Source organism: Lonchura striata, chromosome 12, assembly GCF_046129695.1.
Source record: "Lonchura striata isolate bLonStr1 chromosome 12, bLonStr1.mat, whole genome shotgun sequence".
Lineage (NCBI taxonomy): Eukaryota > Metazoa > Chordata > Aves > Passeriformes > Estrildidae > Lonchura > Lonchura striata.
The window spans coordinates 4,229,700-4,297,224 of NC_134614.1; the positions used below are offsets into that span (position 1 = coordinate 4,229,700).

Genomic DNA, 67,525 nt, shown 5'->3' on the forward strand with positions numbered 1-67,525 from the left:
CCCTTTTATACACAAGTGGGTATCACAGAACAGAATGACAAAAGCAGTGCTGAAGTTTCATGCTTGTTATCCTCCTAACCTGAAAAGGCCTTGCAAGGATGTCTTTGGATTTTCAGATGCATTTTTTGATGGAGAATAGAGCCTTAGCTCCAGGCTTGAGCATTTGATTTGACTTTATTTTTGCAATTGTTAGTAGGGGCTGTTTTTGTCTAAAGTAGTATCATTCCTGACACTGGTAACAGGGCATACAGTAGTTCCACTGTTGGGTGGGTATGCTGCCAGGGTTGTGCCCAGCATGGCTGGAGGACCTCCATGGAATCAGTTCTTTGTCACCTGTGGTTCAGTCAAATCAACCTGGCGTCTCTGCTGATGGTGCTCACGCCACTCCAAGGAGGTTGAGATGTCACATTCCCTCTTTAGATTCTCCCGCAGTGTTTAGAACTGTGTGCTGCGGGACCTCCCCCGGGATTGGCTCCTTGTCATCTGTGGTTCGATGAAAGAAGCTTGGCGTCCTTGCTGAAGGTGCTCACTCCTCCTTGGGGAGGCATGGATGCCCTGTTCAGTCTGTCTGTCATAGCATTCCATCCTCCTTGGATTCTCCATCAGGGGCAGCGTGCTGCAGAACCTCCGTGGGGTTCGGCTCCTTGTCATCTGTGGTTCTCTGTAAGAAAGCCGGCGCCTCTGCTGTTGGTGCCTGCTCCTCCCTGAAGAGGCACGGATGTACCAGTAATGCCTTAGAGCTCGTCCCTCATCACGTTCCATCTCCCTTAGATACTCCGTCAATTTTTGGCTGGAAGATCTGTGTGACCTCTGCCGGGATCGTCTCCTTATTGCCCTCGGTTCTATGAAAGAAACCTGGTATTCTTGCTGACGGCGCTTACGCCGCCTTGAGGGGGCACGGACTTGCCGTTGGGTCCTTTGGCCCTTGTCACGAGCAGTGTTCTGAGCCCTGCTCTGCCGCTGTCTCCTGCTGCTTGAGTGGCTGTAGCCCTGGGCCTGCTGGACCCTGGTGCGGCCATTGTGATGCCTCCTTGGATACCTGCTTTGGCTCTTCTCTTGGGCCCTACCACGGCAGCTGCCACTGCGGCTGCCACCACGGCTACCACTACAGCTTCTGCTGCAAGACTTGTGGTGCTGTCGTCCTGGAGAATGATGCTGACATCCTTCTGTAGAGCGGGACCCAGCTCGCTCTCCTTGAATATGGCTGGCAGAGCTGACGGACTCCTCCATAGAGTGCACCTCAGAGTTACTGTCTCTCACCTTGTGGAATGTATGTGGGAAAGGTGACTGGCGTATCAGGCCTTCCACTCTTCTGTGGAACCACTCTACCACGCAGTAATAACAGAAAGGGCGCCAATGCCAGCTCACGGAGGCTCAGTCATTAATGCCAGCTCAGCAGATTGAGCACCTTTGGTTCTCAGAAGCACCTGGACGTGCAGCCCGGGACACCTGGATGGTGCTGGCAGCAGGGAAGAGGTGCTGCTTTCTGCCAGGTCTTCCTCTGAGGCTATTTTGCCCTGCAAACCAAAGAGATAAGCTGGTGTGGTTCCTGGTGCTGATGACACAGTCTGCAGCCAGCAGCAAAGCTACTGAAGTTGAGCATTAAAGAACTGCCCACTCTGCCTCAGCACAGCACTTGGGCTGCCACCAATGCCAGGGACCATCCTGGGTCAGATGAGAAACACTTGAGTGTCTTGGCATGTTCTAGCTCTTGAGGCAAGATGGTAACTGACCTCTCTGATATGTGCAGGCAGGAGCTGGGACACTGGGAGAGGAATTCCTGGCCTCTCAGCAGCTGCAGACAGAGCCTGAGTGCATGGCAGATTGGGACCAGCACCCTAGACCCTGTCAGGATCCTTGTCCAGCAAATCTTCTCTGTGCCTTCAGAAAGCAGACAATGGGATGGAGGCCCTTTTTCTTCCCCCACATTCAGATGTCTGTACCCAGTGGAGGAGGCCAGACACTGTGGCCTTTTGGGGCTTCCCCAAGCATCCAGAAGGCTTGTTGTCACAGGTGTCACAATGACTCCCCAGTGACTACGTGGGGCTTTCAGGTTCCACACCCAGAAGACACAAACTCCAGCCCTAAGAAATGAAAACTTCTAAGGCAGCTCATCTCACATGGCTGCTCCACTCAAGCAACATCCTAATGCCATATTTTTAATATAAATTCACAGGTTACACTGATGATACTCAGCCCTATGTTCTGTTTTAGAAATAAACCAACGCAAGGCATTTCTTACTTCTCAGTCTACTTTGCAGGTCAAAAGAGGTGACACTCCACTGGAGCAGTCTGTTCAGTGTGCAGCTCCCCACATAAGTAAAGATGGACATTCTGGAGTGTCCAGTAAGGGTTCAGAAGATGATGAAGGGTCCACGAAGACAGGCTAGGAGTGCTGCCTCCAGGCTGCTCAATCTGGAGAAGACTCTATAGGGGATCTTTTCCAATGTATACCAATAACTGAAGGGAAGGTACAAAGAAGCCAGACTCTTTTCAGGGGTGTCCAGAACACAGAACGTCTCTCAGAATATTGGGGAACTTTTTTTTTACTGTGAGGGTGACCAAGCACTGTCAGGGTGCTTGTGAACTCTCCCTCCTTGGAGATGATACTCAAAAGCTGTCTGGCTATGGTCACGGGCTAGTCAGAAGTGCTTCCTGGCAGAAACCTGATGGCCCCAGTGTCCCTGCTGCCTTCTTCTGTGGTTCTGGGCTCACAGCTGGGCTCTCCTCACGATTCCTTCTCATTTGCTTTTCTCTCTGTGTTTGACCTTAAGTGCTGTGGGACCTCCCCTGAAATGGGCTCTCTGTTGCCTTTCATTCCATGGAGGAAACTCAGTTCTCCATTACTGTTTCTTGTGCCTCCCATAATAAGCTGGGACTGGCTCTTCTGGGTTTAGAGTTCAGCCCTCATCATGGAGTGAAACCAATTAAAGTGCCACAGCTTGTCTCAGTCTTGGTAGATAAACAAACTGTTGTTCACATAAGTCTGATAAGCCCAGCTGAAGTAGTCTTTCATTAGCTTCAGCAAAGACGCTACTTTCATTCCGCAACTTCCGTGTACTCTCAGTCGAAAACAAAGCACGAGACTGGCACTGGTTGCACAGCATGGTAGACGATTCAAAGCATAGCATTGTTGTAGTAGATAGGGACAGGCGAACGGAAGATTTCGGGATGTGACGGAAAGAAAGACCCCCCATCCCCCTCTCACCCTGCAACATGTTATCCATTACCCCAAAGAATGTAACCACACCTAACCCAGTAGTCTTCCACTGCTGACTAACCCTAGAGACCCTGCCAACCCCCCCCTGACATAGCAGAGTCCCCAAGACTATTTAAACCCATGAGATAAGATAATAAAGGCTTTCGACCGTCCACCACATTGGTGTCCTGCGTGTGTTGTTAGCCCGAGTGGCCCAGGGGAGACTGGGCTGCCGTGCTGTTCCTTGCAACCAGGTCGCCGTTGTCTCCCATGAAGGCAACATAACTGGTGCCGAAACCTGGGAAAGATTAGCTCGGGTAGCGGGTGTCGCCTGGACAAGAGCAGCGGCCAGACCGGTGAAACCGTGTTCTCGGCGAGGGACACGTCCCCGGACCCGCGATCGTCATGGACGCCATCGCCAGGGTCGTAAGTGAGGTTCATAAGCAATGGGGGATTGAGTGTAAGCTCAAAGACTTTTATCTTGCTATAGCAAGGCTGCTTGAGCTTGGGGCAATTGAACGCCCTGTGGATGTTTTGCATCCGGAGATATGGGAAAAATGCACAGCCATGCTGGCCGAGGACACGAAATCCTCAGGCAGCGGCAAATGCCTTAAGGTGTGGGGCAAAGTAGAGAAAGCCCTACACAAAGCAATAGAAGAGCAGGAGGCATGGAGCGCAGCGCATACGTGTTTACTGGTTACACCCAAGCTAGGCGTAGGGGAGGCAACGCAAACCGCCCCTGAGGGTGATCCGCCCGGGAGCAGGGATCCGGGGGGGCCCGGCGCGTCGCCCCCCTCCCCGGGCCGGGGCCCGGGACCCCCCACGGAAACCTCCCAAAAATCCGCGGCTTCCCCATCTGCCCCGCCACCGCCGGTCGGTGGCCCGCTGCCGGAGGTGCAGCAGCGTGCAGAGTTCTTTTGGCAGAGGCGGGGGAAGCCAGAGGCGCGGAGGCCACGGCTTGGGAGGAGATCCTACCCACGCCGCCCCCGTATCCCTTTGAAAATGGCACCAGCAGCCAAGGGGAGGGGCGGGGCACGGGCAGTCTCGGCACGAAGAGCCCAGAGGTGCGGAGTTTGACTAATGCGCGTGTGCGGGAGAAAGAGGAGGAGAGCGGCAGAGGGCACGGAGCCAATCGGCAGCCGTGCCTGACGCCGCCACCATGTAAGGGAGAAACCCCCCCCTGCAGGAGGCAGGGCGATCCCGGGGGGCGGCAGTGGCGCCACCCCCAGGGGGAGGAGCGGGGTCGGAGCCACACAAAACGGCACCGAGCCCCGGAAGTGTGCTGGCATTCGACTTCCGACTCGGGAGTCCAGCAGCAGCTCCGGCAGCCCGGAAGAGCTGACGGAAGCCAGTTGGGAGTCTGAAATAGAGGGAACAGAGCCAACGCAATTTAAAACAAAACCAAGTAAAGCTTTAAGCTGCACCGAAAAGCAGCCACAATACGAACCAGCCCAGTTTACCGACTGGGGAGAAATAAAAATAGCCTGTGCTGAATGGTCCCCAGCGGCTGCCTTACAAGCCTTCCCGGTGAGGATCACCGGCCCGGAAGGGAACCAGCAGAGGGTATATACCCCGGTAAACCCAAAAGATGTACAGTCAATTGTCAAAGCCATTGCAGAAAAAGGAATTAATTCGGCCATGGTGTCCACATTAATCGATGGTCTTTTTAGTAATGACGACCTGCTTCCCTTTGATATTGAGCCAATAGGTCGCATGATACTTGATGATGCCGGAATGATTGTGTTTAGACAGGAATGGGAGGATAATTGTACAAAGCTATTAGCCCAAGCATCTGGCGCGAGGCAGCCACTACGCGGATTGACTTTATCCAGGCTTATGGGAAAGCACGATGATATGATCACGCCTCAGCAACAAGCCACACAGATGCGGGCTGAGGAGGTCAGGGCGACCACTCGGGCTGCTAGGGAGGCTATTCGTGCTGCCTCCCGGGTCGTAGCCAAGCCGTCGCCGTGGTCCACCGTGAGGCAAGCAGAGAGCGAAAGCTTCACGCAGTTTGTGGATCGCCTGCAGGCAGCGATAGACTCCTCTACCCTGCCGGCAGAGGCAAAGGGCCCCGTGGTAGCTGACTGCTTGCGCCAGCAGTGCAACTCTGTCACCAAAGATATCTTACGTTCCCTGCCAGCCGGAGCCAGCCTGGCTGACATGATCAGACATGTAGTGAGGGAAGAACACCTGACACCCATTCAGGCAGCCATACACACCCTGACCAGTGCCATGGCGTGTTTCAAGTGTGGTGAGGCAGGTCACATCGCGATGAGCTGTCCCCACCCGGCATGGCAGCCCGCCGCGGCGCCTCCACCCCAAACACGCCCGAGAGGAGCCTGTTGGAGCTACGGGAGGAAGGGGCACCTCGCCAAGGAATGCAGGTCCCGGCCCCAGGGAAACAGGAGAGGGAAGGGGCGTGCGGGCCGCACTCAGCCTCCTCCCGCCGCGAATGCAAGGCGGCCCATCTATGCCAACCCCCAGTGGGACGGGGTGCCCTTATACCCCATACCCCCACAGGAGGCAGCCAGCTTCATACCCTCGCCAGCGAATTTCGCAACACAGCCTGCGGTACCTTCGTACCCACTACCGCCGCAAGTAGCGCCCGTGCCGCAGGGTCAGCAGGGGACGCCCCAGAACGGGACCCCTGGGTGGCCCTGGCCATGAAAATAGGGAAGGAGCCCCCAAAGGTGTGGGGGATGTGCCGCCTTTATGGCAGTCAAGACCCCCATGTCATAGGGCTTCAGTTTTGGGCAGACACAGGAGCAGACTGCTCGATTTTTCCCCAAGCACTGTGGCCCCAACACTGGCAATGCAAAGAAGTCCCCCCAGTGAACAGAGTGAGAGGGCCGTCCCGGACTTAAAAATCACCAGACCCCGTATGGGTCGAGCAGTGGCCCCTGCCAAAGCCTCAGATGGCAGCCTTGCTAGAACTGGTTGACCTCGAGCTGCAAAAGGGTCACATAGAGCCCTCCACCAGCCCGTGGAACACCCCTGTGTTTATATGCTAGAAGCTACCTTTCTAACCCCAAACGAAACCAAACCAAACCGAACCTGACTAACTCCTGTTGACTTTGTTATGATGTTAAACCCCCTTTCTACAAAGGCATTGCTTTAGACACCCCCTTCAGTTACTCCACAGCCAGTGCCCCCGACCAGTGCAGATGGGACACTCCCTGCAGAGGAATCACCCTGAGTCAAATCACAGGACAAGGCAAATGTTTTGGCAATGCAACTTTAGCAAAGCAGAAAGGCAACTTCTGCACTAAAGTTGTCAAGCCCAACAGAAAGACCAATAAGTGGGTGGTCCCATCCACATCTGGGATGTGGGTTTGCCAGCGATCCGGAGTGAGTCCTTGTGTGTTCCTTGCCAAATTTAATGACTCTATTGACTTCTGTGTCCAAGTTCTGATTGTTCCTAGGGTCCTGTACCACTCAGATGAAGAAGTGAACCACCTTTTCGAAGAACCTGACAGACTCCACAAAAGAGAAATAATCACAGGTATAACTATCGCAATGCTGCTCGGCCTGGGAGCAGCTGGTACAGCCACTGGTGTCTCAGCCATCGCAACCCAACAGCACGGACTCTCTCAGCTGCAAATGACCATCGATGAAGACCTGCAGAGGATCGAGAAATCCATCTCCTATCTAGAAAAATCAGTCTCTTCGCTTTCAGAAGTAGTTTTACAGAATAAGCGAGGACTGGACCTCTTGTTCATGCAACAAGGAGGACTGTGTGCAGCTTTGAAAGAGGAATGCTGCTTTTATGCAGATCATACGGGAGTCGTTAAAGACTCCATGGCAGAACTCCGAGATAGACTGGCTTAGAGAAAGAGAGACAGGGAAACCCAGCAGAGCTGGTTCGAATCCTGGTTCAATCAATCACCTTGGCTCACCACTTTAATTTCCGCCCTGGTAGGTCCACTGGCAATACTGCTTTTAACTGTTACCATAAAACCATGCCTGCTGAACAAGCTAGTCTCGTTTGTTCAGGCCCATCTAGAATGGGCGAACATTCTGTTCGTGGGCCAGCAACAAATGCTGTAAACCAAAAACTGCAAATACAGTCAGTTGCAAAAGCCTTCAAAACTCACCTTGCGAGATTTACTCAGGTTTACCAAACCCCTTTTTTCCTCACCAAGTTACAAGTTTGTACCTCACTCCAGTGCCTATATCTACGACTACCTCATTTTATTTATGAAAAGGAGGGGGGAGATGCAGTAGATAGGGACAGGCGAACGGAAGATTTCGGGATGTGACGGAAAGAAAGACCCCCATCCCCCTCTCACCCTGCAACATGTTATCCATTACCCCAAAGAATGTAACCACACCTAACCCAGTAGTCTTCCACTGCTGACTAACCCTAGAGACCCTACCAACCCCTCCTGACGTAGCAGAGTCCCCCAAGACTATTTAAACCCATAAGATAATAAAGGCTTTCGACCATCCACCACATTGGTGTCCTGCGTGTGTCGTTAGCCCGAGTGGCCCAGGGGAGACTGGGCTGCCGTGCTGTTCCTTGCAACCAGGTCGCTGTTGTCTTCCATGAAGGCAACAGTATTTTATGACCTCCTTCACTGATCTATGTAATTACTGTGCTGCTGATTAATGCAGCAACATAAACCTTCTGTCAACATCTCTATTATGAAGTTTATTTTGATTCTAAATGACCTCACTTTTTATTTCTTACACTGGGATCAGAAATATGGTTGTTAAATTGTTCTATTCCCTCCAAGGCTTTTAAAGAGAAAAAGAATATGGACACTTGATTAAGTAATCCATTTCTAAGCCACCTTCAATGTAGTATAGAATACAGAACGAACTCATATTTGGCAAGAACAATTCTTGTCAAATCAATCCAATTTCCTTTTCTGACACGGCAAATGGCTCAATGGGTGAAAAAAGCAATAGATGTGACATTTTCACTGTAGTAATATCTCAATGTAAGGTGTTTTTATAAACAATACTTAGAAATCATGGGATTCTATTAGAATACATGGATGGTGTCACCTTGTGCTGCAGCAGAATTAGTGGGGGGGGGGGGGGGAAGGGAGACTAGGGAATAGTGGTTAATTATTTGCCCTCTGGGAATAATTCCTGGGCATTGCATAAAAATGGGACTTGCCTGACTTCCTAAACTGTCCTGTCATCAGGCACTGGCAATTACACACTTTTTATACAATACCAATGGTAAATATGCAATTTCTTGTGTCGTCTTTTTCCTCTGAAATGAATTGAGCTCAAGCTTTTCAGGAAGGAATTTACTGAAATTTACCTTTAAAGTTGAGCTGACTCACTAACTTGACCAGGAGTTAAAAAATAAAAGCTGAAAGACAGTCCAGACAGAAACCTGACACATGGATCAGAGCAGGAAGATCAGGATGGGCACCTGAAGAAAAGAACGATGAACTATTTGATCAACCAGGCTGGTTTAGGAACCCAATGATGTGACAGGGCCAGTTCAAACCCTGGCACAGGAACCTGTGCACTCAGAAAAAGTTCATGTTTAAGTCATACACATTTGCAGGAATATGAATCTGGAATATGAAATCAAGAATAGCTGATTTTAATTACACACTCCAATTTAGGACAATGTTTAATCACTTGCAGGTATTTAAACACCTTCTTGCCTGAATGCAAACTGTTGTTTCCTGCATTAGGGATTATAACTTAAGGTCATGGTTGGGATTTCAGATCTAAATGATAGCAAACAGGTCTCAGATGAAGGTCTAGAAGAGAGATTTAGATGCTAAAAGAGCTTTGAACATCTAAGCCTAAAGGAAGAAAGCATTTCCTTTATAAATATGAAACTATAAACAGGAGCAGTGTGTAAAGCTCATAGACTGGACTCATTCTTGAATATGAGTCTCTCTGGACGAAACTGGACTTTAGCTGTAGGAAACCTGTGGCTCACCAAGCCAGTAAAGGTGAATTCTCAGGAGAGATACCTGCAATTGTCAATGCTTTCTGCAGGACACCCAAATCCCCCCCGTTCCTCTCCAGCACTACCTTGCAGCATTAGCTCTTGCCAAATCCAGACCCTGCTCACAAACTCTGTGTGGCACCTGGCAAGGGAGAAAACTGCTCACTGGAGTGGTGACTGAAACCCAGCCAGACTTTAACAGTACACATAAGAGCAACTGAAACACAAGCTGACTTAAACCAACAGGATGAGCGACACTCTGGCCAAGGGACAGGCAGAGCCTGTGGGCTCCCAGCTGTCCCTCCCTCTCCACACCTCAGTCAGCCCATCTCTTCCCCTCACCAAGCGCTCCCAGCAGCTCACCCGAGCCACAGCCATGGATGTCAGCTCCTGCACATCAGGAGAAAGGGATTGTCTCTGAGCAGGAGGCCTTTGGGCTGCCTGAGCAGCAGGGTGGGCAAGCAGAGGGAGTGGGACAAGCTGGGACAGCCAGGGCTGTGTGGGGCAGAGCTGCTGCTGAACCCTTTCCCCACCCTAACACACAGCTCTGCACTGCTCATTCACCATTTTCTGCCACTTGGGACACCTCTGTGCCACGCTGGGAACACGTGGAGCGATGGGATTCCATGTGTTATGGAATATGAGCACAGGCATGCAAGACACAATTATCATCATGCATCTCTAAGTTAAATTGTTTACACCAAGAGCTGTTTCACTGGATGGGGAGGTGCAGCTGCTTTGTGCCAACAGAGAATCTCAAAGGCTGGAAGCTGGCCTGGGCCTCTGCTCAATGTGCTACAGGGCTAAAAAAGGGGTGTACTTCCTAAATGGTCAGTCCAGCACCACTCCTAAGCTTGACAATCACTTTAAACGAGCATGCCATTTAAAACTAAGTATTATAAATGAAGGTTATTGTACAAGGAGCATATCATTTACATTTCTAAACTCACACTCTTTGTTTTGATGTAACCCACAAAGTTCCTGCTCTGCAAGGCCAGTGGACATAGTTTATTGCCTTTAAACCTGATCCAAGGTGATCTTTTTTATCCTTCACTGTACTTTGGAAAAGCAATTCCACGGGACAAGAACTCATCTTAAATCTTTGGTGCTCATGCCAAGGAGAACGTGACAGCCCTGACAAGCTGTGTGATCCCTTGTAGCACCAGCAGTTGTGTCATTCGTCCTTGACAGCCATCTTGAACATCACGTGTCCTCGCAATGGCTTTTAAATCCTACAGATGTTTAAAGAAATGCTTCTATTTTCTTTGATCTTCTCCAACCATGCAAGTATTAACATACACAATGCTGACAGAAAGACACTGGATAAAATGGTTATTTTTAGAATTTCCTCACTTCATTAAACAATACAATAGCTATGATGCCACAAATAACACACTATGAATTCTTCTTATAAGCAAACAGAGGAAGTGTGTGTTTAGGAAAAGGCAAGGACTTCAGAAGATGCAATTCATTAAACTACTAGATTTAGTACTGTAAGTAAAAATATATCTATAAATATGGTTTTGCTTTGGGTTAGTGAGAAGATAAACTAGATTTTATTCCATAGGTCAGTCTGAAACTTGGGCAGAAATGTCTTAACACTTAATAACCATCAGTGAGTCCGAGTTTTGTCGGAGATAAAAAGCAACAAAAGCACGTGACTATTAAATTAATGACCAACTTTCTGACTTCTGGAAGGATTTGTTGATGCTATTACAAAAGTGGGGTTTAGTTGGCTCTAGTGTTTTTCCTTTGAGATTCCCACTCTGTTAATTTTATGGGTTTAGGAACCTTTCAGCTCCTCTATTGCCTATTCTGTCAGCAAAGAAGCAATGAAGTCACAGCAAGTTTCAAAACACTGGCCAGAAGTTGTCCTTGTGTGCTTTTCCCCAATTCCTAGGACAAGTGGAAGAGCTTTCTATGAAATGGAGGGTCAGCCATCTGATTACAGCTGGCTTGGGATGGGACTAAGGACCAGGAAATGCAGTGAAAAAAGGAAGTGTGTTGGAAATGGTTTCTGAAGAACTGTCAGCAATTTGCTTTGGGGCTTTCTTGAAGCATTACCATGTTGAGTTCTTGTGCTGTGTGTCTTGAGGAGTAACTTCAGCTCTCTGTAGATCAGTACCCTGACTTTGGCCTGGAAGACTCCCAGGTCTCCTGAAGACTCCTACCAAGAAAATGGATGAGCAGCTTCTAATTTCTCCCAGGCTAGATTTTACAAGGTGATTTGGAGACATCTAATAAGCCCCAACCAGTGATTCTCAAACTCACTTGTGTCCCAGCACAGTGATTTTATAGGCACTTTGTCAGACTCCAACCTACCTGTAGTGCTGCAGTTGTGATTCCAGCTGCTGGATGTATATTTGCAGATGTGGCACCTCGTTAGCTCTCACTTCCAGCTCCTTCACTTTGCCAAGACTGTTCAGGACAGCGTGTCTGGCCTCTTCCACCTTCCTCCTCATCTCTGCCTGCTCCCTCTTCAGGTTACGGTTGCAGTCTTCCAGGCTGACCAGAGCTTCCTGAGAGCTCTTCAGCTCCTTCTCCAGCTCCTGATTGGACCTGATGGCTTCTTCAATCTGCCCATCCCTGGAGCTCCGGATGAGCTCCATCTCCTCCAGGACACTTTGGAGGCACTTGGTCTGGGAGTGCTTCTGTGTTAATGGTCTCTTACCCCCTATGAAGCAGGATCCTTCTTCTGTATGGCTGGCATGGCTCTTCCGCAGCCTCACCTGCAATGACCAGGAGCACAAAGCAGGGAGAAAATGATAGGTTTTAATTAAGACTGAAAGTAGCTAGATTGGGCTTTGTTGGCTTTTTTTTTTTTAATCACATAGAGTTGATCAGCAACTAAAGCTACTTGACCTTTTGCCAAATACAAAAACAAGGAAACAATCTCTGGAAAGTAGTTTTTAATACCTAGCTATACATTCAATTTTCAAATTACTCACTATCATGTTATTGCACAAGTTTCTGTATAGCTTTAATGTCATCACTATGGTCTGTACTCAGGAGTCAAGAAGTCTGCTGAAAAAGATTTCCAATGAAGTTGTGTTCAGAAGAAGAGAGCAGGGAGCAGCTGGGGGTGTTCTGGAGCTCTCCTCTGTTGTTTTCATTTTTCCTGGAACCTCAGACTGGTGACTTCATGGCTGCTGCTGATTTCCTTTCCCTTTTTTAAAAACAAATGGTGGAAGTGTCTTTGACCTGCCTTGCTGGACATTGTGAAGAGAACTGTCATCTACTGCAAGTGGAAGTGTCACAGGTGGGAGCAGGATTCTGTGAGTGCTGTGTGAGTATCAAATCAGAGCTGGTCAGAGCTGCCAGAACAATCGGTCCACGCTGCCCTTCCCTGCTCTGCCTGTTCCACGCTGTTTCATGCCAGAGTAATGGAACTGCTGTTAAGTGTGTCACTCGAGCCAGGACAGCAGAACCAGCAGAAGCCAGCCCCGGAATTAATGGTGCTCTGCAGAGGAGCCCCAGAATATTCATCAGCCTGCCTGCAGAACTGGCTCCAACTCTGAACTCTTGTGACCACACTCTGAAGAAAACATCCTTCTGATATTTCTTGTAGGCACTTCTGACTCAGACACTGCATCTGCTTGTGCACGTAAGAATCCGAAAGTTCTTACTTTAGGAAAAACCCTGCGGTGGTGCACATCCAGCATATGCTATCAGCACATCCTGACGGCACATGCAGTAGAAGAAGCAGCAGCATTGTACACGTGGGTTTGTTTAGCTGAGCTCCCCTACACTTTAAACAGAGTGCTCACCACAACTATAGCTAATGGCACACCGGTGCCATACCTTGCTCCTTAAAGCCTCCCTGTAACTCAACTTTGCAAAGCAAAGTTAATGCCGAGGCTGAACAGGCAACCGCGGTCTCGGTGCGGCAGTGGAGGGGCTATAAGCACCGACTTTCCGAGAGCAGCATCTCTCCCGAAGCACTCGGGCCCGGCCGAGCCGCCCCCGGGAGGCCGGTGCAGAAGCCGGCCCGGACTCACCTGCAGCGCCAGGCACCGCGCCCCGCTGCTCTGCAGGGCGGCGCGCAGGTCCTCCCGCAGCTCCCGCAGGTGCCGCTCTCCTCCCGCAGCCTGGCGATGCGCTCCTCGGCCGCTCCAGCGCCACCATCTCCTCGCAGCGCTCTGGGCAGCGGGGCCCCGGCGGCCGCCGCTCGGCGGGGGCTGCGCAGGCCGATCGGGGTCTCGATGTGCTCGCTCTCCCGGCCCGGCGGCAGCCGCGGCCCCGCGCGGGTGCTGAAGTGGCCGCAGAGCCGCGCGTGGAACTGGCGGAAGGGGAGCTCGGCCGAGAGCCCGTCCCACAGCCCCGCGCACTCCTCGGGCTCCGCCGCCTCCTCCAGCCCCAGCACCCGGCACAGCGTGCGGCAGTCCTCGCCGGGGATGCGGCCCGCCCCGGCGCGGTCCAGGCGGTGGGAGATCTCCTGCGGGTGCTGGTCCAGGCCGGTGGCCAGCACGGCGATCTCGTTCTCCACGCCGCGCTCCAGCCCGTAGTGGTAGGCAGGGCGCTGCCCAGCCACTGCGTGCGCCGGGCCGGCCGCCCGTAGGGGTCCCAGCCCTCCGGCGGCTCCATCGCCCCGCCCGGCCCGCGGCGCTGCCCGAGCATCCCGAGCGCCCGCCCGGCCGAGCGCTCGGCCCCGGCCCGCGGCGGGGCGGGACGGGCGGGGCGGGGCCGCCGCCGCTCCAGCGCCGCTCGCCGAGCGAGCGCCCGGCTCGCCCCGCAGCGGAGCCGCGTCCGCCTTTGTCCGGCACGGAAAGGGATTCCGGCAAAGCGGCCCGGTGCCGCCCCGCTCCGTTTGTCTGCCAGGCCCGCGACCCAAGTGCCTCTCTCATTTCTTAACTCCTTCCTCCCTTCTGCTTTCTCTTTAACGCGAGCAGGACAGCAGCATCACACAATCCACTTGGACAAGTAAAGCTCGTGAACGAGTCAGTGCTTCCACTAAATTAAAAACCCAATGTGCTTGAAAGCCGACCTTCTGTGCGCTCAGACCTCCTCAGCTCTGTCGATGAGGTGACTTTATGGTGCTGCTGTGTGGCTTTACAGAGGTCTGGGATAGAGAAGAGTAAGCGTTAAACTCGCTCAAAGGAGCTGCCCAAAGCAGTGACTTTAGTCTCTCTTTGGCTGGGGAGTACGATCGGCCTTGTGGAACGCAGGCAGCAGCACAAGCAGGGATCCTCCACCAGCACGGACATGCCACAAGCCAGGACAGAGGGGGACAGAGGGGACCATGGCCCCAGAGGGGACCGTGGCCCCAGAGGGGACTGTGGCACCAGCCATGCCCCGCTACCATGAACAGGGTGGCAAAGCCAGGTGCTGCTAACAGGCGGCATTAACAATCCAGGAAAGGCATCATGAGGAGCCAAGTTTGGGGACCATCCAAGGAGTCCTATCAAGAGGAAATAGTCTAATATTTTCTGTAGGCCAAAAAAGGAGCAAACCAAACCAGATGATATGTGACAAAAGTGAATTCAAGTTCATTTAAAGTGCTGCTCAATTCAGGGCTGGGTTTCTTTTGAGAGAACTGATGCTAAGAAATATTTTCTTTCATATGGTGGGGTTTCTCTGCAAACAGTCTTTGATGAGACATTTATGACCCCATTTGGTATTGCTCTTTTAAGATAAATCGAGAACCTGAGTAGCTTTGTTGATGAATGAAGAATTGTTTGTAGCTCAGTTTTTTCTCAGGAAGAGCCTTACATTTTAGCACAGGAGGAAGGTAAGGTGAAGGTTTAAAAGCTTTCCCCTCCTGGAGTGAGACATTCTCAGAGGAGTCTGTGAGGAGAAGTCCCCTCAAGAGAGGCCAGGGCTGTTTGCCTCCTCTGCAGGCTCAGTATTCTGGGAGTTCCACAAGCCTCAGCTGCCACTGTATTTTCCTCTGAATATTTCTTGTTGTCCAGTACACAGGGAGAATATTTTGTGCTAGATTCCCCTCTGGAATGGCTTTGAGGGAAATCTCAGTAATTCTGGTGATTTTTATGTCCAGATGAACATTTTATGACCAGTAAGGTAAAGGGAAGAAGTACTATGGAAAATTATTGCTAAAAATGTTAGTGGCACAAGCACACTAAAAACAAAGTTTAAAATGAAGAATTTTTTTTTTTTTTTCCTGAAAAGTGGGGTAAAACATGCATTGCCAATAAAGTCTTTAAGAGATGTAGCCAGCAGCCAACTGTATGAAAACTGAAGTGGTAAAGGATGAGACAGGACAGGGAAGAAGCTTCAGCCCTTCCTGTTGAAGGTAGAACAGTATGAAAAGTGATTCTGCCTGATGTCTTAGGTAAGGCGTGTTATTTGTAAAGAAGAGCAGGTGCCCCAAGCTGTTGGTAGCCCATGCCCTGCCGTGGCTGGCCCAATTCCGGTCCTAGCTGGACCAGGGTGGTGGGCTCGGTGGGGGGAGGAGGTGGGGGGATCTCGGGAAGCTTCCGCATCACAGCCGGACTGGGGGACCGTGGGGGAGGCAAGGAGTGCTAAGGCTCTGCTTTCTAGGGCAACTGCTGCTGCTCAGGCCATGTCTGAGAGCTGCCAAACCTGATGCTCTCTGGGCTCCCTGGGGGCGAGGGGGAGTCACTCATTCTCGGCCAGGATGCTGGAGCTGCAGCAGCGCTGCTGTGGAGAGAGCAGTGGCTGAGGCCCCAGCTGCCAGTGGCACACAGGGACCCTCCTGCACAGCAGGGCCCAGAGCTGGCAAGGCTCCCCAGCACGGCTGGAGCGGCTGGCACACCTTGGCCCAGCTGCACAGCTGCCCCTCGAGGCCCCGGCGAGCAGGGGACGGCTCTGGGCAGCTCCCTGGCCAGGAGCGGGCCCCGAGCGCCTCTGCCTTTCAGGGGCAATCTCGTCCCCGCTCTTTCTCCTGCCCACCTTGCTGTGCCTCTGCCCTGTGCCCCTGGGGCTGCTCCTGGCCAGGCAGCCTCAGGGGGAGCCAGCACTGGCTGCAGCCCCAGCGGCCCCCCAGGACAAGGCCCAGCAATGGAGAGGCCAAGGAAAGCACTGGGCAGCAGCAGAACCCTCAGCAGAGTTCTTTGGAGAGCCATGGACTGGCCACAGCTCCACTGCAGCCTCTCTGGGAATCTTCCCTGTCTACCAGCATCCTCCACTGCAGCCTCACTGGGAATCTTCCCTGACTACCAGCAACCTTTAAAGGAAGTTTTTTGAGGTGGAGACCAGCAAAACAGTCTCCATTTTCTCTTCCAGCAATACCAGAATCGGGCAGAGCACATCATCAGGCAGAGTGCTGCTCCAGCCACAATGGCTGTAATCTTAATCAAAAAAGGTGTTCCCCAACAAAAATCTCTTTTCATGCTTTTCCAGATATTCTCAGCATATGTTGAGGTGCCAGCCGCATTTGTGGGAGCAATGGGGAGTGTGAGCCATCACTATTTTCCACTGCTGAGCTGGCAGTAGGGTGGATAGGGCCAGGATGTTCTCACTCTCTGTTTCCCCCAGAGCTGGGGCCTGCAGGCACCTTGCTGTCCCTTGGCACAGGACTGCTCAGTACCCAAAGCCCTGAGCCTGCATGCCATAATTGTTCTGTGCTGTGCTGCTCTGCTCCCAGCAATGTGTGACAAAGAGGTGGATAATGTCCTGTCACCTGGTGCCAAATGCCTTCCTGCAGAGGCTGGGGAGAAGCTGCAGCCAGGCCAGGCTGGGAAACAGCCCTGCAGCCGTGAGAGCAGCAGCGGGGCAGCGAGGCTGCCATGGATCCCTTCCCGCTGTGCCGGGCACGGCCTGTCCAGATGTGCAGGGAAAGGCCCCGGCTGCTGAGTCCCAGGGGGAAGGCTGAGGGAAATGCACCCACCACGGCGTCTCTCTAGATCACTCAGCATCTGGTCTAGATGTCTGGCTGCCTCCAGGGATTTCTTGTCTGCTATGTCTTGGTTCATCTCTCTAGGAGGACCTTAACAGAAAGGTTTTGCATGTCTCCTTCAGGCTGCAGTGGCATTGAGTGCCCCTGGGTGATTGGTGCCCTCCAAGGCACTCCCTCAGCTCTGCCTTCCACCCTGGAGCAGGGGCAGGGGGACCACGAGCCTGTGGTGGCCCCACACTGGGATGGAAGGAGCCCCTTGCGGGGCAGTCGGGGCAGAAAGGACTCCCTGGAGCTGCCAGCAGCTCTAAACCCAGCCCCAGCCAGGGCCAGGGCTTGGCAGCAGCAGCAGGAGCAGCTCAGGCTCCCTGGGGCTGGCAAAGGAGCTGTGAAAGGCTCAGCCCCGGGGCACAGCCCTGGGCCCAGTCCCTTCCCACTCTGCTCTTCTCTGGGGCTGCACAGAGCACACGGAATGACACTCCGGAATTGCACATGGATGGAAGATGGACAGCTAAATACTCCTTCCTCCCACTGACAGCAATCCTGTGGGGTCACTCAGGGCTTGAGAAAAGAGTAGGGCAAATTTTCCTGAATCCATCAACCTTCAGAGGAACTTAAGGGAAATGGTAGAAGAGAGCTCTTGCCACATTGACACTGATTATTCTGTCAGGAAAGGTACATTGAGAACTTGCCTTCAGCATCTGGCAAAATCTTCAGGCCATCATTCAGCAGCATTTCCAAACATCCAAGTCAGGATCCCAATCTAGAAGGGAGCAAAAACCAGAACCAGTTATTGGTGTGCTGGTATCCCCTCTTTCTGTGGGAACTGGGTGCTGCAAGGGGGTTGGGTAAGGCCGTGGGATCCAGATGTGGAAGGACAAGGCCAAAGCTGCACAGGGGCCTGGAGAGCAGGGAGTTTTGTGGGGAATGGTATCTGCCCTCTTTGGGAGGGAGCTCACCCTGCCCAGCAGCTCTGTCCAAGGGCTGTGACACAGTCCCAGCCCAGCTGATCTCACAGCTTGGGGCATGAAGGGATGGAGAGCAGCCCGGCTAAGAAGGACTTGGGGCTGCTGCCTGATGAGAGGCTGGACATGAGCCAGCCATGTGCATCCAAAGGACAGTGCCCAGCAGGCTGAGGGAGGTGATTGCACCGCTCTGCTCTGGTGAGACTCCACCTGGAATACTGTGGAAGATGTTTCATATTGCTGGCCGGGGATCTATGTACAAATCAGGAATGGGATAGGACTGCTGAGGAACACAAATCGACCTGTTTCTTTTCTAGCATCAGTCTCATTACATGGTTGTGACAATGGGCAGATGCCAGCTGCTCACATCCCTGGCAGCAGACAAAGAACTTAATGTTACAACGTACTTTGAAAGTTTTTTGACCTGTCATACAAAGCAAAAGTATAGTGACAATAGATTTATCCAACCACTAAAAGCACCACGTACCTTTTCTCTAAAAAAGGCTTGCTTCTTTCCAATACAATACCTACTTGCATTTTAAGCCTTAAAACCCAATGTACAGAGCTCCATTAGTAAGCTTAGAACATCCTACTATCTTGCTAGATATACTTTTCTGTAGCTTAGGGAGTTATTCTAGCCAAGTGTTAATACACAGAGCATTGTTCTATTTGTCCTTACTTTTCTATTTCTTATTTAATTTTTCTGCTGCAAAATCTTAATGCGTAGCTTTAGTCTGTTGTCTGTTGTTTCTGAGGCCTGCTTTTTGCAACTTTCCCAAAACCCTCTAATTTTAATGATTCCCACAATTTACAGTGACTTCGGCGAGACAGAGAGGAGTTTGATAAAAGGATCCGTGTCTACCTCAAAAGAATTTTCTACCAAGGGCGTTGACATACAAACCAAGAAAGAAAGAAGGATGAATAAGAGAAACCTGCAACTGCCTTATTCCAATAAGTACTTTGCTTGTCTCTTGTGACCAGTGAGTCAAGTGTAAACTTATGTGCTTTGTCAGAATGTAGAAAAAGCATGCATGCTAGAATAAAAACAGGCTCTGAAGCCTTCTGGGAATGGAGCGTGTTGCTTTGCATTGTCTCCGTCTCCACCACAGCCGAGTACTGCATCCAGCTCTGGGTCCCCAACTCAGGAAGGACATGGTTCTGTTGGGTCTAGTCCAGAGGAGGGACAAAATGTTGTGAGGCTGGAGCCCTTCTGCTTTGGAGATAGGCTGGGAGAGCTGGGGCTGGTCAGCCTGGAAGAGAGAAGACTCCAGGGACACCTGATTGCTGCCTTTCAGTACCTTAAGGAGGCTTGCAAAACTGATGGGACAGAATTTTTAGTAAGGACTTTTGTGACCTGAGCGAGGGGGATTGGTTTTAATCTAAAAGAGGGTCAATTCAGACTAGACAAAAGAAACCCATTCTTTGCATGTAGGTTTTGAAACCCTGGCACAGGTTGCCCAGAGAGGTGGACATCTGCCCTGCAGACATTCAAGCTCATGCTCTGAGCAGCCTGACCTAGTTAAAGTTGTCCTTGCTCACTGCAGGGCATGGGACGAGATGGCCTTTAAATGTCCCTTCCAACCCCAGCCATTCCATGCTCCTGTGCACCATCAAAGCAGTGCTGGATTAGTGCTGGGCTGATTATGCTGACACCTGTATTTTGGTAGTTGTGCCATTTAGCACATGGCCAAGAGAGGATTGATGGGCTGGGCACTGAAGTCTGCAAATAACACACAGTGTGCTCTAGGCGAAACAAGAGAGGAGCATGGCTTCCAGTTCAGATAAATGCCAACATTTTTCTGCCCATTCCATGTTAAGAAATAAGAGGAATGTCCTGAACATTGCTTTGTTGTGTGGGTGTACTATTGGCTGTATCAGTACTTGTGTTCTGTAAACAGGTAAGTTGATTCTTGTCCCATTTTATCACTGGATAAAACCCAAATACTGCATTGCTCCATGTCTACTTTCTTCCAAGTCAAGGCAAATTTTGCTCGTTATTGAGAGGGACATGTTCAGCTGTTCACAAGCAAATTCTTCTTGCCATTCACACAACATTGATTTGCTCTAATCAGACTGCTGCAGCAAAACCCCAAAGTTCTAAAGCCACAACAGAGACCCCTGCCACGCCTGCGTGCTGGCGTGTCCCTCCGTGGGAGCATGGGAGCCTACCTCCAGTCTCCTGGCCGGACCCCTCCCCGCCAGTACCAAGACTTGCCGCCGCCGTTCTTCAGATAACACCCTGCAGCAGCGGTTCCTGACTCCCGCAGACAGTCTCCCGGGTGTTATGAAGGTGCCGCCCGCATCCGCAAGCACCATGCTGGACAGAAATTGGCGTCTCTGTCTCCACGGTGACAGTCCTGCCAGGCTGCATGGAAGGGCGAGTGCCCACACCACCAGCGTGGTCCGCAAGCTTCTCCCTGTGGAGCTGACATCCTGCGTGGCGATTTTTCGCACAGCTCACCACTCTGTCACTGGCCGTGACACTGATTGCAAAGCGTCCGGAAAAGCTCCTAACTGGCGAACTGCCGACGGCGGCCTCAGCTCGCTCGCTCAAACCGGTGCAAATCCCCACGTTGGGCACCACTTGTGGCTCTCGGGGGTCACTTGCGGCTGTCCCCCGTCCCTCCCCGGGACCCCTCCGGCTGACTTTCCCCTCAGGGGACCGGGGTTTTGCCGCGGTCCCGCTGCACTGGGCTTACCAGGCAGCGGCTGGGTTAGCACTGTCCGAGCGGCAGCGCGCCTAGGTCGCCACAAGGGATCGAGATAAAAGAGATGAAGAGAGGTCAATGGGAAGCAGTCCAGAGAGATTGTATTGCCTGAACGGTTGCAGGGACCAAAGACCCTGGGCTACTGCCCAGATACAGTTTTATATAGCAAAATTAAGAGATAAGGTCTAAACAATAGAGACAGTGTCCAGCCTGGGCACATCAGAACCACCCCAGGGGTCAGGTCCAATGGGAGCTGCTCAGGGGTGGGGAGAAGGGGGTTTACAGAGAAATGCTGAAGTGAAACTTTCCTGAAACAATGGGGCATACATAAATGTATCTTTTCCTCAGTTTCCCATTCCCAAGGGCTTTCTAAAACCCTTCCTCCACACTACCATGCCAGCATGATAGCAACAGCCTGCCTCTCACTAGAATTAATGTTAATGCATTGTGAGGCAAAGTGACAAGTAATTTGTCCTGGTGTCTGGCACTGTAGACAGTTTTGATGTAGCTAACTGATATTTGAAGACAGGTGTTGTCTACCATAATTATAGCATCCTAGGATTGAAGAAACAGTCTTTGAAACAGGATTTTATCCTTTCTTCCTCCTCCTCCTCCTCCCAGGAATTTTAATCTCTGAGGCCTAAGCTCTTCAGCTGCCTCACAAACATTGTTTTAATTCAGACAGGCATCCAGGCACTGAGCCACAAATCAGGACTGCAGCTGTGAAGCTTGAAGCAATGCAGGATTATAGCACTAAACATAATAATCCGTTAGCCAGGTTAAGTCAAACACTTCCCAAATAACTCTACCAATACTCAGGGATGTTTTCAAAAGGATTGCTGTAAAACTTAGGAGTGGGTGTTTGAAAAAGGATCACTCCCTTGTAAAAGCTGGGAGCGGAGAGAGAGAGTGTCATGAAAATTAAAAATACAGCTTTCTGAGATCTTTACATTCCTAGAAAAAGAGACTTAGAATTGTTCATGTATGGAACATTAACTAAGAAGTGAATGACAGATTGCCAAAATAATTGCTTGGGGAACAAAGAAAACATAAATAAAAATAAGTTTACATGTAGATAAGAAGCAAACCATCATGCTAAGAGAAAAATCAGACCTGGCAAAACCAAAACCAATAAGGCTTTTTTATCTGTCTTAGTAAAATAACATGACTGAATAGAATCAGAGATCCTCAAGGCCATTGCTAGATACAGGAACTTCCAGGTATTGGGAAAAACTGAAGAAAACTCAAGTGTGCAATTCACAGCGGTAACCGGGAATTTATTAGTCGACTTGTTGGAAAATTTTGGAGAGCATACTGGAAAATCATACGGACTGATCAGACCATGTGTGGGCATTTGCAGCAGTGTGAGGGATGTTTCTGGGACCAGCAGCAGAGAAGAAAAGCAGCACACAATTACAGGGATGATCTCTTTGCTGGCTGTAGACTTTATGATGGTCTGTCCCCGTGGGGCTGGGGGAGCTGTCATGGGGCAGGGAGGGCCAGGGCTGGCAGGGGCTGCTCAGGGATGGGTTTGGCCCCTGTCCCTCCAAGCAGCGACGGCCCAAGCAGCTGCGCTGGCCCCGGGCTCTCCTGCCGGCCTGCTGGGCTTTGTTGGGGGGCACAGCCTGTGCCAAGGGGCGGCAAGGTGCCTGCAGGCCCCAGCTCTGGGCAAGCAGAGAACGTCCTGGCCGTATGCACCGTGCTGCCAGCTCAGCAGTGCAGCACAGCGCGGGCTCACGCTCCCCATTGCTCCCACAGATGCAGCCGGCCACACAAGACCTGTTTTCGTTGCCCAGAAGGGAATTGGTTTCTTTCAGGGAACACGCTGCTGGCTAGAGTTAATGGCAGGCCTGGCTTTTCTACGGCATGCAGGTGATGGGGGACCCCCTGTAAGGCTGGCAGATGACCGGCGTCCGTCATGAGTCACACGAGGTGGCGGGGAGGTGTTGTGGGTGCAGGGTTTTACAGTAGGACATGCGGGGCTTTGAGTCCTGTGTAAGCAGTGCATGTGGCTGGGGTTCCTCATAAGGTTCTTAGGGGATTTGGGATCTCTTCTGTGGCGTACAGGTGACTGGGAAAATCTGTAAGGCTGGCAGGGGCTTGAGTTCCTCGTGATTAATGTGGCCATTTAGTGCTTGGTGTCAAGGCCTGGAGAGGAGCCGAGTCCTTCCGAAGGTGGGCAGGAGGCGGGATTCTTTTGTGAGGCACACAGGACTATTTTGGGGTCTCTGCTTTGGTGTGTATGGATTCCTCCTGAGGCACACAGGGCTATTTTGGGGTGTCTGCTGAGGGGTGCAGGGATCCCTCATGAGGCACAAAGGAGTATCGATAGTCTCTGCTATGTGATGCAGGGATCCCTCATGAGGTGTGCACCGGGGTTAAACTCAAGGGGATTTTTCCCTTTTCTCAGCACAGCAAAGGGCACTCTCGGTCCAGCTGGTGCAAAGTTGGCAGGAGCTTCCTGCAAAGCCTTGAGCCCGGCCTGGGGCCAGGCGGGCGGGCAGAGCCCATCCTTGGGGGCCATGCAGGGCCCCTGGAGCCGCCGCGCCCTTGTCGGGGCAGCTCTGGCTCCGGTGGGGAAGGGTCGCGGCCCCGGGGTGCCATGGGGCTACTCGGCAATGCCGGAGGCACAACAAGGGCCTCGCTACGCCCTGACCCTGTGCTGCAGCCCAAAACCTTTACAGCCACGGCCGTTCCCTGGGGCACAGGAGGCACCCGGAGCTACAACTCAGGCCGTGCCTTCCCGCACTGAGGAAGGAGCTCCCTGCATTGCCCAGCTCCCTAAAGCACCTGGGGACCCAGCACAGCATGAAAACGCTTCTGGACTGCGCTCCCGCCTTCACTGCGATCGAGATACGGCTTGCCTGAAAGTGCTGGCAGGTAACAGTGTGAAGATCATGGTGCATGCTGGAGGCAACTTCTCCATGTCCCTTTCCTGCCAGAACAGTCATGGATTATAATTCTGGCCAAGAGCAGCCCCAGGGGCACAGGGCAGAGGCACAGCAAGGTGGGCAGGAGAAAGAGCGGGGACGAGATTGCCCCTGAAAGGCAGAGGCGCTCGGGGCCCGCTCCTGGCCAGGGAGCTGCCCAGAGCCGTCCCCTGCTCGCCGGGGCCTCGAGGGGCAGCTGTGCAGCTGGGCCAAGGTGTGCCAGCCGCTCCAGCCGTGCTGGGGAGCCTTGCCAGCTCTGGGCCCTGCTGTGCAGGAGGGTCCCTGTGTGCCACTGGCAGCTGGGGCCTCAGCCACTGCTCTCTCCACAGCAGCGCCTCTGCAGCTTCACAAGGTCCATCAAAACCTTCTTGCATGGAGATCTGGACCTGTCATCTTCCATATTCCAGCATGTCTCCATTGTCCCTGCCACAGCCGCATTTTTATTGCTGAGGGTGTTAGCGTTCATGAACACACATAATCATGGGTTATGATTATATGATGGTGCTTTTATTGAGAGCTTTGGCAATCAGTGGTACAGACCCAAATCTGACTCCAACATGGCTTTTGAGCTGAACGTAATTTATACTCTTTCGTTATATCACTTATATATTAATTATGAAACTTATATTGTTCTATTTTATACATTGACATGAGTTTCACGTGATCTTTCTTAGGTCCCTGACCACAGTTTCTCGTGATTATTCTTATGATTAAACAGTAATTACATTTAATTACTAAGTAATCATCATATCTAACGATTATATCATTTTCATGTACTAGCTACACAGGTGCAGTTCTAGCAAGGTATGAAGTCTTCCTGTACTTAGGGTATTTATTTTCTTTTCAGGGCCTACTAAGCTTAATTTTCCTTTTAACCCTAAATCCCCATGATTTAAAACCCTTTTACTATCAGGGATATGCTACCACCACCCAGAACAGGACCCTCTGTCCCCAAAGCCGCTGGCCCTGTTGTCCAACCATGACAAGAGGTGCAGCCCTCCTGCCAGGCAAGGGCCTGGCTCCAGCCACATCTTTGGGCTTTAGCTCAGGTGTCTGTGCACTGCCACCTGCACTGGCTGCTCTTGGCATGACTGGGGTGGGCAGGCAGCAGCCACACGTGGGGCTCCTGAGAAAAGTGACCCCATTTTGTCTTCGTTTTTCTTTTTTACACATTAGAAATTTTTGTTGGAAAAAATCCTCAAATATTTCTTCCCTTTTCACACAAAAGCTCAGTATATTTCAAAGTAGATTTAGAATTCAGATCAATTCAGAACCCTTTTAAACTTCTAGAGTAAAAACTAAAATTGCATTTAATTGGTAATCTTTACTCTTAGAAGAACTAATTCATCACAAGACACCCAGCATACTGGAGAGGCTCTTTTCCCACTGAAGATTTGTACCTCGTGACATCTAACTTAAAACCTTTTCCCAGACATTTTCCAGGATTTTTGAAAAGCTCACCTCTTAGTCTTCAGAGATAAACTTTGAGCACAGTGGGAATCTCCTCCTATGCAGGAGGGTGCCTGTGTGCCAGCTGCAGCTGGGGCCTCAGCCTCCTCCTCTCTCAAGAGGTGTCCCTCTGCAGCTTCACAGGAACGGCCAAACAACTCAGTCTGGGGCACCTGTGCCAGACATTTCCCATCTCCATGTCCATGTGTGAAGGCCCCATGACAGCTGCTTTACCAGCTTGCTGTCTGCAGATGCTGCCACCACCCAAACAAGGTCCTCTCCCCCTGAAGGAGCTTCTGCAAATGTTTTGCATCTCCAAGGGTCAAGTAAAAGCCATTATTGGTGCTTGCCCACTTCTACACCTCCTGTTTCTACGGGAGCTGTTAGCCCTCAAGGACTGCAAAATTTGCAACTATGGCAAACCATAGATAGTACCAAATACCCATCTTTTGGAAAGTTCAAAACTATTAATGCATCTGTTGATGCTTTTTCAAGTGCAGTTTTTGCTTCTGCACACACAGGGGAAACAGCCAGTCATGCTTGCCCACATTTTCTTCAATCTTTTGCTTCATCAGATGTACCCCAATGTTGGAACTCAAAATGTCTCTCAGACATTTTTAGAGGTTCCAGGCCTTGGTCAGAAGCATTTTAGACCCTGGCAGGCAGCTGGAAACAGCTGTGATTTTGAGTTTGAGCCATGGAATGAGTTACCAACTTTAGAAGTAGAACAAGCAGTCACAAAAAGGTTAGATAATATGGTAAAAGTAGTTACAAAACAGAGGGGAAATTTTTTTAGAATTGTACAGGGGGGTTTTAATACTTAGACAAGGGAGTTTGTACATGGGGGTCAGAAGTTCTAAGATGAAGGAAAGTGGGCTGATCCTGTTCTTCCTCCTTCTTTTTCCTTACCTCCATGTTCTTGGTAATGTTAGCAGTCACAGATTGGTTTAGAGTAGAAAAGCACTTTGTAATATAAGTAGTAGGTATTGGGGGAAAACTATAAACATGTAATACGTAATATATCATATAAAAGATAGCAACAGCCCTGGGTGAGGAGAGAGAAGAAGAAGACAGCAGACAGAGAGGATGTCAGGGTGTGTGTGTGCCTCTGCCTGGGCCGCTGACCAAGCAGCCGCAGCCCAAGAAGACAATCTTTTAGGTAACTAACAATAAACTGCCTTGAGACCAAACAGCAAGAGCCTACGCAGATTTCTTTGGAATCATGGGTTTGAAGAGAAATTTCACCACCACATGGGACCCCAGGGCAAGGCTGGGGTTCTCACACCCCAAGAAGTAAAAACTGACAATGGCCCCACATAGACAGCTCAGAAATTGGCCACATTTTTGATGGATTAGGGTGTTCACCACACTTTTAGAATTCCCTATTCCCCCACAAGTCAGGCAATCATTAAAAAGACACACCACACTCTAAAACGCATTCTAGATCAAGAGAAGGAGGAAGTGGTCCAAGCAAAACTTCAGATGAGGTTTGAGCGAAGCTTTATATGCCTTCCATTTTTTGAATCGCTCATTTGCAGAACCTAATTCTCCAATTTTTGGGCACTTTTCAAATAGCACACAGGCAAAATTGAAGAAAATCCTCCAGTTTTAATCAGAAACTCTGAGACAGGACAGATTGAAGGACCATTTCTACTAGTAACCTGGGGCAAAGGGTATGCCTGTGTTTCTACAGGTGCCGGACCTAAGTGGGTCCCAGCAAGAAACGTGAAACCATATCACACACAAGAGTGCACCGCCAATTCCACAAGCAGGGAAATGAGCACACAGACGTGAGCTGCACAGAGACTATGGTTCATGCCAGACATTCCCTGTTCAAGCCACAAAAACTACAAATCTTGAGTCTTATGTTGATGTTTGGACTGTGGAAATTGTTAATATCATAGAGCTTTTCTGGCAAGAGCATGTTGCCCATCGTGTTAAAAAGAATCCTAAGATATCCAAATCCAAAAATTGAATGTTAGAGGGACAGTTTAGTGCCTTATAGTTAGCCAGTGCCTAAACAGATGCTAAAAGATTTTCTTGAGAACTATATGAGAAAGCTTTTACCGAAAAGCAGCTGAACAAGAACATAGAGTTTGATCAAATTATATACTGGCGCTTACTCGTTTTACTTACTTAGTTTTACAGTGCAGATATGTCTGTAGATCAACTAAAATGAATGTTTAGGTTGCTTTAGCCAAGTCAGCAGGCTCAGACACCACATTTGACCAATTTGAAGCCAGACAAACCCTTTGCGACCTGTTCACTCAGTGTACCAATACCAGTTAAGAGTGGCCAATACCTAATTGTAACAAATATTAATGTGAAGCTACCAACAAGACAAATCACATCATCAATTAATATCATTAGGCCCCTGATCTTCTTAAAGCACCTTCTGAACCTCAAGAATTAGAAATTTTTGGTTCTTTAGCAACAGAGTGTCATGCTGAGTTTCAGTACCAGGGAGATCCACAATAAAATGTTACGCGTCATCATCCTGTATACAGCAACTCCAGTTTGTGGTGCAATTGTACTACCCCAGTGGCCTCTAAGGGTGAAATTGCTGGCCTAGATGAATCCCCACAGCAACTGCCTAAAAGATATCGGCTCATTTACAGAAATAGAGCCTAACAGGGCATTCCCTCAAAAATTAAAAGTAGCCCATGTAGCCATGTAGCATCAGACAGCTCACTGAAATAGCACCTACCTAATGTTAAAAAACCTATCAAGAGAAAACATAGGGAAAAAAACAGATTTACCCATCCTTATAAAGAAAACTGTAATAACAATTTCAATCTCTGGGGCCCTGCAAAACAAATTACAGCAGCTTTATTTCTACCTCAAATTACCTCAAGCAAAGCATTAAAACAATTATACCAATTAGGGTGTTAGCTGAGTAAAAAGGTCAATATTACTTCCATTACAATTAGTGACATAATGACAGACATTAGTGCTGTCAAACATTCAACCTTACAAAACAGAACTACCATCAATTTTCTTTTACTAGCATATAGACGGTTGTGAAGATTTTGAAAGACTGTGTTACATAAACTTATCTGACCATTCAGTGTTCATCCACCAACAACTTCAAAACCTGAGAGATCTGACAAATCCAATTAAAGCAAATGATAGATCCTGTAGGGTTGCCTGCTGAACTGGCGACATCTCCACCCCAGGCCCAACAAACAGCTCCCCCAGCGGACCAGACGCCCATGCCTGGAAGTTGAAATTCTTCTTCACCAGCAAAAGACGGGAGCGCACTCCGTATGGTAATCCAGCTGGGTTTATTGTAGGGTAAGGTTGAGGGTCCAGAGGGGTATGAGGAAGGCAGGGAGGCTGGGAGGCCGGTAGGTGAAGCAGGCAAGGAAACAACCACAGTCGAAGGGAACCAGCAACGGAGAGCAGGCAGAAAAGAAAGTGTCCCCCCAGGGGGTGGGTTCAGGGTATGTAAACTGGGGGAAGGTAGGAGGGGACAGGGTACAATGAACCAATGGGGATACGGGGTAGAAGGAGGAGTTGAGGTGGGGTGACACACAATCAACCAATAGCAGAACAGCAGGGGAGTGACTACAACGTGTGAGCCACTGGAAGAAATGGGGACAGAACTTTCTGGAGTGTGGGAGTGAGCCCTGGGAGACAGGCAGTCAACCATTTACATGCGGGACCTTGGGAAATTGGCTGAGGACACCCATAAGATGTGCAGTGGGTTTGGGTGTCCCCAAAAGCATGCAGCTACCGTGATGGCTTGTGTTGCAATATTTTTCTAAGCTATGGCATCAAGTCCTTCACTTTTTAAATACAGACCACAGGTCAGGAGAGCACACAACACGGTCTCGGTGTCTGTGGCAGGGCTGCTACTGCCTGTAATAGTGGGAATCACCAACGAGTTGAACTTTGGACTTGACATTGCTGTTGTATGTAGAACCATGAAATGTCTTATTTGTCCAATGCCAAATAATGCAATTCTTGTGAAAAAAATTATATTGCACAGAGATGACTGCAGGGACATAGTCTCCTCACTGGAAGGGCAGCTCTTGAGATCCATTCTCACAAAATCCAGCCCAGCCATGAGGTCACAGCAGGCTCTGGGGTCACAGCAGGCTGAGGTCAGAGCAGGCTCTGAGGTCACAGAGGTCCCAGAGCCCCATGGTTCCAGAGCACCACCACGCCCGAGCAGGCAGTCCTTGAGCACAACTGCTGCGGCAGCAGTGGCGGTGGCAGCAGTGGTGCTGAGATTGGAACAGCGGTGTCAGGACATTGGTGGCAGTGAGAGCGGCGGGACTGGCACAGGGCAAGGCACCATGGCCCTTGCTCTGCGCCTCCTCCTCCTGCTGCTCCTGGCCGTGGCCCTGCCTGCCAGGGATGCCAGGGCTGCTCCACTGGAAGTGCGGGGAGCAGGTGAGCCGGCAGCCTGGCTGCCCTTTCCTGGGACAGCGCTCCCTGCTCCCTGGGAAATGCCGGGGATGGTTTTCCCATGGGCTTTAGGGAGGGTTTCCTCTGTGGGAGGGAGAGAGCCCCCGTGGGTCCTGGGCAGCCCCTCTTTCCTCTCCAGGGATGTTACACAGGGCAAGGAAAGAGTGTGGAGAATGACCAGGAAACAGCCCAGAGATACCCAGGCCTCTGTGCATCTTTGGTCTTGCCCATTGCCACCTGGCTTCCACAGCCTTATTGATCCCCTTGCAGTGCCCAGTTCCCTGAGGCCGAAGGGGATCCCAGCACAATGGAAATGGGTCTGGTCTCTGCTTCCCTCTAGATTTGGATCGTGACTTGAATTATTTACAAGTGCTAGTGAATGACACTTTAAATATCTTGGAGAATGCTGGAGGCAAGTTCTGCATTTCCCTTTTTCCTGACAGAATAATCACTATCAGTGTGGCAAGGCGTTACTCATCTTCCATTTTTATTAAGGTTAAGTCAAGGTTGAAGGATTCTGAAAACCTTGCACTGCTCCCTTTCCGGAGCCCTGAGTGATCCCACAGGATCACTGTCAGTGGGAGGAAGGAGCATTTAACAGTCCATCTTCCTCCCATGTCCAGTGCCAGAGTGTCCTTCCGTGTGCTCTGTGCAGCCGCAGAGAAGAGCAGAGAGGGAAGGGGCCGGGCCCAGGGCTGTGCCCCGGGGCTGAGCCTTGGGTGCAGCCTGAGGATCTCCTACAGTGCCACAGGAGCTGTTCTGTCCTGCCTTTCTTTGCAGCTGAACCTGTTGGTGAAGGTGGTGCAGCTTCCCAACCCATCCCCATCACTGAGCCTCTGGGAGATGCTGAGGGTAGGTCAAGGCCTTTCCCCCTGCGAGAGCTGCCAGCTCAGAGCCCAAAGCTCGGCCAGGGGGGCATCGCTGCAGGTGCCAGGACAGAACCATGCATGTGTGTGCCCTCGCCCTGGGCCATCCCCTCACCGCTCCTGCGGCTCAGTGCTGCCCGTGTAGATCTGCAGAGATGGCAGAAGCTTCTGTGGCTGTTGGGTTACAGGTGTGGCTGCAGGGAGGACTTCTTCAGCTCCTTTGCTGGTTACTGCTCGCAAGCCCGGCTCCCACCACAGGGGTGAGTAATGTGTCCCTGCTGGCCCCACAGGCTGGGAACTGGTTTTGTGGGATCCGTTCCTGGGAAGTGGCATTGTTTTGCTCTAAGGTCCTCCAAAAGGAAAGGACAAGGCTACAGGGCACAAGAAACCCCATGAGCCATCTGAAAACATGAGGCAAATGCTGAAGGAAATGGAGCAGGCAAGACAAGGTGGGTGCATCTCCTCAGCCTTCCCCTGGGACTCAGCAGCCGGGGCCTTTCCCTGCACATCTGGACAGGCCGTGCCCGGCACAGCGGAAAGGGATCCATGGCAGCCTTGCTGCCCCGCTGCTGCTCTCACGGCTGCAGGGCTGTTTCCCAGCCTGGCCTGGCTGCAGCTTCTCCCCAGCCTCTGCAGGAAGGCATTTGGCACAGGCTGGCAGGGAGCCCCAGCTGCACCACGGGTCTGAGCTCCTCTGCAATTTCCCAGTCTTTGGGTAGATCAGAAAGGGCAACTGTTTGGAAAGCCAAGGGCACTGGCTTTCCCTCAAGATTTATAGAGATTTCCTAATTCTTAACCATGACTTTGACAAGCCTTGCCTTCCTTGCCTTCTGAAGTTGCCACCTTCCCGTTGGGGAACAGCACCAGCTAACCCCGCTGCCCCTTTTCCTTTCCCTAGAAGTAGATGGAGAAGCTGTGCAGAAGGCTGACTCTCCCAGAGGAAGCAGTGGCTCATTGGCAGCCTCTGCTGCAGGAAGGGAGGCAATGCCAGGCACAGTCACAGGAGGAGATTGCTGTGCCTCTGGGCCTGAGCCCTGCTGAGCCTTGAGCTGCCCTCTCTGCTGCTTGGCAGTGCGGGCACAGCCGGACAAGGCCGGCACAGCCCAGAGGAATTGTTATGCTCAGGGCACTCGGGTACTGAGCAGTCCTGCTGGGGTCCCTCTGTGGGAGACATGTCCCAAAACCTGGGAGCGACTGCACAGGGTGCCCGTGGTGGGGAAAGGGCAGAAGGGGGAGAGCAAGGCTCCAGGGTGTCCTGCGAGGGCCTGGCTATGTGCCCTTGGGCTGGGGTGTTTGTCCCAGGGGAAAGAGGGATGGAGAGATAGAAGACGGTAGGAAGGAAGTGAGAAAGGGCAGGAGGGACAGAGGGCAAGAGGGAAAGTTGTGGCACTGCCTGCTGCAGTTTTCCCCTGTGCTTGAACAAGAATTTCAGGTGTGGAAGTGAGAGAGCCCCTAGGGCCCTAGGATTTCCAGCCTCCCCTCCAGGGATGTGGCACAGGGCAGAGATAGAATGTGGAGGGTGACCAGGAGCCACAGGAGCCACAGCCCAGAGCTCCTCCGGCCCCTGTGCACCTTTGGCCGTGTCCATTCACATCTGGCTCCCATGGCCTTACCCAGCCGCCTTGCAGTGCCCATTTCTCAGAGGCAGAAGGGGATCCTAGCACACCATGGAAAATGTTCTCATCTGTGCTCTGATCTAGATGAGGTTGCTGGGAAGGCTTCTCCACTAGATTGGCTGCATAAAGTCTTGAAGCCATTAGAGCCTCCTGCAGGTATGTTCTCACTGTCCCACCAAGGAATAATTGCTGACAACCTGGCAGGAACCATGTGACAGAAGCTTCTGTGGCTGTTGAGTTACAGGTGTGGCTGCAGAGAGGATTTTTCCTGCTCCTTTGTTGATTCCTACGCACAAGGCCAGCTCCCATCACAGGGGTGAGTAGTGTGTCCCTGCTGACCCCATGGGCTGAGCTACAGTTTTGTGGGATCCACTCCTTGGAAATGGAACTACTTCCTGTTAAGGTCCTCCGAGAGGGAAGAACAAAGGCACAGGAAAGAAAAAACCCCATGAGGCAAACAACATCCTGAAACCAATGGAGCTGCAGAAAGGGCATGGTGAGAGCATTTCCCTCCCCCTTCCCCTGGGACTCAGCAGCTGGGGCCTTTCCCTGCACATCTGGACAGGCCGTGCCCGGCACAGAGGGAAGGGATCCATGGCAGCCTCGCTGCCCCGCTGCTGCTCTCACGGCTGCAGGGCTGTTTCCCAGCCTGGCCTGGCTGCAGCTTCTCCCCAGCCTCTGCAGGAAGGCATTTGGCACCAGCTGACAGGGAGCCCCAGCTGCACCACGAGCCATGCACACTCTGACATCCCCTGCAATTTCCCAGTCCCCAGGAAGATCAGGAGGGGTGGTGGCTTGGAAAAGAGAGATCCCTGTCACAGCCCCAAGAGCCTGGGCCTTTTCGTGATCCATATCCATGTCTTTGGCAAGTATTGCCTCCTGAAGTTTCCACCTCCCCAGTGTGTAATGGTTCCATCTGATCCAGCTGTGCCTCTTCCTTTCTCAAGGGATGGACAGAGAGGCTTTATGGAAAGCAGCATTTCCTGAAGGAAGGGAGGCAATGCCAGGCACAGTCACAGGAGGAAATTGCTGTGCCTCTGGGCCTGAGCCCTGCTGAGCCTTGAGCTCCCCTCTCTGCTGCTTGGCAGTGCGGGCACAGCCAGACAATGACAGCACAGCCCGGATGAATTATTATGCTCAGGGCACTCGGGTACTGACCAGCCCTGCTGGGGTCCCTCTGTGGGACCGACTGCACGGGGTGCCCGTGGTGAGGAAAGGGCAAAAGGGGAGAGCAAGGCTCCAGGGTGTCCAGAGGGGGCCTGGCTATGTGTCCTTGGGCTTGGGGAGCAATTCCAGGGGTGATAGGAATAGAGACAGAGAGGAGGTAAGGAAGGGAGGGTGAGTGCACGAGGGAGGGACAGATGATTGTGGTGCTACCTGCTGCATTTTTTCGCTAGTTTTTTGGCAAGATTATAAACTGTGGGAGTGAGAGAGCCCCTGTGCACCATGGTCTAGTCCAGTCACCTCTGCAGGGATGTGGCACTGGGCTGCAAGAAGGATGGAGAGTGGCCAGGAGCCAGCCCAGAGCTCCCCGGACCCCTGTGCAGCTTTGGCCTTGTCCTTTCACATCTGGCTCCCATGGCCTTACCTGACCCCCATGCAGTACCCAGTTCCCGAAGGCTGAAGGGGATCCCAGCACACCAGGAAATGATTCTCACTTGTTCCTGAGTGGAAGGCAGAGCTGAGGGAGTGCCTTGGAGGGCACCAATCACCCAGGGGCACTCACTGCCACTGCGGCCTGAAGGACAATCTTCAGCAGTGCCACAGGAGCTGTTCTGTCCTGCCTTTCTTTGCAGAAAACCTTGTTGATAAAAAGGATCTGGCTTCCCAACCCACGTTCAGGATTGAGCCTCTGGGAGATGCTGAGGGTAGGTCAAGGCCTTTCCCCCTGCGAGAGCTGCCAGCTCAGAGCCCAAAGCTCGGCCGGGGGGCATCGCTGCAGGTGCCAGCACAGAACCATGCACGTGTGTGCCCTCGCCCTGGGCCATCCCCTCACCACTCCTGCGCCTCAGTGCTGTCCGTGCAGATCTGCAGAGATGGCAGAAGCTTCTGTGGCTCTTGAGTTACAGGTGTGGCTGCACGGAGAACTTTCCCAGGTCCTTTGGTGGATGTTGCTCGCAAGCCCATCATCCATCGCAGGGGTGAGTAGTGTGTCCCTGCTGATCCCACAGGCTGAGCCCGGGTTTTGTGGGATCCATTCCTGGTAAATGGAAATTTTTCCTTTAAGGTCCCCTGCAAAGAAAGAACAAACATACAGGTGGGAATAACTCCAGGGAGAAATCCAAATATCAGGACCAGTTGCTGGGTGATCTGGAGAGGCGCAGTGGTGGGTGCATTTCCCTCAGCCTTCCCCTGGGACTCAGCAGCCGGGGCCTTTCCCTGCACATCTGGACAGGCCGTGCCCGGCACAGCAGGAAGGGATCCATGGCAGCCTCGCTGCCCCGCTGCTGCTCTCACGGCTGCAGGGCTGTTTCCCAGCCTGGCCTGGCTGCAGCTTCTCCCCAGCCTCTGCAGGAAGGCATTTGGCACCAGCTGACAGGGAGCCCCAACTGCACCACAGGCTTGCAATCCCCTGCAATTTCCCGGTCCCTAGGCAGATCCGGAAGGGCAGCTCTTTGTTAAACGGAGGGCCCTGTGGCAGCCTCAACAGCCTTGGCCTTTTCCTGATCCTTATCCATGTCTTTGACAAGTATTACATCCTGAAGATGCCACTTCCCCAGTGGGGAATGGTTCCACCTCATCCAGCTGTTTTCCTTTCTCCAGAGATGGACCACAGGGCTTTGCTGAAGGCAGCCCTTCCTGGAGGAAGCAGCGGCTCCATTCCAACCCCTGATACACAAAGGGAGGAGATGCCAGACAGCGCCACAGAAGGTGATTGCTGTGCCAGGCTCAGCCAGGCTGAGCAGTCCCCGTCCTGAAACCTGGGAGTGGCTGCACAGGGAGCCCAGGATGGGGAAAGGCAACAGGGGGAGAGCAAGGCTGCAGTGTGTCCTGACAGGGCCTGGCTCTGTCCCCTGGGGCTGGGGGAGCTGTCACGGGGCAGGGAGGGCCAGGGCTGGCAGGGGCTGCTCAGGGATGGGTTTGGCCCCTGTCCCTCCAAGCAGCGACGGCCCAAGCAGCTGTGCTGGCCCCGGGCTCTCCTGCCGGCCTGCTGGGCTTTGTTGGGGGGCACAGCCTGTGCCAAGGGGCGGCAAGGTGCCTGCAGGCCCCAGCTCTGGGCAAACAGAGAACGTCCTGGCCGTATGCACCGTGCTGCCAGCTCAGCAGTGCAGCACAGTGTGGGCTCACGCTCCCCATTGCTCCCACAGACGTTATCACTGGAACAGGAATATATGCCCCAGATCCAGTGCGCCTCCCAAGAATTGTCTGCCCCCGGGATGTGCGCCGGTCCTGCATGATAGGCACAGTGGTGATACTGATCACTGTGCCACTTGTGCTGATCGGCTGCTATCTTGGCATCAGGAAGCTGTATGAGATCAGACGGTCAGTTGTGGAATTTTTCTCCCCAATTTTCTTGTATCTCTGCTCATAGCATGGGTAGCTTGACTCGTAGTCATGCTGCAGGGGAGCTGTGGGCAGTCCATGGCTGTCCAAAGCACTCTGCTGAGGGTTCTGCTGCTGCCCAGTGCTTTCCTTGGCCTCTCCATTGCTGGGCCTTGTCCTGGGGGGCCGCTGGGGCTGCAGCCAGTGCTGGCTCCCCCTGAGGCTGCCTGGCCAGGAGCAGCCCCTGGGGCACAGGGCAGAGGCACCGCAAGCTCTCAACAGTGTTTGGGCAACACAGTTCAGGACAAGACACTGCTTATTTAGTACCTCCTGAAAAGTTTAATGGTAACAGTAATGCTACCGGACAAGCAAATTTGCTCCAATTCAGTGTTTAAAGAAATCCAACCAATTAAGCTTTGGCTTTGGCCTTGAGGCTTTGCTCTTTGTGTGAGCCCTGTTCTGAATTGATTCCCATTCAGTCTTGGAGCCGGTTTTGGGTGAAGGCTCATCCCAGCCTTGACCATTGGCAGTTCTGGGCTCAAAGGGACCACCAAGGCTGCACTTCACATGATTGGGGTTCAGGGCTCCATTATCAACGGGCTCTGAGAAGTTTAAATTGCTGTATTTTTGTAGATGGTCTTCTTTATGGAATTCATTCCCTTTTTAAAAATTGTGTTTTAAAAAAAAAAACTTATTTTCCAGTGCTTATTCCACCTATTTGATATAGTGAATGATGGCCTTATTACCCCAATGGCGAATTAGAAAACAGTAAGTTCAATAATATGAAATAATATTTACACTCTTATGTCTTTCACAGACTCATGAAACCTATGTTGGCTTGATGTGACCAACAGAAGAGCTTTGCTTTGCTTTTATTTGAAACAAGAAGCAGCCCGAGAACCTGTGGAGAGTAGTCTCTTCACTTCATACCTAAAGCAAACTGTCAGGGCTCTTTATTGAGAAATATAAAATCTGTATTTTCTTTATATACTCCTGACAAGTAACTGATGGAAATTAGGGATTTGGGCTCTTTGGGAAGTGCTGACCAGTTGGACATTGGCTCTCTGAAGCTCAGTCTGTAATAATCAGTCTTTTTCAGAAGGGAATGTTCAGTTTCTTCCTGGCACTCCCACTTACATTTGTATTCAAAAACACTTCTTGAAAGAAATTTACAACAGCTCTTTACGGTGCCTTAGTTGACTTTTATCTCTTTCTCCATAGATGCTGATGAAAACCTGGATGACTCCATTAAAAAAGCTGCAAAGCAGATCCTGGAGAAGAGGGCATACATCTGCTCCCACCCTCTGGACAGGACCTTCTGATCCCTCCCTGACAGCAGGCACTCATGAAAGGAAATCAGGGAGGAATTTGCTGAAGTTCCAGTATTGGACACCTTAAAAGCATCTGTTATTTAATGTCTTTAGTAAATGTATCTGTATAAAATAAAACTTCTTTCTAAACACAACTTCACAGGAAAAGGATAAGTGAAGAGATTTTATTTAAAGCTGAAGTTACTTGATTAGATATAGACATGTCTGTTCCCCTTGGAGCTGGATAAAGACAGGTGAGGTTTGGTTGTGGAGATGTTTCTTCCCAGGGAAGGGATTTTGTGGTTTCTCAGTATCTTTGCACTTCAACCAGCTGCTCGTTCACTGAGCAAGCCTGAAAGACTTGGGGATCAGAACAGTTCTGTTTGAGAGGCACCTTGGGGTCTCTTGTCCAGCAGCACCATCAGGACATTGAGTTCCCAGTGTCCAGGGATGGTTTTGCTGTCTCCCTGAGGGACACCACTGCTCACTGACATCCACTGGGCCTCTGAGCCATTGACCACAACCCCCCTGGATGTGAGCACCCAGCCAATTCCTCCTTCTCCGAACTGTGCCTGCATCAGATCCACAGCTCACCAAACGAGGGACAAGGATGCTGGGCAGGGCTGATGTGTCCAGGGCATTACAGAAGCCCAGAGTGGAGGCATCTGTAGCTCTTCCCTTGTGCACTGAGGTGTTGCGCTGTGTTTTATTGTGCTTTCAATTGCAATTCTGTTTCAATGCTCGGTTCTATAAACCTCCCACTTTTGTGTTGTATTAGCATATTTTATCCTTAATGGATTGTTCCTTTCCCCATGTATTCTTGGTTCTGCTCTGGTTGTCCAACTCATTTCCCTTGAGTGGTGTAACATCCCTTAAAAAACCCATTAGAATTCCTTTCCCCAAAGCAAAGGCAAACCAAGCCTGACTAGAGAAATTTTACAAAATTGAACTTGGTATATTATCCAACACACATGTGCAGAGCAAAGCCCTGGCTGCTGAGTCTCAGGAGAAGGCTGAGGGAAATGCACCCACTACGTTCCCTCTGCGACTCACTCGGCATCTGGTGCAGAAGTTTGGATGCCTGCAGGGGTTGCTTGTCTCCTCTGGGTGTGTTTTTCCTTCCCTCTGGGAAGGCCTTAATGGAAATTAGTTCCATTTCTCCTGCACACCAGAGTGGCAGTGAGTCAGAGTATCTCCACTGCAGGCTGGTGATGCTCTGATACAAGGAAACAGGCGTGCATACAAACCACACTGTGAAAAGCCAGTGTCCACAAAGGAGCCAGAGGAGCCCTGCATCTTTATTTGAATACAGGGAGAGAGTCCATGGGGACATCTGCTGGTGGGGGTTCCTCTCTCAAAGTTTTGGAGGACACAGCCTCCTTTTAAACTCCTTGCCACATGCTGCCCTCTTCCTTTCCCCACGGGCTGAGGTACTAGGCCAGGGGACTGCAGGGACATTTGTACCCTCTTTTCCTTTTGCAAGGTGTTAGTTCTGGTTGCCATCCAAACTGTAATAGATAGATAATGAGATGATTGGCTCTCGCAATTAAGGGATGAATATAGTGTGTATATTAAGAGAAGCTTTATTGATGTAGAGTTATGTTATTGTGATTTGTTGTTTAGATGTTCTCTGTTCTCCACAGAGTCCCCTTCCCCCCCACTCCCTATTGTTCCCACCAGACAGCCTGGGCTGTCTAGGACAGGTAGAAAGAAGGCGTGTGTGGTATTCACATATCCTTTGAACAGTGAGTGACACAGGCTTTCGCAGGAAAATTCTGCGAAGGCTGTGAGAAAGCTCAGAGAAAGAAGAAAAACAATTATCTTCATTTGCTGCATCTGTTGTTTGGCACATGTGGAATGTGTTACATTGTGACATCCCAAAGATGTCTGTGTGACATCACAGACAGCCGTGTGACCTCACAGAGATGTCTCTGTGACATCACAGAGAGCTGTGTGACGTCACAGTGATGTCACACAGACATCTCTGTGATGTCACTTCGATCCCATGAGGTCACAAAGATTTTTGTGGTGTCACACAGACATTTCTGTGACGTCACACAGCTATCTGTGATGTCACACAGACATCTCTGTGATGTCACAATGACATCACTGTGATGTCGCACAGCTGTCTGTGATGTCACACAGCTCTCTCTGATGTCACACTGACATATAGTTGATGTCCCACAGCTTTCTGTGTTGTCACAATGACACCACTGTGATGTCAGACACCTCTCCATGATGTAACACAGCTCTCTCTCTGATGTCACACAACTTCTTTGTGATGTCACAATGACAAAACTGTGATGTCACACACCTGCCTGTGATGTAACAATGACCTCTCTGTGATGTCACTCAGCACTCTATGATGTCACAATGACATCTGATGTCACACATATTTTTCTGATGTCACAATGACATCACTGTGATGTCACACTGCTGTCTCTGATGTCACAGAGACATCTCTGTGATGTCACTTCGACCCCATGAGGTCACAAATCTTCTTGTGGGGTCGCACAGACATCTCTGTGATGTCACACAGCTGTCTGTGATGTCACACTGACATCTCTATGATGTCACACAGCTGTCTTTGATGTAACACTGACATCTCTTTGATGTCATAGTGAGAACACTGTGATGTCACGTAGCACTCTGTGATATCACACAGACATCTCTGGGATGTCACACTGACATCTCTGTGTTATGGAGATTGTTTACCAAAGAGGAATTTCTTAATTGGACTCTGGTGATGGTTTTTTGATTTCATTTGACCAACTGGAGCTACTCTGTGTTGGACTGTCTCTAAGGGTCATGGGTTTTTCTTCAGTATAGCAGTAGTATAGTTTTTAGTATAGAGTAATATAGGACAGCTTAATAAAGCTTTTGTTCAGCCTTCTGCAAACGCGGAGTCAATGCACGTCATTCCCTGCGGTGGGGGTCCACCACCATAGGTGTCGACATATACCCCTTGCATGGGAGAGTTAGGAATGGAAAAGCTTGTTGTTGGGAGGATGCGGCGTGACTACACCTGACCTTCAAATGCAGCTGCAAGAAATAAGTTCCACCAATAAAGGGCAAAGAAGGGTTGACTGACAGACTTTGGGAGGGGCCAGTGGTGGCTGATGCACCCTCCAGGAATGTAAAAGGTGAAGCATCAATCTTGAAGATGAGGCAGCCACCTGGCAGGCAGCCATGGGGCAGGGGGCCTTCCCAGGCCTGTTCTTCCTTAGTAGTCCTTCTCTTATGTTTTTGTAAATGTTTAATAAACATTTTAATTTTTTAAAGTGAGCAGTTGTTTCTCACAAAACCCATTCCTAAGGTGGGATGGTCATGTTACTCCTGACAGGAATGGGCTCCCTGCAGTTCGAGCTGTTCTGCAGCCTGTGCTTTTCCGTACCCTGCTTTGTCTTCAGGTGGCAGCTGCCTTGGGCAGGTTACTCCAGACACACGAGAGTGCCAGGGTAGCCCCAATCCCTAAAGCTCTCACAGAGCTGGGCTTGACTCCAAATTAGGTAAGCATGAAACGGATTGTAAAGACTGTAGCACATCTGCAGTTTCAAGGGATAGTAAAGCCAGTGCTGCACTCTGAGAAGAAAGTCCACAGTCTGAGTTGTTGATGTCATTAAACTAATTTGTAGCTCATTGTGATGATGATGATATCATTGTGATGATGATAGTATCATAGAACATTTCCTTTTTTTTTTTCCTCCCCCAAATAAAATGGTGCCATTCAGCTTCTGGAGAAAAGAACTCTCAAAGGTGCAGTTTGGCAGTCATGGAGGCAGAGGTGGGGGAGAGACAGATATGCCCTGGAGGGATGCTCTGGTGGGCTCCAGCATTTAAACAAGCTACTTTGATACACAGACTGGGCCATTTTCAATACTAAATTGTTACAGTGAGCTCATGGGCATTCTATTTCCCCTTTCCGGGGACCCTGTGACTCTGATCAAGATAACCCTGGACCCCTCCTTCCTGCCCCAAGGGGGTTGGTGGAGAGCCAGGCAACCCCACCCTGTCCAAAGTCTGTATAGACCCCTGACATTTCCTGTTTGTTCTCTTTTGCCTCGCTCTCCCCTTGGACACCACAGAATAAAGAGAGCTAAACCAATGTATTTTGGGGTAAGAGCCTCTTTTGGAAATCTTTGCCATCTCCTTATATTCTTCCCCTCACAGCTTCAGACCTCTGGGCTAGCCTGATATTCGGGGGCTGTGTGAGGGGGGAACGTCACTAAATGGCTGCATTAAATGCTTTTCCAAGCCTTATGCTGGGCAGAAAGCTTTTAAAGCCCATGGGAGTTTAGCCTCCATGAGAAAGGCAGCATCAGTTTCTGTGCCAGGTGAGCCATAGCATTCAAAAGCTCAACTTGTTTTTTGAGAAGCCACCAGCCTAATGTAAGCAAGGCCAGAAAGCTTCTCCAGTCCTGCTGAGCGGGTGTGGCAGAGCTGTTGTGTTTTACAGCAGCTCCATGGCAGCGCAGCAGCTGCAGCAGAGGGCTCAGGACAGCCCTGGGGGGAGCAGGGCGGATGGAAGCTGAGCAAAGCCCCTGCTCTATGACTAAGGCACTTTGTGCAGAAGCCAACAAAGATGGTGATTTGAAGAGATTCCTGCTGTGCTCAAAGTTTGCCTCTGAAGACTGAGAGGTGATCTTGTCAGGAATCCCAGAAAACATCAGGGAAAAGGGTTTAGGTTAGTTGTTGTGATTAGGCACAAGTCGCCGGTGGAAAAAGAGCCTCTGAAGCAGGCTGTGAATCATAGGGTGTCTTAGTTCTTAGTAGAGTATAGATTACCAATTAAATGCAATTTTAATTTTTATTCTAGAAGTGTAAAAATATTCTAAGTTTTTCTGAATTCTAAAACTACTTTGAAAATTATAGAACTGTTGTGGGAAAAGGGACAAAATATTTGAAGAATTTTCTATGAAAAATAATCCTAAATCTTGCAAAATGAAAACTAAGCACAGTAGCTGCTGGTCTCAGGAGCCCGATGCCCAGCTGCTGCCTGCCCAGCACTGGCTGTGCCCACACAAGCACCCAGGGACCAGAGCTGAAGGCCAAAGATGCTGCTGGAGTCAGATCATCCACTGGCAGGAGGGCTGCACCTCCTGTCCTGGCTGGACACCAGGGTCAGCACCTTTGGGGACAGAGGGTTCTATTATGGGTGGTGGCAGCATGTCCCCATCAGTAAGTAGGTAATACAGCTCTGGAAGGGATGCTGGAAACTGGCTTGGGGATAGCTGATGACAGGCACAGGTCTCCCTGGCTGAAGTGTTTGGTTGGTCTCGTGAAGCTGCAGAGGCGCTGCTGTGGAGAGAGCAGTGGCTGAGGCCCCAGCTGCCAGTGGCACACAGGGACCCTCCTGCACAGCAGGGCCCAGAGCTGGCAAGGCTCTACAGCACGGCTGGAGCGGCTGGCACACCTTGGCCCAGCTGCACAGCTGCCCCTCGAGGCCCCGGCGAGCAGGGGACGGCTCTGGGCAGCTCCCTGGCCAGGAGCGGCCCCCGAGCGCCTCTGCCTTTCAGGGGCAATCTCGTCCCCGCTCTTTCTCCTGCCCACCTTGCTGTGCCTCTGCCCTGTGCCCCTGGGGCTGCTCCTGGCCAGGCAGCCTCAGGGGGAGCCAGCACTGGCTGCAGCCCCAGCGGCCCCCCAGGACAAGGCCCAGCAATGGAGAGGCCAAGGAAAGCACTGGGCAGCAGCAGAACCCTCAGCAGAGTGCTTTGGACAGCCATGGACTGCCCACAGCTCCACTGCAGCCTCTCTGGACGTGTTTGCCCCTCAGGCACCCCTGCCCAGCCGGGAGCCAGGGCTGGCTCTGGCCCTGGGCTGGCAGCAGGGCTCCCGCTCGGGGCTGCTCCTGTGCCTGGGGCCTCTGGGCACTCAGGGCGGCTGCGGGAGCAGCTGCAGCGGGAGGGACGTTGGTGCAGAGTCCCGATTCCCCGGGGCTGCCAACGAGCTCCAGAGCCCTGGAAGCCGAGGCGCCTCCAGCTTTGGCTGTTGCCGGGCCGTGCAAGGGCAGGGCCTGGGGGAAGAGCTGCTGCCACACAGCCCCGCCGAGGGCTGAGCCCGGCTGAGCCCGGCACTGCAATCACCTCCTGTGCCGGTGCCCGTGCCTGGCATCGCCTTCCTTCCTGCAGCAGGGGCTGCCAACGAGACGCCGCTTGCTCCGGGAAATGCCACCTTCAGTACAGCTTCTTGCTCCATCCCTTGATAAAGGAAAATGGACAGCTGGATCAGGTGGAGCTATTCCCTCTTGGCGAGCTGGTATCTACTAGAGGCAATGTTCGTGAAAGTGCTGGGATCATGAGAATGGACAGACTCCCCATGCTGAGCTATGGCCCTCCCTTCTCCAAAAAGCTTCCCCGCCCCTGCCTGTTGTCCTTAGAGACCACAAAATTGCAGGGGATTGCAAGCCTGTGGTGCAGCTGCGGCTCCCTGTCAGCCTGTGCCAAATGCCTTCCTGCAGAGGCTGGAAAGAAGCTGCAGCCAGGCCAGGCTGGGAAACAGCCCTGCATGCAGTGAGAGCAGCAGCGGGGCAGCGAGGCTGCCATGGATCCCTTCCCGCTGTGCCGGGCAGGGCCTGTCCAGATGTGCAGGGAAAGGTCCCGGCTGCTGAGTCCCAGGGGAAGGCTGAGGGAAATGCTCCCACCACGGCGTCTCTCCAGATCACCCAGCAACTGGTCCTGATATTTGGATTCCTCCATGGACTTATTCCCTCCTATAGGTTTGTTCTTTCTTCTCAGGGGACCTTAAGAGAAGCATTTCCATTTCCCAGGAATGGATCCCACAAAACCCGGGCTCAGCCTGTGGGATTAGCAGGGACACACTACTCACCCCTGCGATGGATGATGGGCTTGTGAGCAACATCCACCAAAGGACCTGGGAAAGTTCTCCGTGCAGCCACACCTGTAACTCAAGAGCCACAGAAGCTTCTGCCATCTCTGCAGATCTGCACGGGCAGCACTGAGCCGCAGGAGCGGTGAGGGGATGGCCCAGGGCGAGGGCACACACGTGCATGGTTCTGTCCTGGCACCTGCAGCGATGCCCCCCAGGCCGAGCTTTGGGCTCTGAGCTGGCAGCTCTCGCAGGGGGAAAGGCCTTGACCTACCCTCAGCATCTCCCAGAGGCTCAATCCTGAACGTGGGTTGGGAAGCCAGATCACTTTTACCAACAGGGTTACCTGCAAAGAAAGGCAGGACAGAACAGCTCCTGTGACTCTGCTGAAGATTCTCCTTCAGGCTGCAGTGGCATTGAGTGCCCCTGGGTGATTGGTGCCCTCCAAGGCACTCCCTCAGCTCTGCCTTCCACCCTGGAGCAGGGGCAGGGGGACCACGAGCCTGTGGTGGTCCCACACTGGGATGGAAGGAGCCCCTTGCGGGGCAGTCGGGGCAGAAAGGACTCCCTGGAGCTGCCAGCAGCTCTAAACCCAGCCCCAGCCAGGGCCAGGGCTTGGCAGCAGCAGCAGGAGCAGCTCAGGCTCCCTGGGGCTGGCAAAGGAGCTGTGAAAGGCTCAGTCCCGGGACACAGCCCTGGGCCCGGCCCCTTCCCTCTCTGCTCTTCTCTGGGGTTGCACAGAGCACACGGAAGGACACACTGGCATTTCACATGGGTAAAAGGTGGATAGCTAAATGCTCCTTCCTCTCCGACAGTGATCCTATTGGATCATTCAGGGTTTGAGAAAAGAGCGGGGCAAATTTTCCTGAATCCATCAACCTTTAGAGGAACTTAAGGGAAATGGTAGAAGAGAGCTCTTGCCAGATTGACAGTGATTATACTGTCACAGAAGGCATATTGAGAACTTGCCATCACCATCTGGGAAGGTCATCAAACCATCATTCACATGCATTTCCCAATCATCCAAGTCACCATCCCAGTCTAGAAAGGAACCCTGATCAGATCCATTTCAATGTTGTGCTGGGATCCCCTTCGGCCTCAGGGAACTGGGCACTGCAAGGGTCTCAGGCAAGGCTGTGGGAGCCAGGTGGCAATGGACAAGGCCAAAGCTGCACAGTGGCCTGGCGAGCTCTGGGCTGGCTCCTGGCCACTCTCCACACAATTTCCTTGCCCTGTGCAACATCCCTGGAGTGGAAACTGGGGCAGCCAAGGCCCATGGGGGCTCTCTCCCTCCCACAGAGGAAACCCTCCCTAAAGCCCACGGGAAATCCATCCCCAGCTCTTCCCAGGGAGCAGGGAGCACTGTCCCGGGAAAGGGCAGCCAGGCTGCCGTCTCACCTGCTCCCCACGCTTCCAGTGGAGCAGCCCTGGCATCCCTGGCAGGCAGGGCCACGGCCAGGAGCAGCAGGAGGAGGAGGCACAGAGCAAGGGCCATGGTGCCTTGCCCTGTGCCTGTCCTGCTGCTCTCACTGCCACCACTGTCGTAATGTCACCAGCACTGCTGCCACTGCCGCTGCTGCCACAGCAGTTGTGCCTCAAGCACTGCCTGCTCGGGCGTGGTGGTGCTCTGGAACCACGGGGCTCTGGGACCTCTGTGACCTCAGAGCCTGCTCTGACCTCAGCCTGCTGTGACCCCAGAGCCTGCTGTGACCTCAGGCTGGAGATGCGTGGGCGAGTGGGATCTGCCTTCTTTGGAAAGGAGCTCATCCTGCCCAGCAGCTCTGTCCAAGGGCTGTGACACAGTCCCAGCCCAGCTGATCTCACAGCTCGGGGCATGAAGGGATGGAGAGCAGCCCGGCCAAGAAGGACTTGGGGCTGCTGCCTGATGAGAGGCTGGACATGAGCCAGCCATGTGCATCCAAAGCACAGTGCCCAGCAGGTTGAGGGAGGTGATTGCACCGCTCTGCTCTGGTGAGACTCCACCTGGAATACTATGGAAGATGTTTCATATTGCTGGCTGGGGGTCTGTGTACAAATCAGGAATGGGATAGGACTGCTGAGGAACACAAATCGACCTGTTTCTTTTCTAGCATCAGTCTCATTACATGGTTGTGACAATGGGCAGATGCCAGCAGCTCACATCCCTGGCAGCAGACAAAGAACTTAATGTTACAATGTTCTGTAAAAGTTTTTTGACCAGTCATACAAAGCAAAAGCATACTGACAATAGATTTATCCAATCAGAATAAGCACACGTACCTTTGCTTAAAAAAATGCTTGCTTCTTTCCAATACAATACCTACTTGTATTTTAAGCCTTAAAACCCAGTGCACAGAACTCCATTAGTAAGCTTAGAACATCCTAATATTTTGCTAGATATACTTTTCTGTAGCTTAGGGAGTTATTCTAGCCAAGTGTTAATACACAGACCATTGTTCAATTTGTCCTTACTTTTCTACTTCCTATATAATTTTTCTGCTGACAAATCTTACTGCCTAGCTTTAGTCGCAGTTCTGCTGTCTCTGAGGCCTGCCTTTTGCAACTTTCCCAAAACCCTCTAATTTTAATGATTCCCACAATTTACAGCGACTTCGGTGAGCCACAGAGAAGTTTGATAAGAGAATCCATGTTTACCCCAAAAGAATTTTCTACCAAGGGCGTTGACATACAAACCAAGAAAGAAAGAAGGATGAATAAGAGAAACCTGCAACTGCCTTATTCCAATAAGTACTTTGCTTGTCTCTTGTGACCAGTGAGTCAAGTGTAAACTTATGTGCTTTGTCAGAATGTAGAAAAAGCATGCATGCTAGAATAAAAACAGGCTCTGAAGCCTTCTGGAAATGGAGCGTGTTGCTTTGCATTGTCTCCGTCTCCACCACAGCAGAGTACTGCATCCAGCTCTGGGTCCCCAACTCAGGAAGGACATGGTTCTGTTGGGTCTAGTCCAGAGGAGGGACAAAATGTTGTGAGGCTGGAGCCCTTCTGCTTTGGAGATAGGCTGGGAGAGCTGGGGCTGGTCAGCCTGGAAGAGAGAAGACTCCAGGGACACCTGATTGCTGCCTTTCAGTACCTTAAGGAGGCTTGCAAAACTGATGGGACAGAATTTTTAGTAAGGACTTTTGTGACCAGAGCGAGGGGGATTGGTTTTAATCTAAAAGAGGGTAGATTCAGACTAGACAAAAGAAACCCATTCTTTGCACTGTAGGTTTTGAAACCCTGGCACAGGCTCCCCAGAGAGGTGGACATCTGCCCTGCAGACATTCAAGCTCGTGCTCTGAGCAGCCTGACCTAGTTAAAGTTGTCCCTGCTCACTGCAGGGCATGGGACGAGATGGCGTTTAAATGTCCTTTCTAACCCAAGCCATTCTGTGCTCCTGTGCACCATCAAAGCAGTGCTGGATTAGTGCTGGGCTGATTATGCTGGCACCTGTATTTTGGTAGTTGTGCCACTTAGCACATGGCCAAGAGAGGATTGATGGGCTGGGCAGTGAAGTCTGCAAAACACACACAGTGTACTCAAGGAGAAACAGGAGAGGAACACGGCTTCCAGTTCAGATAAATGCCAGCATTTTTCTGCCCATGCCATGTTAAGAAATAAAGGAATGTCCTGAAGATCCCTTTGTGTGGGTGTACTATTGGCTGTATCAGTACTTGTGTTCTGTAAAACAGGGAAGTTGTTAACAGCTTCTTGCCCCATTTATCACTGAATAAAACCTAAATACTGCATTGCTCCATGTCTACTTTCTTCCAAGTCAAGACAAATTTTGCTCATTATTGAGAGGGACATGTTCATCTGTTCACAAGCAAATTCTTCTTGCCATTCACACAACGTTGATTTGCTCTAATCAGACTGCAGCTAAAGCCTACCTCTCACAAGAATTAATGTTGATGCATTGTGAGGCAAAGTGACAAGTAATTTGTCCTGGTGTCTGGCACTGTAGAGGGTTTTTCCTGTAGTTAAATGACATTTGAAGACAGGTGTAGTCTACCATACTTCTGGCATCCTAGGATTGAAGAAACAGCCTTTGAAACAGAATTTTATCCTTTCTTCCTCCTCGTCCTCCCAGGAATTTTAATCTCTGAGGTCTAAGCTCTTCAGCTGCCTCACAAACATTGCTTTAACTCAGACGGGCATCCATGCACTGAGCCACAAATCAGGACTGTGGTCGTAAAGCTTAAAGCAAATCATGTGTATAGCACTAAAAATAATAATGTTACCCATGTTAAGCCAAGCACTTCCCTGCGGCAACGCTGGACTCTAGGATGGTTTGGGTGGATGGAGATGAGAGATCTCTGAAGGCTGCTCTTAGAATATCTTGTTTATTAGAGAGGGTGAAAGGCCCTGCTTGGAGTCACCAGAGGTGACACGTGGCAGGCCCTAGGGAGTGGGGCAAGGGAGAGGCAAAGGGGTAGAGGGAGAGAGGATCCCAAGAGGGAGGGGATGTTCCAGGAGAGGGGGAGTTCCAGGAGAAGGGAAGTGCCAAGAGGGCGTCTGGCTCTTCAGGGACTCCTTATCAGGGGGCTTCGAGGTGGGCTGGAACAAGACTTAGGCCAATGGGGTCACAGACACCTGATGCTTCAGGGGAGGGTTACAGATGTGGGATGAAGCACACATTGGGGTGAGATAGATCAGTCCATTTGACCTTTGGACCTACCTGTAGGTAAGGGCAGTGTTCAACCAGAAGGGGGGATTGTCTTCATCCTGGCTGTACTATTGTTTTCTAGTTGTTCAGTAACTAAGGTTTGGTATCTCAAAACTTGTTACCATCTCAATCTCTATTTTCTAAATCTTTTGCTAGGCAATCGTATTTATAAGGCTTTCCTGTTTCATCTTCCCCAACACTTCCCAAAAAATTCTACCCATCCTCAGGGATGTTTCCAAAATGATGGCTGTAAAACTTGATAGTTGATGTTTCAAAAAGGATCACTCCCTTGTACAAGCTGGGAGTAAGGAGAGAGATTGTCTTCAAAATTAAAAATACAGCTTCCTGAGATCTTTATATTCCTAGAAAAAGAGAGTCAGGATTGTTAATATACAGAACATTAACTAAGAAGTGAATGACAGACTGTCAAAATAACTGCTTGGGGAAGAAAAAAAACCAAACCTAAAAATATGTTTACATGTAGATAAGAAGTAAACCATCATACTAAGGGAAAAACCAGACCTGCCAAAACAAAAAGCAATAAGGCTGCTTCATATGCCTCAGTACAAAAAAATTACTGAAAACAATCAGAGATCCTCAAGGCCATTACTAGATAAAAGACCTTCCAGGTATTGGGAAAAAATGAAGAAAATTGTAGTGTGCAATTCACAGAGGTAACCTGGAATTTATTTGTGCACTTGGTGAAAAATTTCGGAGAGCACACTGGAAAACCATACGGACTGATCAGACCATGTGTGGGCATTTCCAGCAGTGTGAGGGATGTTTCTGGGACCAGCAGCAGAGAAGAAAAGCAGCACACAATTACAGGGACGATCTCTTTACTGGCTATAGACTTTATGATGGTCTGTCCCCTGGGGCTGGGGGAGCTGTCACGGGGCAGGGAGGGCCAGGGCTGGCAGGGGCTGCTCAAGGATGGGTTTGGCCCCTGTCCCTCCAAGCAGCGACGGCCCAAGCAGCTGCGCTGGCCCCGGGCTCTCCTGCCGGCCTGCTGGGCTTTGTTGGGGGGCACAGCCTGTGCCAAGGGGCGGCAAGGTGCCTGCAGGCCCCAGCTCTGGGCAAACAGAGAACGTCCTGGCCGTATGCACCCTGCTGCCAGCTCAGCAGTGCAGCACAGCGCGGGCTCACGCTCCCCATTGCTCCCACAGACGCAGCCGGGCACACAACACCTGTTCCCGATGCCCAGAACAGCCTCATAAGTGGTTGCCATTGGGAAACACGTTGTTTTGTACAGTTAATGACAGGTCTTCTTTTTTTGGAGCTTTCCTTCATGTTCACCTGTGTTGGAGTCTTGTATTACTGGATGAGAATATGGTGAGTGTTTTGATATTTTCTCCTTCAAACAGCTTCTTTTAAAAGTCTAATGTAGATAGGAAGGATTTCAAGTGAGGCTGCAGTGGAGCTGTGGGCAGTCCATGGCTGTCCAAAGCACTCTGCTGAGGGTTCTGCTGCTGCCCAGTGCTTTCCTTGGCCTCTCCATTGCTGGGCCTTGTCCTGGGGGGCCGCTGGGGCTGCAGCCAGTGCTGGCTCCCCCTGAGGCTGCCTGGCCAGGAGCAGCCCCAGGGGCACAGGGCAGAGGCACAGCAAGCTCTCAGCAGTGTTTGGGCAACACAGTTCAGGACAGGACACTGCTTTTTTACTAGTTCATGTAAAGCTTCATGGTAACAGTGACAAGCAAATTTAGTCCAGTGCAGTGTTTAAAGAAATCCAACCAATGAAGCTTTGGCTTTGGCCCTGAGGCTTTGCACTTTATGTGAGCTCTGCTCTGAATTGATTCCCACTCAGTCTTGGAGCCAGTTTTGGGTGAAGGCTCATCCCAGCCTTGACCCTTGGCAATTCTGGGCTCAAAGGGACCACTGAGGCTGCATTGCACATCACAGGGGTTCAGGGCTCTATTATCAAAGGGCTTTGAGACGTTTAAATAACTGCATTTTTTCTATATGGTTTTCTTCATGGACTTCCTTCCCTTTTTTAAAACTTAGTTTTAACAATCTTAGTTTTAAAAAAACCTGCTTTTCCAGAGGTTTTTCCTGTTATTTGATATAGTGAATGATGGCCTCATTACCCCATGGCTGAATTAGAAAGCAGTAGGTACAATAATATGAAATAATATTTACACTCTTATGTCTTTCACAGAGTCATGAAACGTATGTTGGTTTGATGTGACCAACAGAAGAGTTTTGCTCTGCTTTTAGTTCAAACAAGAAACAGCCCTAGAACCTGTTGAGAGGAGTCTCTTCACTTCATAGCTAAAGCAACCTGCCAGCGTTCTTTTTTTCCAGCCCTGGGCAGGAAGATAAAAATCTATCAGCAGACAATACCCAAGTGAAGTGACTGATAGGAATTCGGGATTTGGTCTGTTTGCTCCCTAACCCCGGAGTTCCTCAGAGCTGCAGCTCCCTGCTCTCTTTGCAGACAGAGGCTGGCTGTGGCTGACGGCCACGTGCCTGGCCTGGTGCACACCAGGTGCACACACGAGCTGAGGGATCCTCCCTGCACACCCCATCCTGGGAGAACCGAGTTCATTGAGGACTCTGGCACGGTGTTATGGCACGGCAGCAAAAGAAGGCAAAAGAAAGGCTAGAACTGGCACCATTCCAACCACTTTACATTTTGCCGTGTGTAATGGAGATAGGAACTACAAGGTTCCTGTTCATGCACAATTTGCTGTCTGAGAGCACTCAGTTCTCCAATCACAGGGGCTTGCAGGTCTGTCTGAGATAATTTTTAAAAACATAAACAACCTTTACGTGCAATACCTGTGTATCAAAACTTCACCATACAAATCACAAGGTCATTTCTACTGTTAAGGTTGATGAAAAAAAACCCAAAAAGCAAAAAACAAAAGCAAAACTGTGACCAAATAAAACAGGCAAACAAAACAAGCGCCAAGAAATAAACCAAAACCAACAGAAACATCCCCACAACTGCAGAAAAAGATAAAAATAGGTGAAGGAGGCAGAGATACAAGAGCAACCAATGGGCAGAGGAACTACCTGAAGGACAGCTAATGAAAAAGGAGATAATAAGTGGCTACGGCATCAAACTAGCTGGGGACCTGAGATACTGTTCTCACCCTTCTGAAAACAATCTGACATAAAAATGAACAGCAAATAAATGATGATGATTGTGATAATGGGAGTCTGCATGTTTAGCTTTAATATATCCATTGTGTGTGAGTTGTGTTTTCCTTGTTAAGTCACATCATCTGGCAAGGGTTTGTTTCTGTGCAAAGAAAAATACTGCAGTGGAAAAGGAGGCCGGCTTGGAAAACATTGAAAGCAAGAGCTAAAAAGGAAGTACCTGGTTTTAATATGTTGTTTGGTTGGTTTGCTGTTTGTTCATGGGCTTTTGGTCTGCCTTGGAAAGCAGCCCCTCAGATGTTAATGCACACAACATATTGTTTGTAAACGGCTGTCTTTGCAAAAAACCTGGCAGTTTTGTGATGCAAGACAGAAACAGCTTCCCTTGGGCTGCAGATGGAAGGCTTGGAAATGTGTTCCAGAAACTCCTGATAGGACAGAGTCGGATTAACACAATATAATGTGACAAAGTGCAAGATGTAAGTTATCCAATCAAATAATCAGAGTATTTAAATGCCAAGCAGCGGGAAAGGGCCCAGCACTGGAATGATAGGAAACAGACACAGAAGCTTAATGGACAAATTTCTCAGCCAAACCAGACCAGAAGCACTGGGAGCACAAAGGGAGACACCCAGGATGGTAGAAATAAATTCACTTTCATAGGAGGAGTTATTGATGGTTAATTATATGCCGTTATGGAATGTTAATTAATATAATGAGTTGACATATAATTAATATGGTACGTTATTGAGTTGAATGTACAGTTGTTTAAGTGTATGCATATGGCTACTAAACAGAGAAAGGGGGGTGTCAAGAAGGGGCAAGTGTAAGAATTTTCTAGAAAAGTCACATCCTAGGGTGATGACAGCAACTGGAACTACGACTGGGAAACGAGCCACCCAGTAAGATTGCTGTGTTCCAAAATGATTGGTCAGGACTGCACCATCTTACAGAGCTGCCAGCGACCCAGAAAAGGGCCAGTGGGCCAGAGGATCCAAAGCTCACCAATCAAGCACCCCCAGGAGACTTTAAAAATCCCTGGGTGCGGAGCACTCGGGCTCTTTCGAGGGCACCTCGTGTCCGCAGGAACACCTTGTTACACAGCACTGTTAGAGCTACCTCTGGCTTGGCGCGCAGGCCCTCGGCTTACCCTGAGGCCTCGTCCTCTGTTGTTCTAAGCTTTAATAAACAGGCACATGGTTTTTTAACAGCCATCAGCCTCCTTTTAATTTCATTTTGCCTGTTTACCACAAGGAGGCCAAGCAGTATTTTGATGAAGGCCCATGTCATCCAAGAACTGGCACTCCAAATATTAAATCAATTCAAAATGAAAGGGTAGGGGGAGGCGGCAGTGAGCTGGCCCCAAAGGTTCAACTCGGGTTTTGTCACGGACATTAGCCAAGTTCCTGTGCTTGTTTTCCCGGACAAATTGTAGTCAAAGAGCTTCAGTGCCTTTGATCAAATCAGTCCTAAGAGCAGCTTGGGTCTGGGTCAGCCATTTAGACCTGAGCAGGGACTGGGGTCTAGCCAACAAAAGAATATTAGCTGCAGGCCACCCATAGAGCTTTTCCTATTAATGAGCACAAAGCCTTGATTTTTGTAAACAGAGGGATGTTGGGAGGATTTTTGCACCATCAGGCCGAGGCACAAGGCTCTGTGCTCAGGGACAGTGGGTCCAAAGGTTTATAAGGTATTTTATCTCAGCTTTGAATAAACTTGGCCAAGTGTCCCTTTGCTGTGCTCAGAAGAGGAAAAAATCCCCCTGCTGCTACACAGCTCATGAGGGATCGCTGCACACCTTAGGAGAGGCCATAAATACTCCTGTGTGCCTCATGAGGGATCCCTGCACAGCTCAGCAGAGACCCCAGAATATCCCTGTGTTCCTCATGAAGCCCAGGCCCAGATGATCCCACTGAAGGAAATGTGTCCTCAGCCCAGGGACGCCCCATGGGCTCCCCCAGCCCCTCGGGGCCCCGCCGCCGGTCACAGCAGCCCCTGCCTGGCTCCTGCCTGCCCACACCGTGGGCATCCACGGCTGCTCCTGCCCATGGAGCTCAGCCAGTGCTGCTGCCGGGTGGGCTGTGCTGGTGGAACCACCTGGACATATCGCTGACAACTCAATTTCTTTATTTGAACATAAAACGTGGGCCAAGCCCTGCCCTGGCAGATGGGGCCTGCCCACCTTCAGTCATAGCAGGGGAGCAGGGCCAGGGGGCTCAGGGGCAGAGGGTCTCGTTGTGGAGGGGTGGGTTTTGGGAAGGGCTCAGGATGGTCCAGCAGCTCTGGAACACGGGTCAAGTTCTCTCTGCCTGAGTGGTTAGGCTCCTCTTCTGAAGATGCACTGGTGCTCCTCTGGAAAAGAGCAGTGGCTGAGGCCCCAGCTGCCAGTGGCACACAGGGACCCTCCTGCACAGCAGGGCCCAGAGCTGGCAAGGCTCCCCAGTGTGGTGGTGCGTGTTTTGGAAGTTGCTACAACGATTTATTATATCAGTTAGAAGTTCAATGTTAGGAAATATTGGTTGGTATATTCCTGGTACCCCCTATTTTTTGCCATCATAATGGTTTCTTCCAGGTTGTTCACTCCTAAGTTTCCCCTACACTTAGCTGTCATTCAGAGTGTCAATCTTCCTGTTCCTCCCCTTTCAGCCTTAAATAGATGTGTCAATCCAAGTTGTGCTACCCACCTCCCCTGTCTGTCATTGTAGCCACCCCCATTTGGTTCTTGAAAATTCTCTGTCAATCATCCCTGTTCTTTTAGTTGGTTGGTCTTCTGAGGCTTCTCCCCTCCCCTTTCTCTTCCCCATTGGTTATAACCCATGATGTAATCACACTGTACTCTGTCTCCATTGGTTATTCCATGTTGCCACCCTTTCACTCCCACACCCTTTATAAGATGTAGCCAGCTCCCATTTGCCTTGGCACTTGTTCTTGACTTATTTCGGTAATGCAGCCTCCTTGGACTGCATAAAAGCGTCCTCTCCTTTATCCTTTTGTCTTGGCTCCTCGTAGCACCACAGTGCAAGCGTGACCATAGTGGAAGCGTGACCCCTGCCGCTGCACACACTGCTACCTGGCAATCTCAGTAGAGACCCAGGGGCAGCCACTCTCCTAACACCCACCGGCCGCTCCGGGGGATTGTTAGCCGGCACTCTAATACCCAGGGGCTGCCAGAAGGTGTTACACCCCAGCACGGCTGGAGCGGCTGGCACACCTTGGCCCAGCTGCACAGCTGCCCCTCGAGGCCCCGGCGAGCAGGGGACGGCTCTGGGCAGCTCCCTGGCCAGGAGCGGCCCCCGAGCGCCTCTGCCTTTCAGGGGCAATCTCGTCCCCGCTCTTTCTCCTGCCCACCTTGCTGTGCCTCTGCCCTGTGCCCCTGGGGCTGCTCCTGGCCAGGCAGCCTCAGGGGGAGCCAGCACTGGCTGCAGCCCCAGCGGCCCCCCAGGACAAGGCCCAGCAATGGAGAGGCCAAGGAAAGCACTGGGCAGCAGCAGAACCCTCAGCAGAGTGCTTTGGAGAGCCATGGACTGGCCACAGCTCCACTGCAGCCTCTCTGGGAATCTTCCCTGTCTACCAGCATCCTCCACTGCAGCCTCACTGGGAATCTCCCCTGACTACCAGCAGCCTTTAAAGGAAGTTTTTTGAGGTGGAGACCAGCAAAACAGTCTCCATTTTCTCTTCCAGCAATACCAGAATCGGGCAGAGCACATCATCAGGCAGAGTGCTGCTCCAGCCACAATGGCTGTAATCTTAATCAAAAAAGGTGTTCCCCAACAAAAATCTCTTTTCATGCTTTTCCAGATATTCTCAGCATATGTTGAGGTGCCAGCTGCATTTGTGGGAGCAATGGGGAGTGTGAGCCATCACTATTTTCCACTGCTGAGCTGGCAGTAGGGTGGATAGGGCCAGGATGTTCTCACTCTCTGTTTCCCCCAGAGCTGGGGCCTGCAGGCACCTTGCTGTCCCTTGGCACAGGACTGCTCAGTACCCAAAGCCCTGAGCCTGCATGCCATAATTGTTCTGTACTGTGCTGCTCTGCTCCCAGCAATGTGTGACAAAGAGGTGGATAATGTCCTGTCAGCTGGTGCCAAATGCCTTCCTGCAGAGGCTGGGGAGAAGCTGCAGCCAGGCCAGGCTGGGAAACAGCCTCAGCCTCAGCTCTGTCGATGAGGTGACTTTATGGTGCTGCTGTGTGGCTTTACAGAGGTCTGCGATAGAGAAGAGTAAGCGTTAAACTCGCTCAAAGGAGCTGCCCAAAGCAGTGACTTTAGTCTCTCTTTGGCTGGGGAGTAGGACCGGCCTTGTGGAACATAGGCAGCAGCACAAGCAGGGATCCTCCACCAGCAGGGACATTCCACAAGCCAGGACGGGCAACAGAGACGACTGTGGCACCAGAGACGACTGTGGCACCAGAGGGGACTGTGCCACCAGAGGGGACTGTGGCACCAGCTGTGCCCCGCTACCATGAACAGGGTAACAGGCTGCATTAACAGCCCAGCAAGACATCATGAGGAGCCAGGTTTGGGGACCATCCAAGGAGTACTGTCAAGAGCAAATAGTTTGAATATTCTCTGTAGGACAAAATAAGAGCACACCAAACCAGCTGATACGTGAGCAAAGTGAATTCAAGTTCATCTAAAGCGCTGCTCAATTAAGGGCTGGGTTTCTTTTGAGGGAACTGATGCTAAGAAATATTTTCTTTCATATGGTGGGGTTTCTCTGTAAACAGGCTTTGATGGGAAGTTTCTGACCCCATTTGGTTTGTCTCTTTTAAGATAAATCGAGAACCTGAGTAGCTTTGTTGATGAATGACGAATTGTTTGTAGCTCAGTTTTTTCACAGGAAGAGCCTTACATTTTAGCACAGGAGTGTTATGTGTAATAAATATAATTCGCGCCATTCCTTGTATGAAATATGTAATATTGGATACTTGTTAAATCATGCCCGTCGTATTAGTTCCCCCCCACCCCTTACAGGCGACACTAGATGTATATTGGAAACTGATTTACAAGTAAAAGGATGTAGCTCAGCCAGGAGATGGGCCATGTCTGAGTTCCAGGTGTTGATCATGGGTGCTGATTGTCCGAGATAGATATCATGGAAATCCTCACACAGGTCCATGTGAATGCAGCCTTCCCGTAAACTCTCATCAAGAATTCAACTACTCCGGACATTAAAAAAAGAAAATCTTATTAACCTATAGACTCTGAATAGAAGTAAAGACTAACTGCTGAAATCTTGGCCTCAGGCGGAATTATCCCTATAAAAACCGCTTGTGCCAGGATAGAGGTGTGTGGGCATAGGAGAAAACCTCTGCTGAGGCTGACTCCTTGTTGCACACCCAGGGTCGATCCCGGGCTCGGCTCTGTCCTTTCCGTGTGGCTGACTAGATAGAATTTGACCGCAAATAAAATGATTTTTATTTTTAATCTGGCTGAATAAATTCTCATTTATAACAGGAGGAAGGTAAGGTGAGGGTTTGAAAGCTTTCCTCTTGTTATGAATAAGTTAATTAGCCGAAGGAAGTTAAAGAATGTGAGGTTAAATGTGTTAATTAAGACTGTTATTACTTGTTAAACCCCCATTGATGTCTCCCTTATATCTCTCCATGTTGTGCCCCTTTCACTGTATCCCTGCATCCCTGTTGCGATTATCGGGTACTGCCTCCGCTGCTCCACAGGATGGCGACCAGAGCACTTCCGGGGATATGCAAATTGAGGACAGTGATCAAAAATTCCGAAAAACCCCTAAAGACGACGAGCCAACTTAAGACTTGAACAACGAACTGACTTTGACAATCGGGAAGGAGTTCTTCTATCCTACCAGCACTACAAATCGTACCTGGAGCGTCACCATAGCTTAAGTAGAGCCAACCCCGAGTAAAAACCCTAGCCAACGAGCCAAGAAGGGTCTTCCTAGGCACGCCCGCGAGGACAGAGGCCCCAGTTCTGCTGCACAGCAAAACTGACTACCTCCTCCTCTGCGTCGCCACAGGGAGCAGCGGCGGTGTGCGCGCCCCCTCGGGCCCCCGCCCAGAGCTGGCCACTCGAATAAAGGCATTCAAAAGGAGCTGGTCTCCTTGCCCATTCATTTCACCCTCCTGGAATGAGACATTCTCAGAGGAGTCTGTGAGGAGAAGTCCCCTCAAGAGAGGCCAGGGCTGTTTGCCTCCTCTGCAGGCTCAGTATTCTGGGAGTTCCACAAGCCTCAGCTGCCACTGTATTTTCCTCTGAATATTTCTTGTTGTGCAGTACACAGGGAGAATATTTTGTGCTAGATTCCCCTCTGGAATGGCTTTGAGGGAAATCTCAGTAATTCTGGTGATTTTTATGTCCAGATGAACTTTTTATGAATAATAGGGAAAAGGAAAGATGTACTATGGAAAATTAATTGCTCAAAATGTGAGTGGCCCAACCACACTAAAAACAAAGTCTAAACTGAAGAATTTTTTTTTTTATTTATTTTTGCCTGATAAGAGGGTTAAAACATGCATTGCTAATAAAGTCTTTAAGAGATGCAGCCAGCAGCCAACTGTATGAAAACTGAAGTGGTAAAGGATGAGACAGGACAGGGAAGAAACTTGAGCCCTTCCTGCTGAAGGTAGAAGAGTAGAAAAAGTGACTCTGGCTGTTGACCATAGCTAAGGTGTGCTATTTGTAAAGGAGAGCAGATGCCCCAAGCTGTTGGTAGCCCATGCCCTGCCGTGGCTGGCCCAATTCCGGTCCTAGCTGGACCAGGGTGGTGGGCTCGGTGGGGGGAGGAGGTGGGGGGATCTCGGGAAGCTTCCGCATCACAGCCGGACTGGGGGACCGTGGGGGAGGCAAGGAGTGCTAAGGCTCTGCTTTCTTGGGCAACTGCTGCTGCTCAGGCCATGTCTGACTGCTGCCAACTCAATGATCTCTGGGCTCCCTGGGGGCGAGGGGGAGTCACTCATTCTCGGCCAGGATGCTGGAGCTGCAGCAGCGCTGCTGTGGAGAGAGCAGTGGCTGAGGCCCCAGCTGCCAGTGGCACACAGGGACCCTCCAGCACAGCAGGGCCCAGAGCTGGCAAGGCTCCCCAGCACGGCTGGAGCGGCTGGCACACCTTGGCCCAGCTGCACAGCTGCCCCTCGAGGCCCCGGCGAGCAGGGGACGGCTCTGGGCAGCTCCCTGGCCAGGAGCGGGCCCCAGAGCGCCTCTGCCTTTCAGGGGCAATCTCGTCCCTGCTCTTTCTCCTGCCCACCTTGCTGTGCCTCTGCCCTGTGCCCCTGGGGCTGCTCCTGGCCAGGCAGCCTCAGGGGGAGCCAGCACTGGCTGCAGCCCCAGCGGCCCCCCAGGACAAGGCCCAGCAATGGAGAGGCCAAGGAAAGCACTGGGCAGCAGGAGAACCCTCAGCAGAATTCTTTGGACAGCCATGGACTGCCCACAACTCCACTGCAGCCTCACTGGGAATCTTCCATGACTATCAGCAGCCTTTGAAGATGCTGGAGGGTAGAAATCTGCAACAACTTACTGTTTCTTTTCCTTCCACCATCGGAACCCAACACAGCACAGGACCATAGAAAGTGGCACAGTGATCAGTGTCACCACCTTGCCTATCATGCAGGACTTGCACACATCCTGGGGGCAGAAAACTCTTGGGGTGCTCGTTGCATTCTGGGCATTTGTTCTGGACTTGCCAAGCATTTCTGTGGGAGCAATGGGGAGCGTGAGCCCGCGCTGTGCTGCACTGCTGAGCTGGCAGCACGATGCATACGGCCCAGGACGTTCTCTGTTTGCCCAGAGCTGGGGCCTGCAGGCACCTTGCCGCCCCTTGGCACAGGCTGTGCCCCCCAACAAAGCCCAGCAGGCCGGCAGGAGAGCCCGGGGCCAGCGCAGCTGCTTGGGCCGTCGCTGCTTGGAGGGACAGGGGCCAAACCCATCCCTGAGCAGCCCCTGCCAGCCCTGGCCCTCCCTGCCCTGGGACAGCTCTAGGGGACAGTGTCAGGCCCTGTCAGGACACACTGGAGCAGTTACCTCCTGTGCCAGTGCCTGGAACATCCTGCCCTCCTGCAGTAAAGGCTGGCACTAGGCCACTGCTTCTTTCTGGAACAGCCACCTTCTTTACGGACTTTTGGTTCATTGCTTGGGAAAGAAAAGTCACAGCTGGATGAGATGGGACGGTTCCCCATCGGGGAGGTGCCATCTTCATAAGCCAATAATGGTCAAAGTCATGGACAAGGATCAGAAAATCAGATGAGCTTTTGGGATTGGACAGGACCTTCCCTTCTCCAATCCACCACCCCTCCTGATCTGCCTGGGGACTGGGAAATTGCAGGGGACATCAGGGTGTGCATGACCCATGGTGCAGTTGGGGCTCCCTGTCAGCTGGTGCCAAATGCCTTCCTGCAGAGGCTGGGGAGAAACTGCAGCCAGGCCAGGCTGGGAAACAGCCCTGCAGCCGTGAGAGCAGCAGCGGGGCAGCGAGGCTGCCATGGATCCCTTCCCGCTGTGCCGGGCACGGCCTGTCCAGATGTGCAGGGAAAGGCCCCGGCTGCTGAGTCCCAGGGGAAGGCTGAGGGAAATGCACCCACCTTGTCCAGCCTTTTCCATTTCCTTCAGCATTTTCCCCATGTGTTTAGATGGCTCATGGGGCTTCTTGTATGCTGGAGCTTTACTGTTCCCTGTCGGAGGACCTTAGAGCAAAACATTTCCATTTCCCAGCAAGGGATCCCACAAAACCTGTGTTCAGCCTGTGGTGTCAGCAGGGACACACTGCTCACCCCTGTGATGGAAGCTGGGCTTGTGAGCAACATCCACCAAAGGACCTTGGAATGTTCTCCGTGCAGCCACACCTGTAACTCAAGAGCCACAGAAGCTTCTGCCATCTCTGCAGATCTACACAGGCAGCACTGAGCCACAGGAGTGGTGAGGGGATGGCCCAGGGCAAGGGCACACACATGCATGGTTCTGTCCTGGCACCTGCAGCGATGCCCCCCTGGCCGAGCTTTGGGCTCTGAGCTGGCAGCTCTCGCAGGGGGAAAGGCCTTGACCTACCCTCAGCATCTCCCAGAGGCTCAGTGATGGGGATGGGTAGGGAAGCTGCACCACCTTCACCAACAGGTTCAGCTGCAAAGAAAGGCAGGACAGAACAGCTCCTGTGACACTGTAGGAGATCCTCAGGCTGCACCCAAGGCTCTTCCCCGTGTCAGCACATAGCACACGGAATGACACTCTGGCATTGCACATGCCAGATGGGCAGCCAAATGCTCCTTCCTCTTACTGACAGTGATCCTGTGAGATCACTCAGGGCTTGAGAAAGGAGCAGAGCAAATTTTCCTGAACCCATCAACCTTTAGGGGAACGTATTGGTAGAAGGGAGCTGTTGCCACATTGACACTGATTATTCTGTCAGGCAAGGTACATTGAGAACTTGCCTTCAGCATCTGCCAAGGTCATCAAATCATCATTCACCAGCATTTCCAAATCATCCAAGTCACGATCCCAATCTAGAAAGGAACCCAGATCAGAGCCATTTCAATGTTGTGCTGGGATCCCCTTCTGCCTCAGGGAACTGGGCACTGCAAGGGGATCAGTAAAGCTGTGGGATCCAGGTAACAATGGACAAGGCCAAAGCCGGACAGGGGCTTGTGAGGCTCTGGGCTGGAACCTGGTCACTGCCCACCCTCTTTGCAGTCCCTGTGCAACATCCCTGGGTGGGCAGATGGAGCTGCCTGGGGCCCATGGTGGCTCTCTCCCTCCCACAGAGGAAACCCTCCCTAAAGCCCACGGGAAATCCATGCCCAGCTCTTCCCGGGGAGCAGGGAGCGCTGTCCCGGGAAAGGGCAGCCAGGCTGCCGGCTCACCTGCTCCCTGCGCTTGCAGTGGAGCAGCCTGGGCATCTCTGGCAGGCAGGGCCACGGCCAGGAGCAGAAGGAGGACGAGGTGCAGAGCAAGGGCCATGGTGCCTCGCCCTGTGCCAGTCTTGCCACTCTCGCTGCCACCGCTGTTCCAATGTCGGCACTACTGCTGCCACCGCTGCTGCTGCCACAGCAGTTGTGCTCAAGCACTGCCTGCTCGGGCGTGGTGGTGCTCTGGAACCACGGGGCTCTGGGACATCTGTGACCTCAGAGCCTGCTCAGACCTCAGCCTGCTGTGACCCCAGAGCCTGCTGTGAGCTCATGGCCTTAGCTGTAGCCCCAGATTGTACCCCCTTCTATAAAAATGGAGTGCTCTGATTGTAAATGTTTTGCTTTATCCGAGGACCACTATTCAGCAAAACCTTTGTTTTGCCTGCTGATATTCCTGGTCAGGCTGTGTCCCTGCAGATGCTCTTAAACGCTTCCCTCTTTTCCCGGGCATGCCACTGGAAGAGGTCCAGGCCCAGATGATCCCACTGAAGGATATGTGCCCTCAGCCCAGGGATGCTCAGCATGGGCTCCCCCAGCCCCTTGGGGCCCCGCCGGCGGTCACAGCATCCCCTCGAGGCCCCGGCGAGCAGGGGACGGCTCTGGGCAGCTCCCTGGCCAGGAGCGGCCCCCGAGCGCCTCTGCCTTTCAGGGGCAATCACGTCCCCGCTCTTTCTCCTGCCCACCTTGCTGTGCCTCTGCCCTGTGCCCCTGGGGCTGCTCTTGGCCAGGCAGCCTCAGGGGGAGCCAGCACTGGCTGCAGCCCCAGCGGCCCCCAGGACAAGGCCCAGCAATGGAGAGGCCAAGGAAAGCACTGGGCAGCAGCAGAACCCTCAGCAGAGTTCTTTGGAGAGCCATGGACTGGCCACAGCTCCACTGCAGCCTCTCTGGGAATCTTCCCTGTCTACCAGCATCCTCCACTGCAGCCTCACTGGGAATCTCCCCTGACTACCAGCAGCCTTTAAAGGAAGTTTTTTGAGGTGGAGACCAGCAAAACAGTCTCCATTTTCTCTTCCAGCAATACCAGAATCGGGCAGAGCACATCATCAGGCAGAGTGCTGCTCCAGCCACAATGGCTGTAATCTTAATCAAAAAAGGTGTTCCCCAACAAAAATCTCTTTTCATGCTTTTCCAGATATTCTCAGCATATGTTGAGGTGCCAGCTGCATTTGTGGGAGCAATGGGGAGTGTGAGCCATCACTATTTTCCACTGCTGAGCTGGCAGTAGGGTGGATAGGGCCAGGATGTTCTCACTCTCTGTTTCCCCCAGAGCTGGGGCCTGCAGGCACCTTGCTGTCCCTTGGCACAGGACTGCTCAGTACCCAAAGCCCTGAGCCTGCATGCCATAATTGTTCTGTGCTGTGCTGCTCTGCTCCCAGCAATGTGTGACAAAGAGGTGGATAATGTCCTGTCACCTGGTGCCAAATGCCTTCCTGCAGAGGCTGGGGAGAAGCTGCAGCCAGGCCAGGCTGGGAAACAGCCTCAGCCTCAGCTCTGTCGATGAGGTGACTTTATGGTGCTGCTGTGTGGCTTTACAGAGGTCTGCGATAGAGAAGAGTAAGCGTTAAACTCGCTCAAAGGAGCTGCCCAAAGCAGTGACTTTAGTCTCTCTTTGGCTGGGGAGTAGGACCGGCCTTGTGGAACATAGGCAGCAGCACAAGCAGGGATCCTCCACCAGCAGGGACATTCCACAAGCCAGGACGGGCAACAGAGACGACTGTGGCACCAGAGACGACTGTGGCACCAGAGGGGACTGTGCCACCAGAGGGGACTGTGGCACCAGCTGTGCCCCGCTACCATGAACAGGGTAACAGGCTGCATTAACAGCCCAGCAAGACATCATGAGGAGCCAGGTTTGGGGACCATCCAAGGAGTACTGTCAAGAGCAAATAGTTTGAATATTCTCTGTAGGACAAAATAAGAGCACACCAAACCAGCTGATACGTGAGCAAAGTGAATTCAAGTTCATCTAAAGCGCTGCTCAATTAAGGGCTGGGTTTCTTTTGAGGGAACTGATGCTAAGAAATATTTTCTTTCATATGGTGGGGTTTCTCTGTAAACAGGCTTTGATGGGAAGTTTCTGACCCCATTTGGTTTGTCTCTTTTAAGATAAATCGAGAACCTGAGTAGCTTTGTTGATGAATGACGAATTGTTTGTAGCTCAGTTTTTTCACAGGAAGAGCCTTACATTTTAGCACAGGAGTGTTATGTGTAATAAATATAATTCGCGCCATTCCTTGTATGAAATATGTAATATTGGATACTTGTTAAATCATGCCCGTCGTATTAGTTCCCCCCCACCCCTTACAGGCGTCACTAGATGTATATTGGAAACTGATTTACAAGTAAAAGGATGTAGCTCAGCCAGGAGATGGGCCATGTCTGAGTTCCAGGTGTTGATCATGGGTGCTGATTGTCCGAGATAGATATCATGGAAATCCTCAGACAGATCCATGTGAATGCAGCCTTCCCGTAAACTCTCATCAAGAATTCAACTACTCCGGACATTAAAAAAAGAAAATCTTATTAACCTATAGACTCTGAATAGAAGTAAAGACTAACTGCTGAAATCTTGGCCTCAGGCGGAATTATCCCTATAAAAACCGCTTGTGCCAGGATAGAGGTGTGTGGGCATAGGAGGAAACCTCTGCTGAGGCTGACTCCTTGTTGCACACCCAGGGTCGATCCCGGGCTCGGCTCTGTCCTTTCCGTGTGGCTGACTAGATAGAATTTGACCGCAAATAAAATGATTTTTATTTTTAATCTGGCTGAATAAATTCTCATTTATAACAGGAGGAAGGTAAGGTGAGGGTTTGAAAGCTTTCCTCTTGTTATGAATAAGTTCATTAGCCGAAGGAAGTTAAAGAATGTGAGGTTAAATGTGTTAATTAAGACTGTTATTACTTGTTAAACCCCCATTGATGTCTCCCTTATATCTCTCCATGTTGTGCCCCTTTCACTGTATCCCTGCATCCCTGTTGCGATTATCGGGTACTGCCTCCGCTGCTCCACAGGATGGCGACCAGAGCACTTCCGGGGATATGCAAATTGAGGACAGTGATCAAAAATTCCGAAAAACCCCTAAGGACGACGAGCCAACTTAAGACTTGAACAACGAACTGACTTTGACAATCGGGAAGGAGTTCTTCTATCCTACCAGCACTACAAATCGTACCTGGAGCGTCACCATACCTTAAGTAGAGCCAACCCCGAGTAAAAACCCTAGCCAACGAGCCAAGAAGCGTCTTCCTAGGCACGCCCGCGAGGACAGAGGCCCCAGTTCTGCTGCACAGCAAAACTGACTACCTCCTCCTCTGCGTCGCCACAGGGAGCAGCGGCGGTGTGCGCGCCCCCTCGGGCCCCCGCCCAGAGCTGGCCACTCGAATAAAGGCATTCAAAAGGAGCTGGTCTCCTTGCCCATTCATTTCACCCTCCTGGAATGAGACATTCTCAGAGGAGTCTGTGAGGAGAAGTCCCCTCAAGAGAGGCCAGGGCTGTTTGCCTCCTCTGCAGGCTCAGTATTCTGGGAGTTCCACAAGCCTCAGCTGCCACTGTATTTTCCTCTGAATATTTCTTGTTGTGCAGTACACAGGGAGAATATTTTGTGCTAGATTCCCCTCTGGAATGGCTTTGAGGGAAATCTCAGTAATTCTGGTGATTTTTATGTCCAGATGAACTTTTTATGAATAATAGGGAAAAGGAAAGATGTACTATGGAAAATTAATTGCTCAAAATGTGAGTGGCCCAACCACACTAAAAACAAAGTCTAAACTGAAGAATTTTTTTTTTTATTTATTTTTGCCTGATAAGAGGGTTAAAACATGCATTGCTAATAAAGTCTTTAAGAGATGCAGCCAGCAGCCAACTGTATGAAAACTGAAGTGGTAAAGGATGAGACAGGACAGGGAAGAAACTTGAGCCCTTCCTGCTGAAGGTAGAAGAGTAGAAAAAGTGACTCTGGCTGTTGTCCATAGCTAAGGTGTGCTATTTGTAAAGGAGAGCAGATGCCCCAAGCTGTTGGTAGCCCATGCCCTGCCGTGGCTGGCCCAATTCCGGTCCTAGCTGGACCAGGGTGGTGGGCTCGGTGGGGGGAGGAGGTGGGGGGATCTCGGGAAGCTTCCGCATCACAGCCGGACTGGGGGACCGTGGGGGAGGCAAGGAGTGCTAAGGCTCTGCTTTCTTGGGCAACTGCTGCTGCTCAGGCCATGTCTGACTGCTGCCAACTCAATGATCTCTGGGCTCCCTGGGGGCGAGGGGGAGTCACTCATTCTCGGCCAGGATGCTGGAGCTGCAGCAGCGCTGCTGTGGAGAGAGCAGTGGCTGAGGCCCCAGCTGCCAGTGGCACACAGGGACCCTCCTGCACAGCAGGGCCCAGAGCTGGCAAGGCTCCCCAGCACGGCTGGAGCGGCTGGCACACCTTGGCCCAGCTGCACAGCTGCCCCTCGAGGCCCCGGCGAGCAGGGGACGGCTCTGGGCAGCTCCCTGGCCAGGAGCGGGCCCAGAGCGCCTCTGCCTTTCAGGGGCAATCTCGTCCCCGCTCTTTCTCCTGCCCACCTTGCTGTGCCTCTGCCCTGTGCCCCTGGGGCTGCTCCTGGCCAGGCAGCCTCAGGGGGAGCCAGCACTGGCTGCAGCCCCAGCGGCCCCCCAGGACAAGGCCCAGCAATGGAGAGGCCAAGGAAAGCACTGGGCAGCAGCAGAACCCTCAGCAGAATTCTTTGGACAGCCATGGACTGCCCACAACTCCACTGCAGCCTCACTGGGAATCTTCCATGACTATCAGCAGCCTTTGAAGATGCTGGAGGGTAGAAATCTGCAACAACTTACTGTTTCTTTTCCTTCCACCATCGGAACCCAACACAGCACAGGACCATAGAAAGTGGCACAGTGATCAGTGTCACCACCTTGCCTATCATGCAGGACTTGCACACATCCTGGGGGCAGAAAACTCTTGGGGTGCTCGTTGCATTCTGGGCATTTGTTCTGGACTTGCCAAGCATTTCTGTGGGAGCAATGGGGAGCGTGAGCCCGCGCTGTGCTGCACTGCTGAGCTGGCAGCACGGTGCATACGGCCCAGGACGTTCTCTGTTTGCCCAGAGCTGGGGCCTGCAGGCACCTTGCCGCCCCTTGGCACAGGCTGTGCCCCCCAACAAAGCCCAGCAGGCCGGCAGGAGAGCCCGGGGCCAGCGCAGCTGCTTGGGCCGTCGCTGCTTGGAGGGACAGGGGCCAAACCCATCCCTGAGCAGCCCCTGCCAGCCCTGGCCCTCCCTGCCCTGGGACAGCTCTAGGGGACAGTGTCAGGCCCTGTCAGGACACACTGGAGCAGTTACCTCCTGTGCCAGTGCCTGGAACATCCTGCCCTCCTGCAGTAAAGGCTGGCACTAGGCCACTGCTTCTTTCTGGAACAGCCACCTTCTTTACGGACTTTTGGTTCATTGCTTGGGAAAGAAAAGTCACAGCTGGATGAGATGGGACGGTTCCCCATCGGGGAGGTGCCATCTTCATAAGCCAATAATGGTCAAAGTCATGGACAAGGATCAGAAAATCAGATGAGCTTTTGGGATTGGACAGGACCTTCCCTTCTCCAATCCACCACCCCTCCTGATCTGCTTGGGGACTGGGAAATTGCAGGGGACATCAGGGTGTGCATGACCCATGGTGCAGTTGGGGCTCCCTGTCAGCTGGTGCCAAATGCCTTCCTGCAGAGGCTGGGGAGAAACTGCAGCCAGGCCAGGCTGGGAAACAGCCCTGCAGCCGTGAGAGCAGCAGCGGGGCAGCGAGGCTGCCATGGATCCCTTCCCGCTGTGCCGGGCACGGCCTGTCCAGATGTGCAGGGAAAGGCCCCGGCTGCTGAGTCCCAGGGGAAGGCTGAGGGAAATGCACCCACCTTGTCCAGCCTTTTCCATTTCCTTCAGCATTTTCCCCATGTGTTTAGATGGCTCATGGGGCTTCTTGTATGCTGGAGCTTTACTGTTCCCTGTCGGAGGACCTTAGAGCAAAACATTTCCATTTCCCAGCAAGGGATCCCACAAAACCTGTGTTCAGCCTGTGGTGTCAGCAGGGACACACTGCTCACCCCTGTGATGGAAGCTGGGCTTGTGAGCAACATCCACCAAAGGACCTGGGAAAGTTCTCCGTGCAGCCACACCTGTAACTCAAGAGCCACAGAAGCTTCTGCCATCTCTGCAGATCTACACGGGCAGCACTGAGCCACAGGAGTGGTGAGGGGATGGCCCAGGGCAAGGGCACACACATGCATGGTTCTGTCCTGGCACCTGCAGCGATGCCCCCCTGGCCAAGCTTTGGGCTCTGAGCTGGCAGCTCTCGCAGGGGGAAAGGCCTTGACCTACCCTCAGCATCTCCCAGAGGCTCAGTGATGGGGATGGGTAGGGAAGCTGCACCACCTTCACCAACAGGTTC

At 51.6% G+C, this 67,525-nt stretch overlaps 1 pseudogene; it reads right to left on the bottom strand.

Annotated features, from left to right (window-relative positions):
• Nucleotides 1–10,283: 10,283 nt before the first annotated feature.
• LOC144246988 (EF-hand and coiled-coil domain-containing protein 1-like) lies at nt 10,284–13,742 on the bottom strand (annotated as a pseudogene).
• Between the last annotated feature and the right edge of the window lie 53,783 nt (nt 13,743–67,525).